Source organism: Ambystoma mexicanum, chromosome 5q, assembly GCF_040938575.1.
Source record: "Ambystoma mexicanum isolate Mex_15411 chromosome 5q, UKY_AmexF1_1, whole genome shotgun sequence".
NCBI classification, from domain to species: Eukaryota; Metazoa; Chordata; class Amphibia; order Caudata; family Ambystomatidae; genus Ambystoma; species Ambystoma mexicanum.
Genome location: NC_090933.1, coordinates 892,953,960 through 893,026,048, shown reverse-complemented (window position 1 = coordinate 893,026,048; position 72,089 = coordinate 892,953,960).

Here is a 72,089-nt window from a genome sequence, read left to right as displayed (position 1 = left end):
AATGTCACCTTGCAGAAAGACATCGGAGATACACAAGTTACAGAAAATCAGATACAATAAAACATGTGAGTAGTATATGGGCATCCAATCATGGGTAACAGTGTTGGTGGTTTTAAAAGAAAAGAAATGCATTTTAAGGGGTACATGAAAAGAAGCAAGAGTGGGCACAGAACAAGGGCATTAAAGTAGGTAAATCCAAAGTTTCGAAGCAAGAAAGGAAAAAAGCAGAAATGGGACTGCCCATGGTGGAGGGGCGAGTGTCAACTAATTAAAAAAAAGAAGATGAACAAAGATACACAGATAAAACAAGATAATATATGGGGTCCTAAATCATGACTACCTTAAAAGACAATGGCCCTCATTACGACCCTGGCGGATTTTTTCCGCCATCGGCGGACTTTTCCGCCATGGCGCAAAGTCCCTTTACGCCATGGCGGATGGCGGACTTACCGCCCCATTCCGAGGTCGGCGGGGCGGTAAGTCCCCATTGACCCATTTACCCTTCCCCATTCCCATTTCGGCCCCATAGGGTATAATGGGAGTGGGGAAGGAGTTAATTACGCCACCGTAAATTACGGTGGCGTAATTAACACCAAGGTCCCAGAGCGCCATGGATTTTTCCGCCCGCAAAAAGCGGGCGGAAAAATGACCATGGCGCTCCGGGAACTCGTAGTTGGCGGTAAGGGGTCGGCGCAGCTAACGCTGGCGCAGACCCCTTAGCGCCAGGGTCGTAATGAGGGCCAATATAAAGATAGCAAAACTGTATACAAGCAGAAAAGGAAATCCAACCAAGGGAGGATAAGAAAGGTGAAATAGAAGATCTGGGTTGTTAATGGCAGGAACTAGCAAGAATGGAAATATGTGCTGAAAAGGAAAGAGAGGGTTCATATATATGATATGATATGGCATTTGAAACGCATCCATACACAAGTGTTTCAAGGCGCGACGAGGCAAGGAAGGGGGAACAGAGGGAGGACAGAAACAACGATCTTACTAGGCCAAGTGACATTGAGATCGCGCAAGTGCAGGGGAGAGGGTATGGGAAAAGTGCCAGGGGAAAGGGGAGGGGGCAGGGCTGTACATGGGATCAAAACAATAAAATGAAGTGAGGCCAGTAGGTGGCAGGTGCAAGGGTAAGTGCAGGCAGCAGGTGTCCAAAAGTGCAGGTAGCGGATAACACCAAGATTACGAGCAGAGCATGAGGGAGAGACAGTGTCCAGAGGGAAATTAATAGACGAAGGAGAGGGACAACAGTGAGGGAAATGAATATGAACAAAGAGGAGTTCAGTCTTGGATGAGTTAAAATGGAGGGAATAAGCAAGTATTCATAACTTAATAGCAGAAATACAAATATGGCAGTATATAGTTTGTTGAGAGGCAGATGAATACATCATCCATAGCTTTTTGCCCCCCCCCCATCAATATTGCAAAGGTGATTGACGTAACTCACTCAGACAGTAGTTCTGTCCTTATCCTCCGCAGGTACTCTAGGGTTTGGGAACAATCTAGGGTTTGGGAACAATGTGAGGTGGGATGGTAAAAGCATTTAAACTAATGTTGGAACAGTAACAGAGCATGCATTAGACACAAAGCAAACGTACTCCACATGAAAAACACGTACAAAAGGTAATATATGCATTTAGACATGAAGAATACTAACATAGCATCCACAGACATGAAGAACACTAACATTATCAATGTATAAGATGAATGCAACATGAACGGCACGCACATATAACTTTGATAAAGTAAAAGCAAGATTGTAGTGGGGCAGCCATTTTGGTAAAAATGGAAGCTGCAGCATGTCTCTAAATGAGTACAGGCCTTAAAGCCTCAGGAAAACTCAAAAAGCTGAATCAACAGAAATACCTATCTGTGCATAGCTCAGACATTAGCTTGCAAATAGTGCCAAGGTTAGAGTGAAATTAGGGAATATCAAAACGATGGAGAGAAAGCACGAGATAGCAATTCCCAACATGCAAGCAGTATACTCACAGATTAATTAAAGTTTTTATAAGAGCACAACCCGTGTTTGTTAGCCAGGTGCAGTATAACAGTAAGCCAAAAAACTCCAGGAAGAGTAACTTAAGAGTGTCCTCAGTAGTAATAGAAAACATGTCACACACATTAATATTAGCTGAAATCTCAATAAAAAGGAGAGGTACATCTATTTCAAACACAGTGCTATTGCATGTGACCCATTGGAGAACACTGTACATTCATTAGAATCAAAAACAGATAGGACACCTGCAATACTCTCTACCCATGCATGTAGACATGAGGTGCCAAAACACGTTAAGTACAAAGGGATGCCCGGTCACATGGCCTGAGAATGAGTGATGGTAACTATTAATTGAAGAAAGAATGTTCCATGGGCCTCTCACCCCCTATGACATGTCTGGCTTATATCCCGATGACCTGCCAAGTGTCCAAGGTTGTTAAGCAATGTGCCAACCTGTCAAAATCCTTAGAGACATGCTGCCCATTGAGTGGTATGAAAATCAACCTCTTGTCATAAAGATCATGTAATTTAACCAGGGGGAGCTATCAAATATGCGTCATCCAATGAAAATGTTTAGCACTTAAGTCAAACCCACTAACCTATCCCTGTTCCCCGTAGGTTTTGTAAACTGATATTGTGTTATGACGTCACTAATGACACATTTGCAGTATTAAAGCAACTGTTTTTGATGGTATCCGGTCATTCCAACAAATTAAAAACCATCGAATGGCAAACCATCACATTTATTTCATTGAAATGCCATTCCATTGAATGGCCATTTCGTTGAAAGAAATTAGATGGTTCCATCAAAGTGTTATGGTGAGTATTAGGGTTAGGGTTTGGGTTGGGGCTTGGGTTAGGTTAGGGGTTAAATTAGGGTTAGGGTTGGGGCTAGGGTTAGGGTTGGCGTTGGGGTTAGGTTGGGGCTAAGGTTAGTTTAGTGTTAAAATAGGGTTAGGGTTAGGGTTGGGGTTTGGGTTAGTTTAAGGGTTACATTAGGGTTAGTGTTATGGTTGGGGCATGGGCTAGGGTTAGGGTTGGGGCTTGGGTTAGGGTTGGAGGGTGGGGTGGTACCATGGCGTTTGGGGGGCTGGTGGGCGAACCACCCAATATACACAAAAACTTTAAAACGTTACAAGAGGCTGGCCAGCACTGGACAGCTCCATGTAATGTTTTCAAGTTACAAAAAAAGCATTGAAATGCTATCTTTAACATGTAAAAGTGCATTTCCATTGAAACCAGTCCATGTCTATTGTCAATGGATTGGTTTAGAGGGAAATGCATTTTTGCATGTTAAATATAGGTTTTCAATGCTTTTTTCGATACTTTGTTTTTGATGGTTTAGTGATTCGATGCTTTTAATTCAATGGAATCACTATAAACTGTTTCTGATAAGTATGTCGAGAGTGACAAGATTTCAATGCTTGTTTGCTGTCCCAGTGCTTTATTTTGATGTGAATAATGTTGTCAGGCGGTCGAGGAGTCCCCGCTGTGTCCTGAGGACTGCAGAGGTGACATGTGGAGAGTGGTATAATGCACAAGAGAGAGTGGTTACCAGGAGCCCCTTGTGAAGAAAAGTCATGTCCAGTCCCTGCATGGAAAACAAAAGGCTGACAGTCGAGACTCGATGCTGAAGACCTTCAGCAGATCTGTGGATGTAAGTATGACATAGGCACAGCAAAACAAGGGAGGGAGTTTGTTGTATATTGTGGGTTTTGTGAAGAAATAAGAAAGTGAAGAAGAGATATCTTGCAACAAGGGTTGGGAAAGATCACATGGCAAGCCTTGTTATGGGGCAGTATTAAAGAGACAGATACCTCACTGAGGGGTGAGAAGACAGCTGTATTTTATTGGTGTAATTATGGCACTGGCCTTGTGTTATGAGATAGCTTAGGATATTATACGTGGTTATCTTTCAAACTGTGGAGGAAGTGAAGTGGTGGTGTGGACTGAAGAGTGTGGTCTGGTGTGAAAGCAGCGAGGTGGGACTGCTCCGAGAGTGAGTGGCATTTGTGGTGGCAGTCAGAAGGGTTGAGAGAAGCAGGAGGGGTGGGCTCAGAGAGAGACAAAGGTTGTGTTAATTTGTGGTGTAATATTGTGGGGTGTGTAAAGGAGGAAAAAAGGTGAGTGGGAATTAAAATAGAATTTTGCGATCATTGGTAAGTTGTGTATTTGATTTATCATCATGGGAGACACACCAATCATTCACTTATTTAAGCCATTGCCCTGATACAAGGACAAAATAGTTAAGTAACTTACACAATGGGTTAAAGACACTGCAGGCAAAATGGTCATGCCCTGACCACAAAAAGGCACTCATTTGAAGACAGTACTGCAACACATGTGCACCTATTTACATTCCACTTATACAGGAAAACAGTTATGGAATAGGTTAGTTATACTCAAACTATGGAACATTTTTGGGGATGGCGTGGTGGAGCAAGATATGAAATAAAGATGCTTATCCAGCATGACGAAGCATGTATGAAGCCCATGGCACCTCCTCATCCTCCCCAGAGCAGTGATCCATCCTCAAATGCACAAGGATTATATTCTTTACAAGTATTAAAAACAGCAGCAGGATATACTAATCCCACATATTCACCCCCACATACAGTAGTGAAGGCATTATAAGTGGAGAGAAAATAAGCAAATAACGACCCATGTTCATACACGTAGAATATGATGAGCACTGTGGCTTGCATGCAAAGTTAACAGAAGCTGAGGAACAGGTTCAGAGATCTAGATGCAGGCAAGTTGACAGAGATGAAACAGCAATTTACCAAATTTATGGATAGAAGGACAAATAACTCTCAAACTGGATGGAAAGGCCATTGAGGATTCTAGAGAGAAAGTAAGGGAAGTCAGAGAAAGAAAGGAGATAGAAGAAGAGAAAAGGTTTGAAGAGGAAAGAGAAAGAGAGTAAAGAAAAGAAGAGAGAGAGAGAAAGAGAAAAGGAACGAGGAAGACAAGGAGAAGGAAAAGAGATGAGCCACAAAGAGCGGGATAAGAGACGAGAAGAAGAAAGGAAAATAAATAAACAAAGAGGGAAAGAGAATGGAAAAAAGAAGAAGAGCAGGAAAGATTAAGACAACGAGATGAGGAAAGAAGTAGGGGGAGGTGCTGAAAGGAAATTGATGATATTATTAAGAAACATATGCTTCAACACAGAGAAGAGGAAGGAACTATGCAAAGGAGTAAGTTGTACAGAAGTAGGATAGATGGGACCAGTATAAGGGAGAGTAGGTGAAGATCCCTGCAAGGTGAAGGAAAGGGTGGATTGGAAGAAGTAATGAGTGGAACATATAAAGGTGCATCCTCTTAGAAAACTAGATTTTGTGGATAGAGAGGATGAAGAAGATGAAGACAGTGAGGATACAATGCTTGAAGATGAATAGGGTGAGGAGATTTAGGAGAAGGCATCAAAAGCCTGATTCATACGTACACAGATAGGGAAAAAGGTAGCATGGGCAGAGATAGAGGAACCAGCAATGAGGCCAGAACCCGTTTAATACCTAAGACGCCTGAAGGTACACTCAGTTAGTCTAGAAAGACCAACCCCCTATTTCAATACACTGAGTGGCCTACCAGGATGGAAGAGGGTTAGGACATAGCACCGGGCTAACACAATTTCCCTTATTAGAGAAAGGGGGAGGAAAGCCACAATATGGCCACAAACAGATACAAATAATTTAATTTGTAAGCTACCATCGCTCACATCAGGAGCAGGCAAATGGATTTATGAGTTGGAAAGGATGACAGCTGGGATGAAATTAGCCATAGGCAACATGAAAATCTGGTTTGCCTCCATATTGGTAGAGCAATCAGATGACATTTGGAGGTGAGCAGGGTATGCCCGGGTGACTTCACAAAATATCAAACATGACAGAGCAGCACCTTATAATAATTGGCAAGCTGACGTATGGAGAGCCCTTAGGGCATATTACCCACACTCATCAGATATGAGCGCAATTATGACCCGTAAAATGCGAGCAGATGAAGATCCAGCTGCATTTATACAGGACATTCAAGAGAAATGGAGACTAGAGACTAGGGAAATTTAACTATTTATCATCACATTTTATGTCAGGGACTTCCTGAAGAAGTGCAAAGACAGCTGAGGATCTGTGGGAATTAAAGCAAAACCATTGCCAGGAATACAATTGACGATGATTCACTATTGTTGGCTAAAACAAGAGAATCACAGAAAGAAAGTTGAAGACAGAAAGATTGAAGCAGTAAAGTTGGTTCAGAGAAAACTGTCAAAATTGACAGCGGAAGGAGCAGTATTGACAAGTGGGGGAGAAAGATATAATGCCCTAGGAGCGCAACAAGCACAGCCTGGAAAGAACAGCAATTTTGCAGAAAGAGGAAAGTACAATTATTATCCCCAGGGATGAGGGTTTGCACCCAGAGGCAGAGGGTTTGGATTCCAAGTTCTGCCAGGAAGAGGGTGTAATGGAGGGCAACACCGATTTATTGGACACCCACAACAGTTCTGGACATTTGGAGAAATTGAGCACATTTCACATGTGTGCATTTGTAGGGGAGGAATGCAACAGAATTGGCAATCAGTAGACCCAAGAGGGGGGACAACATACCCCCCACTGTATAGCATTGAAACACCTGAATATTTTGCCCAAGATCACACACAGTATCAGACACCAGCACCACAAATACAGCAGATGCAACAGGCAATACAACCTCAGACACAGCAAGCACCAATGCGGGCACCAGTACTGTGGGAGGCAAACATATTTCTGCAGACACCTACACCTAGAATAAGGGGTGTGACAGTAGTGGGAGGGAATCCTTTCACCGGTACAGGACTAAATATGTATCCACATTAGGACAGCCCACAGAAAAACTTGATGTGTTCCATCCTATTGATTACACCAGACCCACAAGAGGAACCGAGTGTCGGGACGACCATTTGTGACAAGACATTTTCCATCCTTGTAGATACGGGGCAACTCGATCTGGTGTTATAGAGGGAAAATTTCCAAAGTCAGTCAAGTCCATGGATGTGCACAGGTTTTTTGGGGTGCCAACTACTGTTCCTTTTACAGATAAACTACCTATCACTATAGTAGAACATGATATGTCTATGCCATTGTTATGTCCTCGCAAGGCACCAGTTAACATACTGGGGAGAGACTTGATGAGTAAACTAAACATGATGATCTCATTTACTGAAAAGGGGATCCTATGTTCTACCCCAGGGATGCCTTAAGTAAATGCACAATAATTCAAAACAACATTTTATGGTCAGAAAGCACCAAGAGGGGTGCCACTAAATCCAGAAGTATTCCTTTGCGGAGTACATATGCTATAGGCCTGGCATCCACGAATATGAGACAAAGTATTGAGGTTACCAGAAGAGTTTGTGTTCAGACCAGAAGTACCGATGGATGTGACGGAAAGATAAATAATTACAATTAAGCTAGAAGCAGCCATAGTAAGAGAGGACAAAGTGATTTACATGGAATAGATGACGAGTGGGTGAATTGGTGTGCAGTAATAGTGCTTGACTCGGCACACAGACTGACTGACTTGACAGATAAAGAATTGTTTACAGATGAGAACTCAGATGATGAAGTGATGTTTAGCATTAGCCTGACATACCAGTTGCAGATTGAGGACAGGGAGTGTGATATCTCCTCATTTGCATGGGCACCGCTAGCGGCATTTGGCTGCTGTCCATAGTACTCCTCTCAAGATGGCCTATCCATCTGAAAGCAGCATTGCAGATGTTTTCCTGGGTCCTATGGTTCAGACTCCGCCCACAGTCACGGATTGTGTACATTTGAAAAGAACAATGGAGCAGCATTGCATTGCTACTCTTCCCGTAGCTTTGTTCCAGCTCTCTCCTGGCCACTCGCTATCTCTTTGTTTCTTTTCCCGGTCCCGTCCAGCTGACTTTCTCTCCAACAGTTTCCTGGCTTCCGATTGAACACCCTCTGCAGTCTGCGGCTGCTGTCAGCAGCAACAACAACGTTCGAGGCTTGCCGCCTCTCTCTCCCTCAACCACCGCAGCTCGCCTTTCATCGCAGCATGGTGTTTCACACGCCTTCCCCACTTGCCCAGATTCATCCTCCCTTGAGTACCCAATAGCTGCATGTACAAGACATTCCCTGATGACGCCACTCTAAAGAGTCACCATTAAAGCGCACCGCTACTCTGCATCTGAACATCGACTCCACATCCAGCACTTCATGAATTTTCACACCAAGGACAGGGTTTTCCTCCCATTGAGGGTTTCCCTGGAAACTCTGCCCTTGCCTGCAAATTGTCAAGGGGAGAGCAGATGGACTAGGTGGATTAGCCCAAAACAGATATCACCCCTCCTAAAAATAGCACCAACTACCCTCGCTTCAAATTCTCAAAAGTATCTACTATTGAGACAGAAAAATCATACTGTCACTCAAACCATCTAATTGCCAGGGGGATCAATGTCCACCTCAATTGATAAAGGACACAGCTAGAGACCTGGCTCCCTTTATCTCAAAACTCATTAACGCCTCATTCGCTACAGGGTCCATGCCAAGCAACCTAAAAGAATCTTGGGTACTCCCTTTGCTCAAAAAACAGACACTAGACCCTGCCATACCCACAAACTACCGCCCAATCACCACTGTGCCATTCCTCTTAAAAATCATAGACAAAGTGGCGTACTCACAAATACAGAAACACCTTGAAAACAACAATTTACTAGGAGTACGGCAGTCTGGCTTGTGTCCCCAGCATGGAACCGAAACTGCCCTCTTAGACCTAAAGGCGCAAATTGACTAGCTAAGGGATCAAGGCAAACCAGCCTTACTCCTCCTCCTGGATTTATCAGCCGCACTTGACCTTGGTGACCACAAGGTCCTCTGCAGGAACCTGGATACAGCCGCGCACTTCTCAGAAGAAGCCACAAAATGGATCCAATCCTTCCTCAATAACAGGACAATGAGAGTCTTCTCTACCACTGCGGCAGCAGACTCCATCCCCATTACTTGCGGTGTGCCCCAAGGATCCTGTGTTTCGCCTACACTCTATAACATCTTTACTAAGCCCTTTTTCGATAATCTGGACCTTCTTGGTATCACCTACACTAATTATATCGGTGATTACGACAAGGATTTGGCCTTGGTGAACAGAGTGTATCTCATCATCCAGGCATGGATGGCCACACACGTTCTATGCCTGAATGATGACAAAACTGAAATCATCATCCTGGGCACACCACCCACCCTCAAAAAACTGGGCCCCAACTACTCCTCCTTCAATATCGACAACAACCAAATCACAACCGCCCACGCGGTTAAAACTCTGGGTTTCTACCTGGACTCCACCCTTTCTTTCAACAAGCAGGTCAATGCGATGGCTTCAGCAACCGCATACACCTGCAAATTGATAAGAGCAGGCAAACCCTTCCTATCAAACGATAGCTGCATCACACTCGCTAGAGCGCTCGTATTTTCAAAACTGGACTACTGCAATTCGCTCTATATTGGGGCTAACAAGGAAGTCATCAAAAGAATCCAAATTCTGCAGAACAATGCGCTTAGAGCAGCACTTTGCATTCCCAGGAGAGCCCACATCACCGCACTCAGACGAGCTAACAACTGGCTCTCTACTCAGGAGAAAATCCAACTAAAAGTTTTCTCTTTGGTCCACAAATGCCTCAACAACGCTGCACCGCACTACCTCTCTGCCAGATTCACCAAACTAAAACCAACAAGACCTACTAGATTTGCTAACTCCAATAACCTATCTATACCTAGAGTCAAACTGACTAAAGTCGGCGGCTGCAGCTTTCAGGTGAAAGCAGCTCAACTCTGGAACGCCCTACCATCCACCTTGGAGACTGACCAACCCTACCCCACCTTCCGACACAACCTTATAACGTGGATCAAAAATGCAGACACACTTTAGATCATGTACTGCCTGGACATATTGAAGCCTAGGAATCTCTGCCTAGGACCGTAAACACATGCTTTTACACTCCACATGCTGTATATTCCTGTATATTTTGTGTATACTCCTGTATATTTTGTTGTTTATTATTCTTGTTGCTCTAATTTTGCTATTTTTGCCATGTGATCTTGTAACAAAGTTTTGCGCTGTCGTATAAAATGCTCCCGGTTACCCTTGGGTCTGGTGCGCAATATAAGTAATAAAACAAACAAACAAACAAAACCCAGACTGCTGTGGCGGCTACAGGTTGGTGCCACTTTCTATTGTTGTATATTCCAAGTCTGGATAATAGATTATTGCACGTAGATTCTCCAGAGAATGCACTTAGTGGGGAAAGTACCATCCTTCCTTCAAGAAGATTTGGACCACCGTACTAAGCTCATTATGGACCAGCAGTCCATATGATGTTGGTCTAATATATGGAGTGGGAGCAGTCAAAATTAAACTGAGGAAAGGAGCCATTTTACCACGAGTCAAACAGTATTCCATGTCAAAAGAAGCTGATGAAGGTATCTATGAAACCATTGTCACCTTAGTGCGACAGGGGATATTAGTGTATTAAGAATCATCATGCAACGCGTCAGTGTACCGATTAAAAATGCGACTGGGGGGGTTGTGGAGATGTATACAAGATTTACATACCCTGCATAATATTGTTGAGGCAGAATTTCCATTAGCGCCAAATCCAGCCAACATATTATGCAAGGTTCTGTCTATTGCTAAATATTTTACAGTGATTGATTTAATGAATGCTTTCTTTTCAAGAGTAACAATATTTGACCGAGTTGACCTATCACAGAATCTGATTGTAACATTCCTGTTTACCTTAGGGGTACTGTGAATCACCCTCAGTATTCAACAGGGTGCTTCAGATGGACCTAGGAAACATACAACTTGACAGTGTGGTCATCCAATATGTGGATAACATCTTAGTCTATAGCATCACGAATGAAGAGTGCAGTAAAGACTCTGTGAAAAATGCAGACAGTATTGGCAGAAAAGGGATACAAAGTTGACAAAGAGAAACTACAAGATTGTAAGGATTAGCTCCTATATGTATAAGACAGCTAATATCAAAAGAAGGGAGGAAAGTGACACCTGAAAGAGCAGAAACAATTATGAAAACACACAAGCTGGAAACAGTGAAAGAATTACAGCAGTTTCTGGGCCTTTGCAATTATTGTAGGGCATGGATCTTTGACTACAACCCATGTGCCTGGAACTCTTAAAAGGATTAAAAGAAGCACAAAAGGACAAAAGTGTGATAGCCTGGACAGGCAAGGTGATAAATGCCTTTGATGAGTTGAAACTAGCAATTAGCACAGCTCCAGTGTTAGAGATTCCCGAGTACAAAGAGGATTGTTTTCTTTTTTCCCATTCAAATATGGTATTGATGACGGATGTCCTTGCACAGAAAAGTTCAATGGGATACATACCATTGGTATCCTACAGTAGGATTATAGTAATGAGAGGCCATTACCCATGTGACAAAGCATTGGCTGCAGCAGCCTTTGCAATTAAGAAATCTGCCAGCATAACAATTGACTGTTGAGTCACATTATATTTTTGAACATGCTCTTTTCACCATCCTTGAGAAGACCAAACGTACATTGATGACACATCGAGCCTCTGGCTATGAAGTCATTATATCAAATCCATTGATTAAAATGGTTAGGTGTCGAGTAGTGAACCCAGATCGATTCATAGCAGAATCAGTAAAGGATGGAGATGATGTCCATGATTTTACTACCTAGATTGATTACTATAACGGTGTAACTCATGTTAAAGAAAATGCACTAGCAGAGAGGATAATTCTCTTAGTTGATGTATCATCAATGATGGATCAGAGCTCTGGTGAAAGGCACAGTGGAACAGCAGTGGTGAAAGCAGGAGAAAATAACAGCTTTGAGATAATAACAAGTGCAAGATTGCCAGCTCATTCTTCAGCACAAGCAGCAGAGTTGGTAGCTTTGATTTTGGCACTTGAAGCCATAAGGATAAGGTAGTAATAGTGCATTCTGACTCTGCATACATGGCCTCTACAGTATAAATAGGACTGTCATGTTGGAAAAGGAGGGGCTTCCTGTGCGCAGATGGCACACCAGTACAGCATGCGCCATTGTATGAAAGACTCATAAAAGCACTTCAACTTCCATCAGCTATTGCCATGGTAAAGTGTGCGGTGCACACTAGCAGTGCAGATATGATTTCTCACGGGAATGAGACTGCTGACTTAAAAGCAAAAAGTGCAGCATATTTCCCAGAAATATCTGATGTTGCAACTGCCCTATACAAATACAACTGTACACGCAGCATGGTGGTGAAGGACGGTTTTAATACACTACCCACAGAGCAAATTATTGAGTTGCAGGGGAGGGCACCACCAGAAGAACATGAATTATGGAAAAGGAGGGGTGCTCATTGCCCCCCACAGAAGCAATGTGGCGCCAGGACAGCACTGTCAAGCCTGTTTTGCCCCTAGGGTTTCTTATAGTAGTACTAGAATCATTGCATTAACCAGCACACATAACAAGGGAGTGCCTTGCAGTGCTGATTTCAGAGGAGTGGTGTGTCTCTTACTTAAATGAATACATTGCAAATTTAATTATAAATTATCTTGTATATAAAATGTTCACTGCTGGCCACACTTTGAAAATGGTGAAAGGAGCAATACCCCGTCCTACTGGACCATTTCAACATTTGCATATCGACTCCAAATTTGTAACAGCTACACGTATATGATAGTTGTGGTATGTTCCTTTTTACAGCTGCATCAAAGCCAGTCCATGCACCGACCCAGATGTCATGTCAGCTGCGAAATTTCTCATACAGTATTTTTTCCACAGTTGTGAGTGTAGGAAGTGCTATGTTTTGACAATGGACAGCACTTTGTAAATGAAGTGAATGCACACATCACTATCCTTTCGGCCACCTATCATACACAAGCAAATGGCGTTTGTGAGTGCCTAAATGGCCTCTTGAAGGAATGGATTGCAAAATTAAAGGAAACTCTTAAAAAGACTTAGCTACACTGACTTCATTTATTACTATTTGCCTTTCATAATCAGCCAGGCTCTGACCATCATCTGACGCCATATGCACTGGTGATGAAGCACCAAATGCATACCACTATTGCTTCTCCCACACAGTCTCGTACTTACGCTGAGAAATCTGTAACTTTGTTGAGGAAGGAAATGGACGATTGTTGGACAGCTATGACATAATCTCTTAAATGTATGTCTCGACAGGTGCAGATGCAGCAGAGAGGCTTGAAGGCAACAGAAGAAGAATGTGATCCACCTAACCCGGACAATTTCTTAAAGCCCTCTTACCATACCCAGTGATAGGATGCTGTGCCATACCTTCGCCAGACAGTGGCACAAGCTCTGATTTCAGAGTCCTTTTACTGTAGAAGCTGTCACTTCATCTGCAGTTAAGGTGGAAGGCAGACACACGTGGATCTACCTCAGCGACGTGAAACTATACAGAGGTGAGACCCCTGTATGGGAAAACTGAGCCCAAAGGTGAAGAAAACGCACAAAGACCTCAGACAAGATCGATAACAAGAGCCAATCAACAACAAGAAAAATAAAAACATTGCATTTTGATAACATACAAGAACAGCTGTTTCAACATCCTATAAAGCTGCTGATTTAAAATTATAGTGTGCCCCTTCCGAAATAAAAGATAAATAACAAATGTTCCCCATAGCCATCCTTTTTGTCCTGGTCCTATCATTTTGTATGAAGACTTATCCCGTTCTAGGAGCCTGTAACATCTGCCTGACAGTATTTGTATTTAACATCAAGATGTATATTGTTCTTGAAAGAAACATCCTCTCCCTTTTGACAAGGTTCTTCCTGTAAATACTTGCTCTTTAAATAAAAAAGTGAAAAGATTCCCCTGACAGAAAGATGCGTCCATTGAATGAGATGAGGCATTTTCTTTTAGCGCTTAGAAGATCGTATACCCATTTGTATCTGCAAAAGATAGATGCCCCAGCAATCATGATAGGAGCAACATTTCCTTCCTTTTAGTGTCTTTTATTTACTGGTTTGCAGTGCAACACTATACCATGTACAGCCAGGCAGGACCAGCCTTTCATGTTATCCATGATGGTAACACCAGAACCATACATCTAGTAATGCTAAATGAAACAACCCCTAATACATATCCCAAACATAGCACTCCAGGAAGGAGGGGGAAAAAGTGTAATTCATAATTGATACTTTATGGGACAACATTCTGATAATAATGCTCATGTCTCGAATAATTTGTGATCTCAGTGTATGAGCCGAGTGGGGAGAGAGACATCTGATGAGAGCTGTTTCGTATGTTCCCTCATACCGTACGCCATGAGTGCCTCCAGAATATTAATAACCACCATAAGTACCTACACACATAGCACACCGCCTGACACATCTTACAGCATGCATGACCAGAGGGCAATTTCAGGGCAGAAGTGCCTCTATGCACTGGGTTGCAAAAGAAGATTCCCCATGAGAGGATAATTTCATAAAAGAAGTGGCAATGATGAGCTAAGTAGAAACACAACAATAGAAGACCACCAATTTCTGAAATGCAGTGACAAACACGGAAGAGAAATTCCTGGATGTTGGGAAAGAGGCTAGTGCTTTATAGAAAGACAGGTATTTACCAAAGAATGCTGGGTCGTAGGACTAATTGGCCGCTAAACCGAGGTGCTTGTAGAGCAACCGTGAGTGGTTGTGCAAAAAAGTAAATAAGGAGTGCCTCAAAGAATGGACTAAATACACTAAAATGCTAACGTGGGTAGAGGATGAAGCAGGGCTACTACACATAGTCCCCTTGAAAAATGCCTCTTTTTGCATAAGAAATATGGGCACAGTAAAAATAGGGGAACACAAAGGGTTCAAATACATTTTCAATTGGCCTGGGATGAAGGTAGGGATGGCGGTATTAATGGACAACTATTTGGCCTGTGGTTCCAGAGCCTACATGCAGCTCCCTCTGAATTGGGGAGTCATTTTCCCCCTAGTGGTTATAAGTTCACCATACCCAGTGGTGCCCCAGAGTAAAGTGCAGATTAGTGATTTCCCCTAGATGAATGCACACCTAAAAAAAAAGATACCCATCAACCTTAACGCACAATGAGGGATAACTGTTCTTCAGAAAAAAGCAGCCAATGAGTATAACGCCATACGAGATTAACATATATTGTTCAGTAGAACAGAAATGTTCTTTATATCCTTCTTCAATGCCAGCTTGCAAGCACATGCCAATGCCAAGTGGTTGCAAATAACATGGTCAGAACTGCTGCAGACCATAAATACACCTGTGAAAGGCTCTAATGCCATAAAGGAAGATCTAAGAGCAGTCACGCTTATGACTCTCCAAAACAGGTATGTCCTTGACCTTATTATGGCCATGGAAGGAGACGTGTATGCACAAATTGAACCATATTGCTGCACGTACACACGCGCCCATGATGTGGAAAACGGAACCCTCAAAGAGGCGATAACCACCTTGAAACAATTGCACACAACAATGGTGGAAGAAGTGGACGACATTGCGGATGATGACTGGTTTACCTATCTGTTCTCATTGATACCCACCTGGTTGGCTAACATGTTCAAAACACTAGTGGTCATACTGATACTAGTACTACTAACTTTCTTTGAATGGTAATAAGCCAATGTAAAAAGACTGTTAAAATGGCAGTAGGAATGGAAATAGTGATAAACCTGGATACGCACGTACATGAGTTTACACAAATGGATGACTTCCCCCATACCTAAATAGCGGAGAGTCCTATTACACCTATTGGGTCAGTATTCTCATATCCTCATGATCTCCATAATTACACAGAAAACTGGGTATATTGTGACACTGAGGGTGAATTCTGCTATGTGACCTGGCATCCAGATGAACATTTGAGTCATGGAGGTAGCTTGAGGGAGCTGAGTAAAATATGGGTACCCAAAGTACCTTATCTGGGGTAGAGCAGAAGAATAAGTGTGGTCAAGAACTCGACCAGAGGGGAGAGGGTTGGGAGGCCAATGAAAACATCATACATAGATTCTTCCCCTCCACCACATCAATATAGCAAAGGGGAAAGATGTTACTACCTGAGACAGCCGTTCCACACTTATCTCCCTCGGGTAGAGCAGTGTTTGGGAACAATATGAGCTGACAATGGAAAAAGCATTCAAACTAACGTTGTAAGAGTATCCGTGCATGCATTACACATGAAGCAAACATGCACTCCACATGAAGAACACGTACAGCAGGTAATATATACATTTAGACATGAAGAATGCTAACCCAGTATCTACAGACATGAAGAACACTAGCATGATCAATGCATACAGTGACTGCAACATGAACAGCATACAAATATAGCTCACTAACATAGTAGCAAGAGTGTAGTGGGGTAGCCATCTTATTAAAAATGGAAGCCATAGCAGGTCTGTAAGTGAGCACAGGCATCAAAGCCTCAGTAAAACTCAAAAGTCTGAATCCACAGAAATACTTATCCATGCAGAGCTCATACAGTCGCTGGCAACTAGTGCCAGTGTTAGAGTGAAATTAGGGAGAATCGGAACAGCAGAGCGAAGGCACGAGATAACAATTCCCCAGACACAAGCAGTTTACTCAAAGATTAATTAGAGTATTTATAAAAGCACAAGCAGCCTTTGTTAGCCAGGTATGGTATAAAAGTATGCCAAAAGATTCCATTAAGAGTAATTTAAGAGTGTCCCTAGTGGTAATAGAAAACACAACACACATATTAATATTAGCTGAAATCTCAATAAATAAGAAGTAAATCTATATTATTTACGTTCCCATCACACATGACCCATAATTGGAGGACACTGGCCATTCATCAGAAGCAAACACAGATAGGATACTTGCAATACTCCCTACCCATGCATGTAGACATGAGATGCCACTTAAAGCTAAGTAAGATGGGATTGTCCGGTGTCATGGCCTGAGATGAGGAATGGTAATGTTTAATTGAAGGAAGAATGTTCCATGGGCCTCTCTATGCCTATTTTATGTCTGACTCATATCCTGATGATCTGCCAAGTGTCCAAGATTGGTAAGCAATGTGCCAACCTACCAAAATCCTTAGAGACATGCCACCCATCAACTGGCATGCCAACCAACCTCTTGTTGTGAAGATGATATAGCTTAACCTTTATCAATATAGGCATGTTTCCAGGTGTAGCCATCAGATATGTGTAACCCAATGTAAAAGTTTAACACTTTTGAAATCAGTATTTAGTCAAACCAACTAATTTATCCCCATTCCCGTAGGTTTTATAAACTGATATCATGTTATGACATCTTTGATGACACATTTGTAGTATTAAAGCCACTGTTTTTGATAAGTATGTCGAGAGTGACAAGATTTCAATACATGTTTTTTTGGTTTGAATAAAGTTGGGTTTTGCCATGCACTTTGCTGTCATTGAGTCTGGTTTGGATTGACTCTGGGCATATCTGGGACTTTTGGGTCACCTTAATAGATGGTACCAGAGGATGGTTGGCTAAGTGTCATTGGACGATCGAGAAGTCGCTGCTGTGTCCCAAGGACTGCGGAGGCGACCTGTGGAGAGCAGGATTACGTGCATGATAGAGAGGTCAACAGGAGGCCCCTTTAAAGAAAAGTCTTGTCCGGTACCCACAAGCTACCGCTGAGGGCATGGAGGACAAAAGGCTGATAGTGGAGACTTGACACCGAAGACCTTCAGCAGATACGTGGATTTAAGTATGACATAGGCACAGCAAAACAAGGGAGAGTTTGTTGTATATTGTGGGTTTTGTGAAGAAATAAGAAAGTGAACAAGAGATACCTTCCAACAATGGTTGGGAAAGATCATGTGGTAAGCCACATTACGGGGCATTTTTAAAAAGAGATATATACTTCACAGACTTGAGAAGACAGCTGTATTTTATTGGTGTAATTATGGCACCAACCTTATGTTGTGAGATGTTTTAGGATATTATAAGTGTTTTTCTTTGAAATTGTGGAGGACGTGAAGTGTTGGTGTGGACTGTGGAGTGTGGTCTGGTGCAGGAGCAGCAAGGTGGCGCTGCTCAAAGAGTAAGTGGCATTTGTGGTGCTACTCAGAAGGGCTGAGAGGCACAGGAGGCGTGGTCTCAGTGAGAGAAAAAGGTTGTGTTAATTTGTTGGGAAATATTGTGAAGAGGGGTATGTAAAGGAGGAAAAAAAAACTGAGCAGGAATTGAAGTAAAATTTGGTGATCATTGATAAGTTGTATCTTTGAGTTATCATCATGGAGACACCCCAATCATTCATTTATTTAAGCCATTGCCTCGATACAAGGACAAAATAGTTAAGAACTTTACAAAATGGGTTAAAGACACTTCAGGCAAAATGTTCATGCCCAGGCCACAAGAATGCACTCATTCAAAGATAGAACTGCAACACATGTGCACCTATTTACATGCTGCTTATAAGGGAAAACAGTTACGGAATAGATTAGGTATACTCGGACTATGGAAAATGTTCGGGCAAGATGTGGTGGAGCCAGATACGAAAGAATGGATGCTTAACCAGCATGAGGAAGGGTGTATAAACGCACACCACTCCTCCTCCTCCACCCCAGAGCAGTGATCCACCCTTGACTGCAAAAGGACACCTGCAATACTCCGTACCCATGCACGTAGACATGAGGTGCCACACGAGGCTAACTACAAAGGGATTGCCTGTTCTCATGGCCTGAGAATGAGCAATGGTAACTTTTAATTGATGGAAGAATGTTTCATAGGCCTCTCTACCTCTATTCTATGTCTGACCTATATCCTGATGTCCTGCCAAGTGTCCACGGTTAGTAAGCAATGTGCCAAACTATCAAAATCCTTAAAGACATGCCACCCATTAAGTGGTATGCCAACCAACCTCTTGTCATGAAGACAATGTAGTTTAACCTTCATCAATAAAGGGGTGGTTTCCGGTGGAGCCATCAGACATGTGTAAGCCAATGTAAAGGTTTAACACTTATGGAATCCATATGTAGTCAAACCCACTAACCTATCCCCATTCCCCATTCCACATAGGTTTTCTTAAACTGATATTATGTTATGACATCATTGATGACACATTTGTACTTTTAAAGTAACGGTTTTGATAAGTAGTCGATAGTGACAAGATTTCAATGATTTTATGTTGTCCTGGCTTTGTTTTGATGTGAATAAAGTTGGAGTTTTGCCCTGCACTTTGTCTACTCCATCAGTGAACCTTTTTTAAATTGACTCTGTTGCCTCTGGGCTGATCTGGGACCTTTTGGCCACCTTAAGAAGTTGACAATTAAAAGAAGTAATGGAGACAAATGCCTTATTTGAATATGGAAGAGTGGCAAAGAAGTGGTGGTAATGGGACTTCTAGAGTTGGAGTTGGGTTGAGTGGGCACCACTCTTTTGGTTAAAGATAACAATTTTGTGAATTCTTAATAAGGAATGTGGTCTGTAGTCAACAGACCTCATATGCACTATGAGGTATGAACGTACTTGTAGAAGATTGGATCCTAGGTATGCTGCCCTAGGAATTTGGAAGGACCTCTGTCCTTCTATCATCTGCACAGAGACTCAACTGACACTTATTGATCTAAGAGATCATATGGGGAGACATATGGGGTTCCATAGGATTCATGCCCATCTTCAGGCCTATTTAATATATACATCAAGCCCTTACAAATCTTACTTTTGAATAGAGACAGAATCATGCGTGTGTGATGTGTGTGAAAACATTGATGTGCCAAGACTAGCTTGGTCTAAACCAAGACAAAACAGACCTGATGTTAGTTTCACCTTCTTATACCATATTGCTCTATCCCAAAATAACACTATCTGGCTTCCTAATCACAATCTTCCTAAAGGTGACCACGCGGATAGTCCTCCTTGACTCCACATTCTCTGAGTCTTCTCAGGCTAGTGTTATCTCCAGCTTTCACAACTACTACTTCATGCTGCTCCATTAGTTGCAACCTCCGTTATCTCAATAACAATGTCTTTTACTAACCATGCACACATCATTATAGGGGTTGAGTTGGACTATTGTAAGTAAATAAATCTATTCTTCTTCAGCTTAAACGAATTCAGAATGCAGCCTACATTATTACATGGACCTCCAAGAGAGAGAATACATCCCGGGTGCTTCAGAGCCTTCATGGGTTCCCTGTGAAGGCATAAGCCTGTTTCAAGGTTTTGATATTGGTTCAAAATAATAATTTGTTTATTATAATGTTTGATTTATATAGAGCTTTTATCCAAAGTGCTTTACAAAAGGACACATTTATATACATTATTATTTTTAAAAGGTCATGTATGTCCCAGCACCCTCCTATTTGAAATAAGTTCTCTATTGACATACCTCTAACAGACCATTATGTTTCTCTCACTGTAAGACTATTAACATCATATATTTCAAAAGTTCAATTGCTTTGGGTCACTCATTTGCCATTCAGGTCCCTAGACCTTGGAACTGCCTCCCTTTAGTAGTCCAAGACATCAAGGACTTAATGGTGTTCTGCAAGACAATCAACACCTTACTTTTGAAATGAGCTTCTTGTCCTCCCATGAAGGTCTTGAATATGCAATTTGATACCTAGAGATCTTCAGAGCATTATCAAGAAAACATGTCATATTTGTATTCAGATTCAGGAAGGCCAAACTGGAGCCTATGCAGGTAGTGAATGGTACCAATCTATCTTCTGGCCCAGGAGCAAAACACATGACAGACTTCAGCATGTTTTGTTTCAATGGCCACACTTTACTCATTGTATTTTACTTTGCTTTTTATTTATTGAGGGATGACATGGCTCACATTTATAACTCTATGATTGATTGAGTACTGTCCTTTGGGAAGAGCTGCAATTCCAATCATATGAGCCCAGATCTGATAACAGGTCTCCTGTACAGAGTAGATCTACGTGGTTTCGGTGAGTTTTGTTTCCTGCGGCCAATTTCTTTGATTTTGTTTTAAAAACCCATTTCACTGTATATTAATGGGGGCACCCCTGCCCCACATCTCACATCTTAATTATAACCCCAACCCACCCCTATCTATTTTTGGGGCTAAATGCAGTAAAAACAAAATGGCTGTGAAACAAAAGCTGCACAGTAAACTACCTATATGTATAGAGTGACACAAATTGTGAAGCATCCTTGTTGATCCATTATATTACAGTGGAACAACCCAGTCTTCCTTCCTGTTTCTCCTCATATGTTGATGTGTTTAACAACACCTCATTAGATTAATTACCTCATTACCTCTCATGATCTTGGTCTGCTGGCCATCACAGAAACCTGGCTCCATGAGGCCTCAACCTTGCCATCTCTCTTGCCCTTCCACAAGAATAGACCATACTGCATCAGGATCGCAAGACATCCATAGGCGGGGGTGTAGGTCTCATCTCTAAGGAAACTCTCACCATCAGACTCTGCAACCTTCCCGGGGAAAACAACGCCGACCTCCTCTCTGCCAAATTAACAATATCTCCCAACTGTACCATAAATATACTGGTCACATACAGACCTCAAGGTACTACCCCAGATTACCAAAAGAACCTCCTCCAAATCTTAGGAAATAACCAAAAGAGTTCTACCAGAACAGTTCTATTAGGGGACCTCAACCTAGGCCTGCATGACCCCAAGGACAAAGCAGCCACGCCATTAGCCAAAGAGCTCTCCGACCTAGGGTTCACCCATAGAGTCACAGAACCAACTCATTGCAAAGGATGCACCATTGACTGGAACGTAGACCACAATTGCTATTTCTCCATCACCGATATCTTGGCCCAGTCATGGATCATAATTGTATCCAATTCATAGTCCCCACCAAACCTACCACCAAAATAGTCGCATATGCTCCCCCGGCCAAAGGCAGAAGCTCCAAAAAATGGACCAAACTCAACCTCCTCCCACTCCTAGGCACTCCAGAACTCAAACCTCCCTTTGCTAACAATCCCTCCTTTCTTGCCAACATATACTCCCACACCCTCACTAAAGCCATTGATGCTATAGCCGCTATTGAAGAAAAAAAAGAAAAGAAATCTCTGCATTCCAACTCTTGGTTCATGGAAGAACTATCTGCCCTATGCTCCACCCAACGCCTGGCCCTAACGAAGTGGTAATCCTTGCCTAACAAGTCCACCTTGACAGAATTCAAAAGAATCTCTACGATTTACAAATAATCCATCTTTAAAGCTAAATCTGAATCCTTTAACCGCCGCATTTCCACAGCGAATTCCAAATCTAAGGAAATGTTCTCCATATTGAAAGACCTCATCGCCCCTGCCACCAGCCCAGATGAAATTATCGAAGACTAAGCTTGGTGTTGTAGCATTCAGGCTGCCCTACTAAACAAAATCAAACTTCTTCAAGATAACATTCAATCACAACGAAAAACTCTACCCAAACCTGACATAATGCCCATGCCTATCTCCACCCCCCACTCTCCCACTACCCCTCTCTTCTCCTTCAAAGACGTCACTGATCAGAAGTCTCTGATCTCATCCATCACATCAAAACATCCCTGTGTAAAGGGGACATAGGCCCGCCAGCCATCATCAAAGAGTGCGCCGACGCACTATCCCCGAACATCAAAGAATTTATCAATGCCTCCTTCTCCACCGGAATTGTGCCACAAAGTTTAAAAGAAGCTTGGGTCCGTCCACTCATAAGAAAAAATCCCTAGATCCTACATGCCCCAACAACTACTGGCCCACCACCACTGTCCCCTTCCTTCTCAAAATTCTTGATAAAGCTGCCCACGTACAGATCCAACACTACCTTGAATCCAATGCCATTTTAGGCAAAAGACAATCAGGCTTCCGCAAAGCCATGGCACAGAAACCGCCCTTTTAGATCATAAAAACCCAATCACAGAGATAATGGACAAGGGCAAACCAGCCCTCCTACTACTCCTAGACCTCTCTGCTGCGTTCAACCTTGTTGATCACAAAATCCTCACTTATCATCTCTCAAACGAACCCCACTTCTCTAAACATGGATAACCTCATTCTTAGAGAGCAGAGCCATGAAGGTTTACTCCGATCAGGCCAACGCAGATCCCACCACCATCCACTGCGGAATTCCCCAGAGATCCTGCACTGCACCTACCCTCTACAACCTATTCACAAAGCCTCTCTTCGACAAACTGGATTCGCTCGGCATATCCTACACAAACTATGTCGATGACACACAAGTACTCCTCCCACTCACTGGTGACTACGACCAAGATGCGGCAGCCCTCCTTCAAATCTACACTACCATCCAAACTTGGATGGCAGCAAATGGCCTATGCCTAAATGCGGACAAAATAGAGATTATCCTCATAGGTCCCAAGGAAATACTGCCCAAACTGAACAAAAAATATGAAAACTTTACCATTGACAACACCATCATACCCATCTCCTCCTCTATAAAGACCTTAGGAGTGTTCCTAGACATCACCCTCTCAATGACTCGTCAGGTCAGCGCCATTGCCTCTGCCGCTGCCCACACCACCAAACTCATTAATGCAATAAAACCCTTTCTAACCAGCCAAAACTGCCTCTCCATCGCCTGAGCAACTATCAGAGAAAAATTGGATTACTACAATGCTCTCCTTGCAGGCACCTCAGCTAAAAATCTTAACAGGCTACAAATAGTACCAAACAACATGCTTCGAGCAGCCCTCAGCATCCCCAAAAGAGACCATGTCACGCAAGCAAGACGAGCCGCCCACTGGCTCCCTGTTAAAGAAAGGGTCGATTTCAAGATCCTTACCCTCATGCACAAATGCCTCAGTCTCTCTGCCCCTCCTTACTTATCTGAAACCATCTCCAGAGACACCTCCACACACCCAAAAAGATGTCATCACACCACCCAACTCCACATACCTCCTATCAAAAGGTCTAAAGCTGGAGGCATCGGATTTCCATATCTAGCCCCTAAACTCTGGAATGCCCTACCAAACGCACTAAGAGCTGAAACATCTCTCTTAGTCTTTCGCAAAACCCTAAACACTACAATATTCAAGTAACCCTTCTGCTCCCCTGGCTACCCTCCCTGCGGCTCTTTTCATCGTATAGGTATGTTATGTCATTGTACACTGCTGTATCTCGTATATTCTGTACTTTTTTCAGGACCTCTAACAATGTTTTATCTTGTAACTAAGTATGTGTTCCCTCTGAAATCAGCAAGCCTTTCTGTAACAACACTACGATGCCTCAGGGCTGATGCACGCTTTATAAATACTAATAAATAATTAAATAAATAAAACACTCTGGGGAATCCAGTGATAAAGTCGCCAGGGTAATGTTCGCCAGGGGGGATATTTCCCCTGAATTTGCACTCCCAAGAAAATCAAGCAGTTTCCACAAATAGTATACGACTGTAGTATATAATAGGAAATTACACCTGTCCTAGAATATGTGGCAGAAGGTTTTATGGGTGCAGGAAAAAAAGTCACCTACCTGGTGACTTTTTCCCAGGCGAAATTATCACACAGAACCCACACAAGCAGTAATGCACTATTCCCATCAGGACTACGACTGTCCCATAGGTCTTCTCTTTGGGGCCAGTATTCCAGTTGGATGAATTTATACCCTACCAGTAAAGGAAGAGGCTCATATTTGCTAATATCTAGATATCTGTCTTCAGAACAGCTTTATATACCAGTGGCAGGTGCCCATGGGTCGTTTTTGGGTATGGGACGAGTTTGTCATTGGCATATCATCCACAAACAATAGTACAAACAGAATGATTAATCAGAACGCTACAGCAATATCTGTGGTGCAATTTTCCCCCAAAATCAAGATTGTTCATGCTCCCTTTTACTTCTGGTTGAATTTACATGCAATAATGCTATCTACCTCTCGATAAGGGTTTTCCTGTTTTTTGCTACACATGGGCTTCATCTAAGTATACGTCCAGTTCACATTCCTCAGACAACCACGTCCCATAGTACAGGGGGCAGCACTAACAATATTTGTTATACCACTTTGTGGGCGTTATGCCACATATAAAATAGTGAATACTGAAGCGTATAAACTATTCAAATCCCAACACACAGGTGGATCCATCCGTTGTTTTGACATCTTCCTGTTAAAGGTTTCATGTCTCAACACCAGGCTTCCTGTGAGACTTCCTCCCGTTTGGATTTGCCCTGCGCAGGAATACAAGGTTTCAGACATCCTTGATTTCCATTGTGCTTGCCATAAACTACAGTTCCTAATAAACAGGAAGGGGTATGGCCCAGAGGACTGGTCTTTGAAGCCCTCAAACACCACCCATGACCCCCGCTTGATGGCATATTTCCATCAGCGTCAATCTGATGATCCCGGTCCATTGAGGCCATGGTGAAAGGGCACTCTCATGAATGCACCCCATTTATGTATTCATTGTATCACACCACATGTATGACCTGCCTTGTATGTTAAGTCAGAGGGAAATCTGCAAAGAGTACGTTTGGCTTCACAGACTGGGGGAAGAAAGACTACACATCCCAGACTCTCTGATGCGCTGTGTGCAGGTGACATGTAACATGCTGACTCTGGAGAAGACACCCAAGCATATTGGTAAGTGCTGGGCAAACAGGAATTGCTCATCAACAAGTTGGTTTCCAGGTTGAGTCATGTGTTGTTTTTGCTCCTGAATCTGTCCCTGTGTGTGCGTCGCACCTTTTCGTTCCACTCCTTCTATTTTCGCCTTCCCAGTGATTCCTTGATTTCTTTACTCGCTCAACAACAGAGTGATCTACCTGGTACTTGAAACCGGTTTGTTGTTTGGATTGGCCTTCGCTTGCACATTTCTGGATCTGGCATTTCTCCCCAGATCCCGTCACAAGGCCTGGCCCACTCAATATGGACTGTTTCTTGGACTGGTACATTGGCCTTATCTCATCGATTAACCATCATTTCCGGAGGGGAGGCATTGCAACCATGCGTTGCGGATACTTGCATATGATTCACCCCCACATGTACTGAGGTTGTTATCTTTTTTTCATCAAAGATTTTATTGGTTTTCAAGGTTAAAACAACATTACATTCATCTCTCTGCATTCCAGGGAGGGGACACGGGAGGGAGGGGGGGAGAGGGGGAAGAGAGGGAGGGGGGGCAAATGCCAGGGAAAGGTAGTGGTGGGAAGAGAGCAAAACAATCAAAAGAAGAAACAATAACAATGACAAACTCAGCTTCAGGGACCATGGTCCGACAGACTGTCGAATTTGACATAGGATGACTTCATGACACAGGGTGCTCTTAACAGAGTCAATATTTCCCTTCCGGTGGGCCTCACACAGTCTCAGCGGCTACAGGGTCGCTCTTGGCCTTCAGCTATCCTCTTCCCATCTTCTCCATATTTTCCCCGCCTTTTGCGGGCAACCTCTTGCTTTGTACACCCGGTGCTCCATAACAGCAGATATGTCCATGTCCGTGACCCACTGGTCATAGCTGGGTGTGCGCTCCGAGCCCCACAGTTGTGCAATGTTCCGCCTAAGGACAGCAAACGCAGTTGACCACAGCAGTTTCTCATAGCGGGATAAGTCAGATTCTCCGGAGACCCCCAGAAGCAATTGTTTCGGGCACCTCTGTATCGTCTTTCCCAGAACGCTAGACAGTTTGTCGCAGCATTTCTGCCAGAGCAGCTGAATATTACTACACTCCCACAGGATATGAAAAAAGGTAGCTTCCTCATGCTTGCAGCGTAGGCACTTTGTGTCTGCGGCCCTGCCCCAACGGAAGAGGGCTACTCTCGGGTAGTAGGTGCGATGCAGGATCTTCAACTGGATGAGTCGGAGCCTCGAGGAGATGGTGGATTCACGCGGGTACATCAAGGCCTCCGTCCAGTCCTCCGGAAGGAGTGAACCCACATCTCGTTCCCATTTTGATTTCAGACTGGATAGTTCCGGTGTCGTGAAGGAAGTTATCAAAGTGTATATGGTGGAGGTGACCTTCTGCTCTACTCGATCCAGGGCTATGTTTCGTTCAAGCGGGGAGCTTTCCGGCAGGTCTTGTGTGATCTGTCGATGGGTCGTCCAAGCATAATTCAGCTGTATGTGGTGGAACCTCTCTGTGTCCGGCAGGGAGAACCTCTCTTGCATTATCTCGAATTTTGCCAGGTTGTCCTCCTGTACCACATCCCCAACGCTAGAAATTCCACGCTGGATCCACTCGGGCCATCTCGGTAGTTTTCGTACTTCGGGAAGGTTGCAATTGTTCCACAACGGTTGGGCCAGTGTTATTTTCCCACCCCAACCCAAGTATCGAAGCGCTTCCTTCCAAACTCTCGTTATGTGGGATGCAATTTCAGATTTCGGAGGGCGATCCAAGTCTCTGTAGAGGTGCTCGACTGGCTTATTTGAGGTTGTTATCTTAATGGAAGTGAATATGAATTTCCCATGTGTAGGGAAGGTAGTGCTACACCCTGCACATTTGCAATTACACCAGTGCAAAGTGTCTGTAATCTGGCCCCATGAGGTTTGTCTGCGCTTGAGGGTAGCGCTGTTGAATTCTGATTCAGGTATGTGTGCTTACTGTAGAGTGCACGTGCCTTTTCTTTTCTATCTAGACCAGGTGCAAACCTGTTTAGAATCGTGGGAGAATTTTGGAGCCCCTGCATAATGCTCAAGCTAAAATCTGACCCTCACTCTGCGGTGCCAAGAGCCGATATTCAGGCCGATACTTTTAGGATTTTCTTGATACATTTCCTGTTATGCCATCATGATAAAACGAAATGAAATGCGACTTTTTGTCAAGCAAACTGGCTCAACGTTCATGTATGTAATTTCCTGTGACGACAGCAGGGTGTGTCGTCAAGAGATGTGTGATGTTACTTCTGCCTTACCTGTGACTTTTTTTTTACAAATATGCTAGTGCAAGCTACCTTTATTCCTTACTTACTCATAGTTAAGCAAATGGCACTGTTTCCTTTTTTTTATCAATATCTCTCGCATCAATCTTTATGCAATTCCTACATGTTGGCAAGCCCTAGAATTGGTAGAGCCTCTGTTGTGCAAGGGCATCCTTAAATGTGAGTTCAAAGGATAGGAAACGTTATTTACCCGAGAGGAAACACAGCCCGATTCATGGAATATTTGCCCGGGTCAAGTGAATTTGCACTGCTGAAAAGTGCCTTTGGACTGCCGACACAAACCCTGATTCATTGAACTGTGCAAAGTGTATTTTTGACGTGCAAAGTCCGGACAAAGTCATTTTGTACTGCAAAAATGACTGTGCTCTGGACTTTGCACTGGAAAAATACCCTTTGCACAGTTCCATGAATGTGGCAATAAGACCCGAGGCGGTGGGCCAATACCGCCCCAGGTAATGCCCCCAGGGCCGTAGTTACAGACTTAACAAAGCCCTGGGGGCATTACCGTGGGCGGTATTGGGCCGCCGCCGAGGGTCTTATTGCCGTTAGTACCCCGGCCCGTTAGACCGGGGTACTAATGGCATTTTTTTCTGTTTAGAAATGCTGCCGCGTTTCAAAACAGAAAAAAAAGTGAAAAAAATGGCCGCCGGTAAAGGGAAAACGTAGTCCGTTTTCCCTTTCCATGGCGGCCATCGGGAGCGGACACGCTGGGAACAAAAGTGTTTCCAGCGCGTTCTCTCCCAAGAAAAGAAGAAAAAAGAAGGTAAGAGCGATTGGTAGGGGGGAAGGAAAAAAAAAATAAAAAAATAACGCGGCTCCGGCGGGGGTCGATGGAAGCCTCCAGCCGTGTGGAGGTTCGGAGCGGGGATGGCCCAGCTCCGAGTCTCCACACGCCTGGAGGCTTCCATTGTCCTCTGCCGGAGACCAAGGGATAAAAGGTAAGTGGGGTAGGGAGGGCAGGGAGGTGGGAGGAGGGAGGGAAAAAAAAAAGTCTTACCCTGGACCGCGGCGGGGGACGAAGGCAGCCTGCAGCCAAGGGGAGGCTCGTAGCAGGGATTGCCCCGTTTCGAGCCTCCTCATTGGCTGAGAGGCTACCACGCCCCTCGCCAGGAACAGAGAACCCAGCACGCACGGCGTACACGGGAATACCATGTGGTATGGCTTGGAAAAGAGCCAATCAACACATTGGATTCCCAGTGCATCGAGCGTGCCGGGTACTAATCAGGGTTTGTGTCTGCAGTGCAATGTAAATTTTGAGCAGTGCAAATTCAATTTGAACCAGGCAAATATTCCATGAATCGGGCCCAAGGCATCAACAGGACATTTCTCCATACATGTTTCAACATTTTAAGAATAACTATTGTTATCATTGGAATGTAATTGATTCAGTAACTTGGACATCCACATTAAAAACTGAGGCACCATATTTTTGGAGGATATCGATATCATTTGGCAAATGTTCTGTGGGTAAACATCGAGACACACTTAGACAGACTTTTTGAACACCAAGCTGAAGTAAGGAATACAAACTCCCAAAATTCCGGGCACATAATTTTAGAGAAATGGGACAAAACCTGTCACGCATAGGTTTTTCTATATTTAGAACATCCATTACCACACACACACACCTGCTAAAACATGAAGCTATCTGGATGTTAAACTTCAAAGCATTGATCTGGCAGGCATGAATGTTTTTTTGTTTTTAATGTGTGGTAACATGCGTTGTAGTATTTTTTCCCAGTTAGTTGTGAGCCCTCATTTATTTCTAGCGTCCAAGGGAGAACAACCACCACATTTAGCTGCTGCCATGTGCAGAATGACATAATTAAGTCACTTTTTCATGGATTACTATTGCCAGTGGAATAGAACAGTTTATTTTTTGTCTTTATATGCCCAAATATTTGTTTTTGTTATTTTCTAGCATTTCATAAAGACGTGGGCTATCTACGAAGCATGTCATGCTTGAAATTTTGAAAGCGCTTTGAAACACATTGTGTGTAGGCGCTATATAAATAAACGATCATATCAAACTATCATATCATGTCTAAATTGCTGAATAAATTGACTTTCAAACGTAAGTATTATTTCAATGTTTAAACATGTACAGAATCCTATCCTGTCGATGTTACCACTGTGCACACTTGGACACTGGCGTGGACTGGCCTATCTGGAGATTTCCCGGTGGTCCACTGCACCATTTTATTTATTTATTTATTGGACATTTGTATGGTGCCGATACACAAGTGTTTCCTTGGGCCTCTTTTTGTGTGTGTACCCATTTTTTTCCAAATGTTCTTGTGGGTGTACCCGCCCAAACCCTATTTAAAGATGTTAGGCTTGATCACACAGTGTGATACGGGGCCCCATTGAAAAACATGGGCAGGGTCCCTTTTGGTTCCCAGGCCACCCCGCTTGGATAAACGTGTTTTATTTGTTACACCTTAACATGTGGGCTCCTCACTGTGGGATTTCAGTGCAGAACCTCCAATTAACTGCGTGAGCGCAGGTGGGACTGCATTTGATTAGCCTTTAAATGAGAAACAGGTTCTTCCAGGGGACCATCATCAAGAAAAACAAATATATATCTTTTTCCCTTGTGGTACATGGTCATAGATAAATATCTTGATGCTGGCCATTAACCTCCTAGGTGCAGAAATTCCATGGTTTCACATGTACATCAGGACAAAAATCTATACCCGTAGCATTTAAGGGATTACATAATTGAATGAGTGTATAGTGGTATAAGTGACTCAGGGCTTACGCCAACATGCTAGACATGCAGACTGAACATTGGTCCTCATTACAACCTTTCTGGTATCCTGGCGATAGAGCTGCCAGGATACCAGCAAAGGCTGTAGCCGTTTCCGGCACTTGGTCCGGTGGCATTGCCGCTGGATTACATGTACCGCCGGGACGGTGAAAATTCCCATTCATGGAGGGGGTTTGCTGTCATTACTGCCACCGGCAATGCAGGTGGTGGTAATGAGGGCTTTTATTGCTGGCAGGGCTCCTGGGTTACCTCCAGCTCCGCAAACCCGTAGTGGAGTGGTCTGGTAAAGTGCTGTTATCCACGGATACCTGCACTTTTTTACCGGACCGCCCGACTCGCAATGAGCCCCGTTATTCCTTCACTTGTGATCATCTAGGTTTCCATGGTCCTAACTAAATTTTGAGAGAGAAAAAGGGAATAGCCCTACCCATTTACAGATACCATCAGGCAACTGATCTCCTGCTTCACCCAGGGGCTCCTGCCCGTGAAGTTCAGGATTGGGAAAAGCTTACATGTGCGTGCAAAAAAATTGCCCAGTATTCACAAAAGGGATCTGAATGTGCACACTATGGGCCTAATTCATGGATTTTTTTTGCGTGGTGCAAAGTGACTTTGCACTGCCAACACCCTGATTCACAGAGCGTTGCAACGTGTAGCAAAGTCACTTTGCACTGCAAAAGTACTCTTTGCAGCGCACTAACTGGGCAGTGTAAAGAGTACTTTTGCAGTGCAAAGTGATTTTGCTCTGCAAGCAAAAATACAGTTCTCAGTGCTCCGTGAATCAAGGGGTTTGTTGGCAGTGCAAAATCACTATGCACCAGTACAAAGTGACTTTGCACTGCAGAAATACGCTTTAGACCGCTCTGTGAATCAGGGTGTTTTTTTGGCAGTGACTGTCACTTTGCACTGTGTTAAGCATTCAATGAATAAGGCCCTATGCATACACACGCATTCAGGTACTGTTTTTCCCCCACTGCGCAATAACATCAGGGTGTGTGTGTCTCTGTGCAGCGCAACGCACCGCCCACATTTAGAAACGGGATGCATGTCTTTCAAACAGGCATGGGGGATGCCCAATGCAAGAGAAGGCCATTTTTGACACTTTCATGCATTTATTTTAAGTGTGACAGCAGCGGTCTGAACTGCCACTGTAACTCCTGCATTTCTATCCCCCAAAAAGGCAGAGCAAAGTTGTTTGTTTTTTTCCTGCGTTTCACAATCATAGACTCTTAAGGGAACCTGAAGACCACAGGCATTCTCCTCGTCCACTCAACCTGCATGTTCTCATACTTCCAACCTCAAGCTAAACCCTGGTATTTTTCTTCCTATCTCTTTATTTTTACTAGGTGGTACCGTTCAGTTTAAGAGCTCAGCCATCTTTACTATTCGATTTAAGCTCTTGTGCAATACCAGAGATTTGTGCATTTACTATCCTCCTCCTACCATTTCTGTGTTCATAGAAGTCCCAATGCAGTACTGTCACAGAGTAATACAGCAATAATACCCAGCGCCCATGGCGGATCGGGTGTTATTGCTATTTTGAATCCGGAAAACCGGGGTGCTGGCAACAATGCATTTTGTTTGATGAATAGGACGCCTCGCAGCATCCTGTTCGTTCAAACAGAATACTTACCAAAGATGGCCACCATGGAGCTGGAAGGCGGGGCTATGGTGGTCCTGGAGGGCCCGAGCAGCGGCACCACTGAAAGAAATAACGTAAGTGGGGTAAGGGCACAGGGAGGGACGAAAACGGGGACTGGATCGGAGGGGAGGGTAGGGGTAAGATGAAGGGCAGGCGGAGCAACCTTCATGCTGCTCGGAACATGGGATTAAGACAGTGATCCGAGTAACCTGAATGGTTGGCTCCCCCACCCCGTGTGCTAATCTGAGATTATATGTCAACAGTCGTGTACCCATACATCAGCTAGCCATGAGTAGCACACAGAGAATACCTTGGAACCATTGGGACCCTGGGTCATTTTCAAATAGACAAGCAGTCTATTCAACTTCCTTTTTTTAGATAGCACAATGTAGATGCAGGTGTACCAAGATCTACTAAAAATCCATTGAGATAAGTGTAGTCTGCAGCCCAGGGGTTTAACAAAAGGTTCATACACTACCACATCTGACACAACAGTACAATCTCTATTCACACTCTCTTGAGTCACTTGAAACACTAGGAGAAATACACAGGAACAATCTCCCCTATTAACTGAAAACTGGAACCAGTTATAGGAGGTTTAAGGTACATCTCAAGTCCTGGCCCACAGCATGAGCTCTTATTGGCTAGATACTTGCCCACTGTGCACTCTAAATGAAGTGCCAGCCCGGCCCCTTTGCAGCATGCTAGCCCGAGTGGTTCTTTTTCCTTTGTGCTAGCACTGGTAATGGATATCACTTCAGGTTCACCAGTCTCAGTCTCATGTCTGACCGTTAACCCTGAATCCCCTTCCCTTGGGTCTGTGAAAGGCTATCTGAAATTGATCTCTCCACATCTATGTTAAAGCATAACTGCCTGATATATACAGCACTTGCTCATACTGCCTTATCCTACACCTTTAAAGTCCCCCCATCATCTGCATGTCTTTGTATCACACCACTGTATGTACAATGGTGGGATGGATACAAAAGAAAGTAAATATGCAGAAAGACACAAATACAAAACATTGTAGTTGTTGATCTGAGCCTGAATGGTACCTGAAACTAGGGCAGTCTAATCGGATGAATTAAACAAAGGAAGACTTAGCTAGAGGACCTGTTGCTACAAAAAGCAGGAAGAATATTTTTGCTTGACAAGGTGTTTAAATAGGATTTTTTGGTCAATATTTACCGCTAGACTTTTTAACTGTAGATGATGAGTTTGGATGGGGACCCATTGTGTAAGACCAATATTCAGTGTCCTAAAGCCAAGCACCTGCACCTTTCGTGTCTCTCTCCATCAAGCTTAAGGCTAACTGCCAACATTCAATTTGCAACAGCATTCCAACGTTGCTGCAACACCTCAGCAATACTGCAGAGATACCGTTCCAGCTTAGCTTAATCAGCAGCTAGTAAGTCTCCATAGTTATACAAAATGAAACCAAATGATAAAATCAGATGAGCAGAAGGATGTAGATTTAGATTCAACAATAGAGGGGACAGAGAAGGACCCTGAGGGGCACCACAGGATATATGATGAAAGTAGAACTAAAAATAGAGGGTGAAAGGGAGACGGCCGGTTTCCTGTCAAAAGGAACTCAGGAATTAACTCAGCCCTTAAGGGCAATGCCTGAGATCCCGTACAAATAAAGGTTTCCCAGAAGAACGTGATGGTCGACGGTGTCAAATGCAGCTGAGACAGGACACCAGAACCACTGACATTCTCTAACAGCCGAAAATTGTCAACAGCTGCAGTAAGGACCAGAGGCGCGGCAAGGATTGTCTAACAAGTGGGTCTTCAAGCTAATGCAGGTGGGCCCAAGACAGCAACATTAACCTCTGTAAAAGACCACACACTGCTGCTGTGTGGGCATTTAAAGAGACTGGGGGGCTTGCCCGCTCAGGCCCTACCCGGACATAGGGGGTCATCACGAGTTTGGAGGCAGCCTTGACGCTAGTAGCGCCATGGCTGCCTCCAAACCAGGGTCCGGGTCCGGACTGACAGAATGGGGATTTACCGGGTCATTCTGACCTTAGAGGACCCGGTAAATCCCCATTCTGTAGACCATTCCCCATTCCCATTTGAGCCCCCATAGGGCTCAATGGGAATGGGGAATGTGCTAATTACGGGCCTGCAAATAGCGGGCCCGTTATTTACGCCCAGATCCCTTATCAGGACCCGTAAAGGACGTGTGGTGTCACCACACGTCCTTTGCGGGTCCCGCTAAGGGACCTCGGAATTGGGTGGTAAGGGTTTAATGGCACCGGCATCATTACCGTTGACCGTTAATCCTTACCACCCAATTTAGAATGAGGCCCATGGTCTGCACAACGTTGAGGACGGAAGCCAGCCTGCTTTGAGTGAAGTAGGGACTGGCAGATTATTAATCGGCAAAGATGTACAGTGACATTTAAGCAGGAGCTGGCAGCAGTGACAAAAAAAAACTGAAATTAAAGGGAACAGCTAGATTTTAGATGTTTTTAAAAAGAGTAGAAGGAATAGCAGATTAAAAAGGTATCGATACAACATTTGAATTAAAAGAATGATAACAATGTTGTGAAAGGACAGTTATTGTAACTTCAGGAATATTAGAAGGATCTTAATTGGCCATATGTCCAGTGACAAGTTGGATTTAGAGAAGAGAAGCAGGTTAGTTATCTAAGATAATTATCTAAGAATGATCTGCCAGGTTGCAACAATGAAAAGGAAGGGATTTAGGGAGCGCAGGAAAGAGTGAGCCAGTTGACTGAATCATTTCTGAAGAAAAAGATGTCTCCTTGATCACAGAGGCCTCGCCAAGCTGGAATGACCGAAGTGCCAGCAAAAGGTCAGATAGCTCATTCAAAATATTCCTTTTCCATGTTATGGGATCTTTCAATATGGTCAGTAGAAAAGGCCAGTGCAGCTCAACACCGCTCGTTCATACCCGGAGCTTAGGGTGATAGCAAAAGCCAGCATCACCTGGCGAACAGGAAAGTTGCCATGCATAGTCTGGAGACTCAGTTAATGACTGCCTACCTGCCGGGAGGAGGAGCACGGTGTAGGTCTCATGCAAGTGGGGCAAAGGGAGCATTGTTTCACTGCCTAATGCCACTGTGATCCAGTGAATAAAAGAGCGGTAGCCAGAATGGACATCAGTTGGAGGCAGGGGTGTTGCTAGTTCTGGAAAGGATCCGGGGCTACTCTAATTTTGGGACTGTCAGGACTGGGGGTTAGCTAGCCTTTTTGGTTGTAACCCCTGAGCTTCTATCTGGGGCTACAACCAAAACACCCTGGGCTATAGCCCCCTCAGCCCCCCACACGCCCCTAGCAATGCCTCTGGTTGGAGGTAGTTCAGTTGGTGCAGAGACAAATCAACTAGACAGTGAAGACACAGAACAAAACATGTTCAAGGCCGGACAAACACTGGATTATGAGAAGTGCTCAAAGGAGAAAGAGATTTGCCAAAGAAAATAGAAAGCGAGACCTCACAGTGGTCAGCCCATGGAAAATGAACACAGAACTGGAAATGGGCCGATGAAGAGAAAGAAAAAATCAGGTGAAGAGAACGGCCTGCCTCATACTTAGGGCTGAGCACCGAAGACTTCACAGTGTCCCAGCAAGTTGTGCTCATAGAGAAATGTGAACAGTCAGAATGAAGACTGATGGGGGGAAAGAACGAGAGAGCAAAGCGGTACCATCGCAGAAGTGATGTAAGAAGGAAGTACTGTAAGGGGATGGGCGATACAATACAAAAAGTGAGAGGCAAGAGCCTGCGCGACATATTAGCTTAAGCAGCAGTCAAGCACAGACATGTAGAGGAACCGAAAGTAGAGCTCTAATATGTAAATACTGTCTGGATACAATTACAATGTAACCCTTTCTTATTCCAAAAAGGACCCTGATCCTGCCCCTCTTGCCCTTATTGTATGGTTCCATTTCTTCTTAAAGCATTTGAAGCAGCGTTCCAACAAGCTGGCTCTCTAAAAAAAAGGACTGAATACATATATAAATAAACAGGCGCTGTCAATCCCAATAGTTTGGGCTTCTTTGTAGGCATGGGAAAGGCACTTGCCAGGCAATGTCGTGGTGGTATTAACTGCCCATTGATGGTAGCAGGTGAGAAAATGGTGTGAGCACCTGGTCATCTAATAACAGTGCTTGGCAAATGCCTAATACTTATACATAAGCCAATATTGTTGGCTTTGACAGTGCTTGTTTTTAACAGGACTTCAGTGAAGAACACCCATTGTGATTATAAATCGAGTGGCTGAGGGCATACCTGGTTAAGACATTTTTATTACACAAGTATCGTTTGTAGAGCCCAAATTAAGTCATAAGAAGACTGCAAACAACACCAACATACTTTGTGTCCCTCCTCATATACCATGTCTCCCTATCTGCATTCCAGTGCAATAGTTTTGCCTCATAGGTGATGCTTGAAAAAAGGGAGCACACTATCTAGGATAAGGCTGGTGGCAAAAGTAGGCTTTGCATATGGAACTATCTGGCCGATTCATGGAAAAATCTGCGCAGAAAAAGGGGGACTTGCGCGCGAAAACCGGTTTGCCGAATTCATGGAACACAATACGCGTGGCTCACTGTAGACCTGCGACGAATCCGCGCAGGCCCAACACATCACTGCGACATCACAAACACCCTGCGTGAGACACCCAGTGAAGGGGTGCACCATTCTGCACATTCACCTAAAAAGGGGGCGGAACACGTGGAATAGGTAACAACAAGCGTAAATGTGGGCGTTACGTGAGAAGTGCCCCAGAGAAATACTCACAAGGCCCACACGTGTGCCGACAACACGCATTCATGGAATCAAACAGGGCTCACTGGCATACGTGAAAAGACACGCAAACCCGGAAACTCGTCCGCCAAGCGACAGCTGGCGTAAGCGTCACAACGCACACATACAATGCATTAATAGACACACAAAATACAAACGAGCGTATACTGCTACGATGAACGTGCCATTTCTCGCAGCAGTGATCGTGGGACACCGCAGGAGGAGGAGGAGAGCCAGGGCCCACATTTTCTTACCCAGAACCAGCCTTTTTGGGATGCCTGATGACCATGTCTATGGCAGGTATAATTTCCCACCTCATATCATCCTAGACCTACTCAGGGAGTGGGACAATGACCACACATCACCCACCCTGTGCTTCCCAAGCACTGAGCCCCTTGGAAAAAGTGCTCAAAGTACTGCATTTTTTGGTCAAAGGGTCCTTTCAGCGGACAACTACCATAGTCAGGGACGTTTCACAGACCACACAGTCACGCTGCCTACACCAAATGTTGGCAATCATGACTGCACGCCCCTCAGTCCGCGGGCACATATACATGCCCAGAACACCCACAGAAAGGCAGGCCGTGGTCCAGGCCCCCGATGGGGTGGCACACTTCCCTAAAGTGCTTGGTGCCATCGATTGCACCCATGTGGCCCGACGTCCACCTAGGGCCACTGAGCACATCTATCGGAATCGCAAGCACTGGAATTCCATCAATGTACAAGTTGTATGTTATGCCAGGGAATCATTATCTCTGTATATGCGAACTATCCAGGGTCCACCCAGGATAGTTTCATATTCCGAATGTCACCCCTACACCGGGCCCTGGAAGCTGAGAGGCATGCCAACACATGGCTCATTGGTGAGTACAAATGGCCCTGTAAATGTATGCATGTCTCACACAGACCAAACCACACCACTGACAAGCCATCTCATCTCCACGGGGGACAGTGCCTACCCACTGAGCACCTACATGATGACGCCGAAACGGAACCCTGCCACACCACCCCAGGTAAGATACAACGAAGCCCATATTGCAACCCGGGCCATAGTGGAGCGCACATTCGGAGTGCTCAAGTCACGCCTCCACTCCCTTGACCACTCTGGTGGCGAGCTACTATATGCACCATCAGTAGTGTGCAGGATCAATGTGGCAGCATGTGTCCTGCACAATGTTGCAACACGGCGGGCGTACCGGTGAACATGGCGGTGCCCCCACATCCTCAAACAACTGCACGCCCGCTGCGCATGGGAGGGGAAAGGGCACGTGGTGAGGCTGCCAGTACCCAGAATGTGGCACAATTTTTCACCTAAAATCCAACCCCTGCAGAGTCCACAGAGGCCTGGCACATACCCGGTGACAATCGATGATGACAAAGTGACAATCATCTGTTACAACCTTTCCACCCTGAGAAACTGTCTGTGGAAGTGCTACATTGGGTGCCTCCCTTACAATAAAAACAAAAACAATCTTCTGTGCACAAAAGGCACACATGGAAGATGCAGTATGCCACAACCCCATGCACAAATACACATCCAAATGATGATAAGTCACCTAAAGCCCCCCAAGCTCCATGACACCTGGTTGGCACACCATGCCATGACATGCAATGTCAACAGTGACACATAAATGCCCATCGCATACACTTGTCGGGGGGAGATTCTCCTGGGGTCGGCTGAGCCGTCCACGGACCTCCGGGCAGGGAGGCCCCAACTCCTCCCGTGTATCCTAAAAATGAGTATGAGGCACACACAAGAAGCAAGGTGATTCTGCTGTTTATTGAACAAACGGCAGGGATGGGTCAAGGATCGTACGCGTCCGTCCTGACACACACTCTTCATCATGGGCTTGCAGGCCCTTTTTACCTTAGTATGACGCGCTACTTGCGTCACCTGGAAAAGTTAGCAAAAAACCTATCGCCACTCTGGATTGGCTCCTCGAGTGGTAGGGTTAGCATAGCATACGTATAGAGAGCATTGTTAGTGGTTAAGGGTTAGTCAGGTGGTATACTTGGGTTGTCCCTTGAAATTGATACATGAAAATTGTTACATGGAGACCCTTGAGGATTGGTCAATGTTAGTGGCGTCAGTGATAAGAGCCCCATGTTCTGATTGGTCCACACACGAGCCCCCCAGTCAGGGACCATCGCTGTTCCCAGCTCGCGGTGCACCTGTCATTTGCAACAATGTTTCACTATGGGTATGTACAGACAATGTGAGATTTATTCATGTGCTGGAAGGCCGGCTACTCCCACCGCTGCAGATGTCCTTCGAGACGCTTAATAGTATCTGCCTGAGTCTTGAAGCGGGGAATCCAGGCGTCTCCCTCCTCCCGGGCCTGGCACCCTGTCAGATTTGGCTTGATCACGTGAGGTGGGACCGTGGTTGAGGCAGAATTCTGCACGATTAATATTGTTTTTTTTTTTCACTGTATGCCTGGCTTAATTGCAGGTGTGACCTTGGCGTCGGCTTGTGGCATGCGAATTAGCAACATTGTGCCCTTGACTGTCTGCTTTCGCCGGGCTCATTCTGCGGGATCAGCAACTGAAGTCTGGCTCATTCGATGTTCAAGGGACTCTTGCTTGAGGCCTACTTGGGCCTGGTGTATAAGTGGAGCCATCTGATACACAGGCGCTTTAGGTTATGGTATCATATTGCTTTATCTCCAGTATCGTGTCTTCATTATACTTTTCATTATTGCGCATGGTTTTAGGAGAAGCGTGAGCAAACTTTTTCAGATGCGTTCATTGTGCGTCTGGCGTTTCTGCATTTTGAGAGGCCTATGTGAAAAATAATAAAGATGCGCGTCTGTGGGTGTGTCCGTCACCTATGTCGTAGCACTGAGTATGTTCTTCATGTGGATTGGTGTGGGAGTGTCCAGTGTGTATGTTGCACGGGTATTCGGACCGTTGGCTAGGCCGTCATGGCATCTCTAACGATGTGTTGAGTTAGTGCTGGATGATTCAGTCGAGTCCTTCCATGCCGCAGGCATCGGCAAGGGTATGGCAGGCTGGCAGGCACGTGGGTGGGCACGCGGGAGGGCACATCCGTATGTTCTTGTACCAGGGTATTTGGTCGTCTGGTAGATGGGCAAACTCTTCTCGTGGCGGGTGCCTGGGCGGCGATCCTCTAGGCCAGGGGAGAGAGGGGATTGGTGGGAGCCTTTTCTTCCATTCTCCCACTTCAGTCCCCCCTCTGGTCGACTTGTCGACCATAAACATATCCTTTTCCTTATCTCCTCTCACTCTCCATATTTTAGTTACTCCTCCCAAATGTCCATAGTGGTTCACATGGTCTTCGAATGACCAATACATATATACACACGTTCCTCCGGGTGTGCAGTATACCCACTTCCCTATGTAGCTCCTTGGGTTTCTTGGGTTTTCGAGCTTCACAGATGGTGGGTCCAGATGGTTGGTGATGATCTGGTTGCGCAACTTCTCTCTTTCCTTTATTATTATGCCTGTGTGTTGACCGTCATCTGCTGGCATCAAGGGGTGCATACCAACCATCTCGATCATCTTGTCAGTGGTTCGTGCCTTCCGGGCCTTCCAACATCTTATCAAGATCAGTGCAGCTCCAGCCAAAATAATGCATCCAACTATAATCTTCAGTCCATCTGACAGCCAAGATGGCATCCACGACCATAATATCGAAAACCAGCCGTCGTCCTTTTTCACACCTTTACTTTCATCCACCATTTTGGAGTGCATCTGGGCCAATTGTGATACTGCTTCCGTCAGTGTACCATTGTCAGCATCGTTAGCAGGAATAAATGTGCAGCATGATTGTCCTATCTTTGCGCAAACTCCTCCTTCCATTGCTGTGAGGAGGTCCAGTACATATCTGTTCTGTAGTGCTACCATCCTCACTGCTCTTAGTTCTTCTTTTATTGCGTTGAATCCATTTACTGTAGAATTAATTGTCATCATTAGTTCCCATCTAGTTATCTGGAGCCATTTTGCATTTGCGTAAGCCTGTAGTCCCGGATGTATTATTGAGGAGAAGAACATTGCTGCTCTGCTGAATAGTCTGTGCTCTGGCGGGATTGAAGTGAGTGCTGTTTCCGACCGTCCCCATAGGTAATTTCCTGTCAAAGGTTCTCCTTGTCTTTTCTTTCTATTCAGGACAGTGTTGTTGCCGCTGAGTTGGTTTTCTGGTTTCTTTTGGGAGTGTACAGATCTCTTCTTCCTCTTGTTTCCTTCATCCATTTTGGGAAAGTTTGCCACATTCACATGTTTCTGGGGCACCACTAGTGATGGTACATTGACATGTACCATTGTGCATATGCCATTCCACAGAGGGGGCAGTGTGTGGTATGCCTTTTCTCCGCAGGCCCAGTAATGGTCCATCACCACTGCTGTTCCTGCTCCCCCCTCAGGTAACTCCGTCACACTTGCACAGTTGGTGTTGTATCCCACTCCACTTCTCCTTTATGTTGGTAGCATAATTTAGGCGCAGTTAGCGGCAGTATTGTTATTGGGTCTTCATCCTTCTCTATCCACGTTAGCAGGGGTACGTACTTGACCCAGGTCATCCAACATCTGTCGTTGTGTTCAGCAATACTCTTAGTATCTTCTCTCATTATCATGTTGCTGCCAACCACTCCTATGTCCCACTTGTCAACCAGGTACAACTTTCCTGTTATTATTATCAGTGGTGTTTCCCAACATCCTTGTTTACCAGGAACTTCAGTGGCGTACCAATCACATGGTAGGTACTGTAATGTTACTTTCTTTGTTTCTCCTTTTTCAGGACCGCTTGTTATGTATCTGAATGCTTCAGCGTGCAAACTGGCCTTGTGGTAACTCAAGTAATCCTTGAGGAAGTTGTTTTCGCACGGGTATGTGTCTCGTGTTTTCCATACCAGGTGCACCGTGTTCCCTTGAAATATCCATTTCGTTTGGAACAGTGCCAAATATATTATACATCGTGTTGTTTTTTCATCAATTTCCGTGGTAACAAAAGTTCGGGAAGCGCTCATGGCGTATGGGATCAATGAGCAGACGTAGCAGCTGTCTTCTGTTGTCTGCTTACCTATTTGAGTCATGTGTTGGTACCACATGTTGTTCGAGACGTGTGCTGAATCTTGTATCTAGTCGTCAATACCTTTGTTGTCTGAGTATGTGCTGCGTTTAACTCTATTTCCCTTGTGTGGGATTTTGCTAGTACCACCTGACGTAACACCTGTTGCAGCCGGGGGTGGGGGTATGTTAGATTTGGGAACAGCCAAAATATGGATAACACAACTGTTCTGCCATACAGAGGCAGCCAAGAACCCGGTGATCATCAAAATCCCTATCATTTTTATTACAGATGCTAATCTCACCGGCATTTTGCTCTTACCTTGCTGCAGTCCGGCAGCTAATTCTTGCGACGTTAAAGTTGCCCGCCTGAAAATTCTCAATATGCTCGTTATTAGTGTTAGTTGTTGTTTTCAAGCTCTCCCTATGAAGTAGTCGTTCAGTGCCCAGGCGAAGAGCTGTTCCCACGCCAATCTAAGTGATCTATCTCTTAGGACAGGCAAGTAAGGGTGGAGATGGGGCATCGACTGTTCTATGACCGAGAGAAATGCTGTGTAGTAGACACGTACCCGCCTTCTTTTTAGGTACTTTGGCCTTTTTATGTGATAATCAAATTGGTTTGATAATTCTTCAGGGTAGTTATCGTCTGATGGTAGCATCTACTCCTGGGCAGTGAACTTTGTTAGTTATTTACTTTCTTAGCAGTATAATAATACACGGTACCTGCATGTGCGAGAGAGAAAAAAAAGAGAACATTCAAGTGTTTACATGTGTATATGTGCAAAATAATGTCCTTAGGTTGGGTTACTGCTGCAGTGGGAGGGACGTCGATAGGCAGGGGGTTTAGGGCTCAGCTGGCGGAAGTCTCTTTACTCTTTGATCGTGTGACCATGGGGTGGGCGGTGTGGGGTTTACCCTTCTCTATGCCAGTAGTTGTCTCTGGGGAATCTAGGGGGTGGTGGGGTAGGGAGACACTTGGGCCGTTGGCTGTGGTAGAAATCTCTTCCTCCGTCGGTGACGCTGTTGCTGTTCTTCCAAAGGCCCTGTTGGTGACGCTAGGGCGGGTCTGGAGTTTGCAGATCTTTATGTCGTGTAGGAGATTCCAGGCACATTTGTCCTGTAGCTTTACTGCTCTTGTTGATACTTCCTCTACCAGGTGGTACATGGGCTGTTCCACTTCCTGTTGAAATTGCGCAGTAATACGTGGTCACCTTTAGCAATTTTGCACAGTTTTTCTTTTTCTTGTTCTCTGTCCTCGTCTTCTTGTTGATCACTCTTAGACCCGCCCCACGTGCGCTCGAGCTGTTGAGACACAAACACTACACTAGTAATCAAAGAAGACACATATTGGTACATTTCATCACCAAGAACAGCTGCAGTGCTCTCATAGTCAGTAAATGCTCTTGAGGTTGGCGTCAGAGGAAGGCGCATTTGACGTCCGGTCACCACCTCGTGAGGAGTGAGGAGTGAGGTGGTGGTCGGAGCCTGGTCTATTCCTTAACTCAAATAGGGCTAGTGGAAGGCAATACAACCAACTCTTCTTTGTTGTTTGCTGTATTTTTGCAATTCCCTCCTTTAGTAGGCCATTCAGGCGTTCGCATATACCGTTGGCCTGTGGGTGATATGCGCATGCAAATTTATGCTTGATATTCAGTAAGGATGTGATGTGCTAAAACATTTCATTGGCGAAATGCGGGCCATTATCTGACCGCAGTACCTCGCACACTCCCCACCTGGGGAAGACTTCCCTCACTAGGAATTTAGCTGCTCTGAATGCGTCTGGGTGTGAGCAGGGTCCAGCTTCAATCCACCTGGAGAATGGGCATACTACTACGATCATATACCTATTCCCTTGACATACGTTAATCATATCAACATAGTCAATATGGATGTGTAGGAAGGGTCCCTCTGGCCGGGGTATAGTACCTTTAATCACCTTCAGTGTGTGACCAGCCGTGAACTGTTGGCATGTGAGACAATTGCTGATGAAGTTTGTCACATGGGAGTTTAACTCGGGGCAGAACCAGTCTTCCCTAATTTGTGCTGCAATGACCTCCTTCCCTGTGTGGGCTGGGTGGTGTAGTTGGCTCAGGGCGGTGTTCAATAGTGTCAGTGGCATTACCATCTTTCCAGTGTTACCCTGGCGCCATAGTGCGTCAGTTGGGGACATTGTACATCCTCTTTTTACCCATATTTCTTTTTCTGCCATTGGTGCAGCTGCTTGTAGTTCCATTATCTGTGTGGCCGGGAGATGTGTGTACCCTTCTCTTATCAACATCTCTTTAGCTATCCCCCTCCTCTTCCTCTCTCTGACTCTGGGGGGTTCCATATCTCACCAAAATATGCAGCATACTTTGCATGTGCGTCTGCTGCTGCATTTCCTTTTGAGACATGATCTTCTCCATTAGTGTGTGCGGTGCATTTGACCAATGCTAACTCTTGGGGGTCATTTATTACTTCAATTAGTTCAGCCAACAAGAGGGCATGTTGTACTGGAGTGCCGTCTGCTCTCCTAAACCCCCTTCTCCTCCATTTTGACAAACCTGAGTGGACTGTGGATGTGACATATGCACTGTCAGAATATATGGTCACTCGTTTGTCAAAGCCTTCCTTCAACGCCAAGATCAGTGCAACTAATTCTGCTGCTTGAGCAGAGTAATGCTGTGGTAATTGTACACATTTCATCGCCACACACAACGGTACCTCCGTCATTTTTACCACTGCCGCCCCGGTTCTCCTTATACCATCACTTTGGTCAATTGTTGATGACCCATCAATGAACAAGAGCTCACCTCCATCTAGTGCGTTCTCTTCAACCTTTCTAGTGCATGAGTATATTTCAGTAGTCTGCGTACAGTCGTGTACATAGTCTCCTTCCTCAATTACTTCTGCTACGAACCTTGCAGGGTTAACAGTGCTACATCTAACAATAGATAGTTCTGGTCTGGATAAAATTATCTCATAACCTGACGCCCTCTGCGTGGTCAGTGTGGACTTAGGCTTGTTCAATATAGCAAATAGTGCATGCTCTACAAACAGTGTGGTTGGGCACCCCATGGTAACTGCTGATGCTTTCTCTACCGCAAAGCCAGCTGCGGCGAGACCTTGTTCGCAGGGGAAATGTCCTAACATCACAGGATCCAGGTGGCCGCTGTAAAACGCTACTGGTTTGTAGCCCATGCTTGTTTTTTGAGCCAGTACTGCTTTCATCACTGCTGAGTCGCAATGTGAGAATATGAAAAATTGTCGTTCATAATCTGGGGTGGCCAGTACCGGGGCAGTGGATATTGCATCCTTTAGTTCATCAAAAGCCTCTTTCATTTCCATTGTCCACCCCAACCTTTTCTCCCCTCTGTTAGCTTCTTTCAATCCCTCAAGTAGGGGTCTTATGTATGAGCTGTAGTCAAATACCCATGCTCTACAGTAGTTGCATAGTCCCAGGAACTGTTGTAGTTCCCTTACTGTTTGTGGCAGGGGCGTTTTTGAAATGGCTTGTGCCCTTTGTGGTGCAATCTTTCTTCCGTATTGGGATATGAGCTGACCAATGTAAAGTACCTGTTCCTGACAGTACTGTAATTTTTCCTTGTCTACCTTGTAACCCTTTTCAGCCAGTATTGTCAGCATCTTCACTGAGTCTTCTCTGCATCTCCTCTCACTGGTGCTGCAAATTATTATGTCGTCAACATATTGCAACACTGTGCTTTCCACTTCAATGTTGCCTAAATCCATCTGTATTACTCTGTTAAATATTGAGGTTGACTCGCAGTACCTTTGTGGTAATCTGGTGTGTTTCCACTTTGTGTTTCTGTAAGTGAAGCTTGTCAGGTCTTGTGAATCTGGGTTTAGGGGTATTGAGAAGAAAGCATTTTTGAGATCTATCACTGTGAATCGTGATGCCTCTGCTGGGATGCCGCACAAGATTGTGGCCGGGTTTGCTGCTATAGGGTATTCTGCTTCCACTATGTTGTTCAAAGGCCTGAGGTCCTGTATGAAGCGCCAAGACCCCCCCTTGGCCTTGCGCACTGGGTACACAGCTGTGTTACATGGTGATTCTGATGGGACCAATATGCCATTGTTAATAAGGGCCGTTATTGTTTCATATATGCCCTCATCTGCCTCTTTTGATAGTGGGTATTGTTTCACTCTGGGTAGTATTGCGCCCTTTTTCAATTTTATCCTCACTCCCCCAATGCTTTTTATGCACCCCACGTCATAGGGACTGGTAGTCCATAATGATGTGGGTACTTTTGCCATATCCTCCTCGAGGAAGGGAACTGGGGTGGACGTGGGTGCCTCAAGTGCCATTGCAATTTTCTGTGCCACTTGTTTGCACGTCACTCTTAGCCATATTTCTACACTCATCATAAACACCATTTCTCCTTCTTCCTTTTCTTCCGAGAAGAGCTCCTCATCTGACACCTGGGTGAGTCTACATCCTTCTGCCAGTGCTATCACCGCCCTCCATGCTCTTCCTTCTCTGTCTTGGGCATGTACTGCGATGTAATCAGCGGTTGCTATTATACTCTCTATGTTCACCGAAATCACCTTTCCTTCTTGTTCATTTGTGGGCGTTTCAGGTCTAAACAAGTAGGCTGCTGGTCTCCTCCAAACTTTTCCTTCAATCCCTGGCATCCATGCAAATGCCATGTCTGTCCAGTATTGGAACAGTTCACCATCCACTGGCTCAGCCCTAACCACTGTCTGTCCACAGTATGCTTGCATAATTTGTCGTGCAGTGAGCATGTTAATTCCTGGGGTTGAGCAAATTATGCCGTCCTCCGTAAAGGAGATCGTCATATTCAGTCTGCTCATGATGTCTCTCCCCAGTATATTTACTGGTGAGGCCCTATGATACAAAAGTGGGACTGACATGTCATAATCCCCTATAGATAAGGGAATGTTATCAGTAAAGGGAACCAACCCTCTAGCCCCAGAGAATCCTTGGGTGTTCATGGCTTCACCTGACATCTTAAACTTACCTTCCCTTATGCAGGACCGGGTCGCCCCAGTGTCAACAAGGAATGATCATTTTTTGTCACCTATCGTTACCTCTATGCGTGGTTCCTCCGCAATATTAGGTGTTACTGACAGGATGGGACACACCAAGGCCGTCTATGGGCTGTCCTATTGGGGGTATAATGATTGACCATTTCCTGTGTAAGGGTTGTGTCCCAAGACCGTCACCCTACCCAATTGTGTTTGCTGTAGTTGTGTATTGGTAGACGATATGTTATTATCTTGGATTTGTGCTTGTTGTTGTACCTGCTGTGTTTGGGGTTGTTGTGCTATCGCTACCTGTTGTTGTGGTTGTGTTACCAGTTGTTGTTGTCCATTTCCCCATTGCAATGTCTGCTGTTGCTGGATGCCCTGCTGTTCCTCTGTGTGTCCTTGTTGTCCCTGTTCACTCCATGATGGTGTACCTGTTCTCACTCTGCATGTGCGTGACATATGCCCTACTAATCCACAGATCCAACACACCGGTGGTTTCCTGTTCTGCCATGGGAAGTTTCCTGTGTTGTCCTGGTATACTGGTTGCCCGGTGGGGTAGTAATTTCTAAGTCCTCCCACCTGCTGTTGTGTATTATATCCGTATCCTCTCCTCTCATTATTCCTCCCCGCCCCCTGTTGTAGTTATAATACCCAGCTCCTGGTGTTGAGTATCCTCCTCTCATGTTAGTTGTATATGGCGGGAGTGGCGGCTGCTGTTGTGTTATGATCTGTGATGATTGTATTTGAGAGGGATCTTGTGCAGCCATTACTTGTGTGGGGTTTTGAGTCATTGTTGTAGGTGTGGTTATTAGTGCACCTTCCATCATATATTTATTAAGTTTTTTCTGTACTAATTTAGCCTCTTCCGTTTTTCTATCCTCTTCCTTTTGTTTCATCTTTTCTTGCCATGTTCTGCAATGATGCACTATCGTCAGTTGTATTTCTGGCCATGTTTTTGCTTCTATCCCTACTACTTTCGTCAATTGTTTCTGAACTGCTTCTGGGAGCCCTTGTATTAGTATATGGTAGAATATTGCTGGTGTTTTGTCCCATTGCGCTCTAGTTTCCATGCGCCACTTCTCTTGAATTTCCTGGATATAATCAACAGGATCTTCGTTGTCACGCATCTTGCGCCAGGTAATTGCTCCTATGTCTGATGTGTCTGGGTACTGTACCCTTAGTGCCTGCCATAATGCATGCCTGCAGTTTGCGAATGGTGCCCCATCGTGTGATGTGTTTGTTATTGTGACCCCAGGGAAGCCTGCTCTCTTCCAGATGTCATCCGCTGCATCCCCTAATATTGATATTAGAAGGCCCTTTACATCCCCCACTGCCAACTTCTGTCCTGCAGTGTGTTTTTCCATTTCATATATCCATTTACCAGCACCTCCACTTAATGATGGGAGTCTGCACTTTATATTTTCCTTGTCTGCGTGCTTCCAGGGGACGTATTGTGGTCTAACCCCTCCCCTCTCCAGGAGTGGCATTAGGTTGTGTCCTTGTTGGCCCTTTGGGTCCCACACAATCGAATCCGTACACCCCTCCTCTTCTTCTCTATCTTCTATGTCGTCAATGGGGTCCATATTGCACGTAGCTCTTTCGCCTCCCTCTTTTCCCTTTCTTATATTTTTTCCTTTATTTAATATGGGCGTGTGTGTTTGTTCTCTCTGCCTTCGTCCAGGGAGGTCTCTAAGCTTCCCTGCATAGGGTGTCAGTTCGTGTGGGAAGGGCGCTAGTTTAGATGGGCACGCCGCACGTAATGAGCGTGAGGTAGTGGAGCATGTAGGACGGGATGGTGACGGTGTGGCTGCACGTGTCTGCTTTTCCACTGTTCCTTGCTCTTCCTCCTCACTTCCCTCCAGTTCTTCCTTTCTCCTGCATATCCAAGGTGATCCTCCGTTTGTCCGAGTGATGTATAGTTTATCTAAGCTTTCCCTTCCACTGTCTCTCCCTTCCCTCTCTATTCCTCCTTCTTCCTCACTGCAAAAGTCCTCCATTGATGGCAACCCCCAGTCTGTCTTGTTCCCCTTAATCGTTACTGTTTGTAAGTCTATTAAGTCTATTCCTTCATTGCCTCCTTTGCCAATTGTTCCCCTTTGTTGTGATGTTGTTGCTACTTCTGTGTCTATGTAAATGCACTTTCTTACTTCACTCCCCCCTTTCCTTTCTTCTCTCTCCCCTTCATTTTTTTCTCTATTTCCTTACCAATTTCTTCTCTTTTCTTTATAAATTCCTCCATTGCTTTAATACTCACCTTTTCCATTATTCTTTCTTCTTCTCTCTTTCTTTCCCATTTCGCTCTTTCCTATTCTAATATGCCCTCTATCATTCTTCTTTCTTCGTATTTCCTTGTCGTTTCTGATAGTAATTTTCTTCTACATATTTCCAATTTCTTTTCTTCTTCTTCTTCTTCCCTCATTTTGTCACGCAGTGCTGCTCTTGATACCCTTTCTGCTACTGCCTTCACCCTTTCTGCTTCTCTCTTTCTCTCCTCATTTCGTTCCCTTATTTTGTCCAGCTCATCCTTGCTTTCTTTCTTTTTTCGTGCTCTCTCTCTTTCCTCTTTCTCGAGCTGCTTGATCAGTGTATTCTGCTCGTCCCTTAATCCTGCTAGTCGCTCTTCCAAGATCTCTTCCGTCTGTCTTAACAGCTCTTCCCCCTTTCTTTTCCCCTTTTCCCCTTTCCCGTTGCTCCTCCTGGTGTCATCCTCGTCCATCTTCCTCACTACCTCCTCCTCTTCTTCTGTTAATGAACCTCGTAATTTTAATAATATCTGCGCGGTTACCCACTCATCCTGTCCTATTCCTGCGATCCGTTCCTGGCTAATCCCTCCTTCCCCTGCGGGCATTTTCGTGCAGGCGGATCCTGTCGCGCTATCCTGTTCCCTTCCTGTGTGGCTACCTGAGGCTATATATGGTGGCGGGCTGTATGGCGGGTTCGAGTACCCCTCAGCCGCCCTCAATTGAACCATGTCCCGTAGTTCTGTTAAAGGATATAACCCCCCTTCCTCCTTTTTCACCACTTTCGCTAGGGGTATATCGCCGGTCTGTTCCTTTTTTATTTCCTTTTCACTTATGTTGTTGCTCTTCTCTCCCTCTTCTCCATTCCCCGTGTTCTGTGGGCTTTCACTCTCTTTTTCCCCATTCTCTCCTTCCTCTTTAATCTTTTCTCCCTCCGTTGTTCCACCCATAATAAACATTCCGTTTGGTCCTGGTCGGGACCCCTGGAACATTCTCCATAAGTTAAACACTTCCACGTGGTGTGTCAACTTCTTCCCCTTGTATGTGTTATGCAGATAGGTCAATAGCGAATGTTGGGTATATGGATCGAAACTACCATTAGGTGGCCATGGTGTTGTCATTTTGTTATCCGTCCCCTGTGTCCATTCAATGCTATACTTGATCAGTTTCTCCCTATGGGGCGACAATGTTTTACATATGTGTTGTAGCGGGGTAGTGAGGGTGTTCCCCCACCCTCCCGATCCTGCCCCGTATGACATGGTAGCTCTTTACTTGCTGTCCTTCCTCTATTTGGTAGCCGTTATCTTACTGACAGTTTATAATATACAGCCTCTTACCTGGCCCCGTAAATTTGGGGACTTGTGATAATCCGATAACCAAAATTAGTAAAATATAGCATTCACGTTTGTATATTCTTTTCTTTCTTTTCCACCCTTACGGCCCCCTGCGGCCGAGGCGCACGTAGCCCCCTGCAGCTGCGTGCCCCTTATTACGTTCTTATACAGCCGCCCCACTTCCACTTGCTCCTCCTCTCTCCTTTACACTTGCCGTGGGCGGCGTTCTCCGTTCGCAGCCACGCCCCCGTCTCCGCCTTTCCCCCGGTCGATTCACTACCGTTTATCTTTGTTTCCACTCCCCTACCATCACTCTCTTTCCCCCCACTTTCAAAAATAAAAATGCCTTGTGTTTGAAATATCCTATCAAAACCCTACTGGTGACGTCACCGATTTTTTCAAACTACTGGTAAGCTCTTCACATGTTTTTTTTTAAAGTTCAAAATATACTTTCAATCCACCCCCGTTAACCCCACAGCTGTCTTCCTGTCACGCCTGGAACAAGGTAATCAACAATATAATCGGACTGCACACGCTGCGTCGCCTCGCGTGTGATACGCCCCTCGACAGGAGGGCTTAACCAGCCAATTATCTTCCGTATTGGGCAACCAGCTAGCTACCGCCTACAGGGAACCATCATCTATCTATCGAGTTTCCTGCTCGATCAATAGGGATCCTCATCTACTCATTGATCAATAATCACCAAATCGTAGGAAACCGTGCACTCACACACACACCCTTACACGTGGTCGCGACCTAGGCCAATCAGTGTCTCTGAGCGGTCGCACGTGATGTTTTCGTGCTCCGCCCCCTTCTCTCTCGTAACGTAGTGGACTGCTCTCGCACTTGTCCGGCTACCATTCATTTCATTGCCAACACTAATTTGTCAAACCTTCGCCGCGCACCTGTGCAACACCTCCCACCTCCCGTATTCAATTCCTCCCCCCTCCCTCACAATTTCACATTGCTTGTTGTGCGTGGCATACTCACCAAGTGCTCTTGATGCGGGGCCGCTCGACCGCGTGCACCCCTCCAAGCGGCTCGCCACCTCCCCTCGTCTGGACCACGTCTGGACACTCGCCAACCGCGGGCGGGATACTTCTCAACCGGCTCCCGAAGGCCAATATCCGGATTGCGCTGTCCGGTCTTCTCGCAGTTCCGCGATGGTCCTGTAGTCCTCAAAAGGGGGCAGCGGCAGAGGGGGCCGCGCCGCCGGGCCTCCTCGCAACGGGAGTACTCGGAAAAATAAAAATAAAAGCAGACCTCAAACAGATCTCAGCAGTGCCTCCAACTTGTCGGGGGGAAATTCTCCCGGGGTCGGCTGAGCCGTCCACGGACCTCCGGGCAGGGAGGCCCCAACTCCTCCCGTGTATCCTAAAAATGAGTATGAGGCACACGCAAGAAGCAAGGTGATTCTGCTGTTTATTGAACAAACGGCAGGGATGGGTCAAGGATCGTACGCGTCCGTCCTGACACACACTCTTCATCATGGGCTTGCAGGCCCTTTTTACCTTAGTATGAAGCGCTACTTGCGTCACCTGGGAAAGTTAGCAAAAAACCTATCGCCACTCTGGATTGGCTCCTCGAGTGGTAGGGTTAGTATAGCATACGTATAGAGAGCATTGTTAGTGGTTAAGGGTTAGTCAGGTGGTATACTTGGGTTGTCCCTTCAAATTGATACATGAATATTGTTACATGGAGACCCCTGAGGATTGGTCAATGTTAGTGGCGTCAGTGATAAGAGCCCCATGTTCTGATTGGTCCACACACGAGCCCCCCAGTCAGGGACCATCGCTGTTCCCAGCTCGCGGTGCACCTGTCATTTGCAACAATGTTTCACTATGGGTATGTACAGACAATGTGAGATTTATTCATGTGCTGGAAGGCCGGCTACTCCCACCGCTGCAGATGTCCTTCGAGACGCTTAATAGTATCTGCCTGAGTCTTGAAGCGGGGAATCCAGGCGTCTCCCTCCCCCCGGGCCTGGCACCCTGTCAGATTTGGCTTGATCACGTGAGGTGGGACCGTGGTTGGGGCAGAATTCTGCACGATTAATATTGTTTTTTTTTTCACTGTATGCCTGGCTTAATTGCAGGTGTGACCTTGGCTTCGGCTTGTGGCATGCGAATTAGCAACATTGTGCCCTTGACTGTCTGCTTTCGCCGGGCTCATGCTGCGGGATCAGCAACTGAACTCTTGCTCATTCGATGTTCAAGGGACTCTTGCTTGAGGCCTACTTGGGCCTGGTGTATAAGTGGAGCCATCTGATACACAGGCGCTTTAGGTTATGGTATCATATTGCTTTATCTCCAGTATCGTGTCTTCATTATACTTTTCATTATTGTGCATGGTTTTAGGAGAAGCGTGAGCAAACTTTTTCAGATGCGTTCATTGTGCGTCTGGCGTTTCTGCATTTTGAGAGGCCTATGTGAAAAATAATAAAGATGCGCGTCTGTGGGTGTGTCCGTCACCTATGTCGTAGCACTGAGTATGTTCTTCGTGTGGATTGGTGTGGGAGTGTCCAGTGTGTATGTTGCACGGGTATTCGGACCGTTGGCTAGGCCGTCATGGCATCTCTAATGATGTGTTGAGTTAGTGCTGGATGATTCAGTCGAGTCCTTCCATGCCGCAGGCATCGGCAAGGGTATGGCAGGCTGGCGGGCACGCGGGTTGGCACGCGGGAGGGCACATCCGTATGTTCTTGTACCAGGGTATTTGGTCGTCTGGTAGATGGGCAAACTCTTCTTGTGGCGGGTGCCTGGGCCGCGATCCTCTAGGCCAGGGGAGAGAGGGGATTGGTGGGAGCCTTTTCTTCCATTCTCCCACTTCACCATCACTGTCACAAAGTGGTCAACGACAAACCATCCCACCACTCAAAGAACCAACTCATACACATCAAAACAATAATGTACACAGGAACATCAATTGGCCAGTATGATATACCAGAAACACAGGACACAACAGTGAATATGTCTGACAGTCACCAATCAGAATACCATAAGTGAGTCAATGTGCCCTAACTAGCCCATGGCACCCTTCCATCAGTAGTGACATCCTGCCAAATAAAGGTGGGATGGAAGCGCATACAGCTGGAAGGGCAACAACAATGGAGCTGGGCAAGCAAATACATGAAGATGGACCATGAACAAAGGGCCTAGCTGAACGTCAAAACAAAAAGGGATGCCAAACATGCACTGGACAAACAATCATGAATCCCACTAGGGGTGTATACACAGGTTGGACCTGAGATTGCCCACAGATTAAACAGAACCTCAATGCCACTGTGTAAGTTACTTTCACATGCTGCAATCCTTGCAAGCCCATGGAAAGGGGAAGCAGGAGTTTCACATGTGTCAGCACCCTAAGGCACAAACAAGTAGGGTACAAACACTAAATAAGCCTGTACGGGCCCATCCGGAACCTACAGTGGATGCCCTCGGATGCCACACAAAGCAACACACTGTTACATAAATGCACAATAGACAAAAACAAGTAAAAATGCTTACTGTGGACCAGGGTGGGGGGGACCACCCAGGAGGGTGGAGGGGCAGGGTGCACCTCATCACCCACATGTGATGATGCTGAAGAAAAAAAAACCCTCCATGCGTCTCATGGTCCGCAAGGCCATCATGGATTGGGAGAGCTGTCGCTGCTGTGTAACAATAGAAGGTGTCACTGGTACGGGAGGCTGACCATGTGCAGCCCTGGCCTGGTCCTCCATGACAGCGGCCATGAGGGACTGTGAGGTGCGCATCTGCAACATGATGGCACAGGTGTCTGCATGCACCACCTCACGGGATGCACGAAGTTCTGCTTGCATCACCTCACGGTGTTCCTCCGATATGGTCTGTGTCAACTATTGCATGAGCACTTCTAAGCGTCTACTGCATGCTGCCTCTTGTCTAGTGCAGTCAGTGTATGCTGCAGTGACCTAGCTTCTGCCCTCAGGGCAGCCCTGTGGGTACGACCCTCTGCAGCCATGGCTGCAAGCAGGGACCACATTTCTGCCCGTTTGAACCTGTTGCTGGCCTGCATCTGGAGCATGTGTGAGCGGCATGTGGACCGCACTGCCTGCTGACGGAGCTGCACCTGTCTTTCTGGGAGGAGAATGGAATTGGCCACCCTATCCATGCTCTGAGCCAACATCTCATAAGCAGCCCCCTGCTGTTGTGCAACAGAATACATGGACTGCTCCCACACATATTGGCCTGTTAGCACAAGGCCACCACGTTGGCGGGCACCATGCCTGCTCAGCCCAAGGAACCCTGCCCCTTGATGTGCTGGCACAGTCTGTGGCTGCAGGACTGCATCCCTCCCTTGAACAGCTGTCCCAGGAACAGAAGCCAATACTGTGGAGCATGGCGTTGCAGCCGTAACCACCACAGACCGACGTGCTGACACTGACTGGCCTTGTGAGGGTTCTTCCACTAACATAGATGCTTGTGATAGGCCAACACCCACAGTTGAATCACTCACCTGTGACAGTTCCAATGATATATTGGCCGACTCAACACCAGAGCAATATACTTCCTCAGAGGCAGAGTCAGAGCGAGCAAATTCCCAGGATGGATTGCAGAACCAGTGGGTTCTCGTGACCCACCACACCACGTCCTCCACTGGTGCCTGGTTGTGGCCCACTCTGCTGCACCTCTTCCACTGCCTCGCCTGCACCCAGTGGCTCATCACCTGCAGTAGGACATCCAAATACATGAACACACTGTTAGAAAGCCCAGCCCACACACATAGGTATCATAATGCAGTCATGCAACACATCAACCTGTCATGCCAGTGAGTACACAAACTCTACCATGTACACAGTGTAATTGGAAGTCAAGGGGATCATGAAATCAGACATGGATGCATGTTAAGGGCACACCACCACATGTAGTGCATGGTGCAAAGCATCTGCTTCACGCACAAGCACCAGACAGGCATAGTTCAGTCACCAGCATCACTGATGCACACACACAGATGGCACTAGCATGGCCATGCCTACACCATCAAACTGCATGACATGTAAGGTGATGGCCAGTGCCCCTGATCCATGTACAATGCATGTGAAATGACATAAACTAGACACACTAGTATTCATGATCACAAGTGTTACACAGTGCTATGATGCTAGGGTGGTGGAACAGAGTGAAGGCAGGCACACTGATTTCATGAGTTCTGGTCACATCGACAGAATCCAAGAGAATAGCCATCTAGACTGTGAGACCTGGCCATGGAACTGTACGGGCCATTTCAGTATATGGGAATGTGCCCAACGTAAAATTAAACAACATTTCCTGAGACGGCAAAGTTTTGGGACGATGGCAGTGTAAGGGCAAGTGCATGATTCAGGTGTCAAGTGCTGTCAGTGGGTTGTAGGGATCTAGCAAATACCCCCAAAGTTGGGTGTTGGCTGGGAGACAATTCAATCATCACAGTCCTAGTGTGATACCTGGCCTGTAAACCAAGGGACCATGCACCCAAACCATTCCTGTGTGAGCTGCAGAGGGAAGAGAGCAGAAGCATATGAATATCTGTATAGTCAGTCGCAGTAGTCCTGCATAGGATTCACCAGTCCCCGGGAGACAGTGAGCTGTTGGAGGAATGAGCTCCAAGGTAGAATACCTCTGGGGAGGCACAGCAGACAGGGTGACCTCTCACAGATGTCAAGAAATGCGACGAGAGAATGAGAGTGTGCATAGGATGAGAAGCACAGGCAATGCGCCATGACAGGTTTCAGCAGGAAGAGGGCCAAGAGAGGCAGTAGAGAGAGTGACATGGAATGAGTGATCAGGAGTGGGGATGAGGATTGACCCGGTGGGCAGCACATTGTCCGCATGCAGCCTGTATGGCAACAGGCACATACCAGTCCACAATGACATGGTCAACCCGTGTAAGTCATGAAAATGTTGAAAAAACTGCTAAACAATCATTATACTTCATCCAAGAAACATACACATGTCCCAGACACACATGCATCACCACTCACCGGACAAATCCTCGTAGTTCGGCAGGTCTCCCATGCCTTGGACCTGCTCCACTTCAATGAGATCACTGACAATCTCCTTATGTGGAGTGAGTCCCTCATCCTCTGGCTGTGACCCACCTCCAGTCACCAGAGTAGAGGAGTAGGCGGCACCCAGCTTATCCTTGGCTCTGCGTCGGAGGTCATTCCAACTCTTGATCACCTCTTGTGGAGTGCACCTCTCATGGCTCATGACATTTATACGATCCATGGCGGCCTGCCAGGAGGCCATGCGCTGAGCAGGCATATGTGTGCACCCTGAATGCACAAGCATGTCACGTTAGTGTCCCAAACACGTAGTCCAAGAGGATGTCCAGCACCTCATCACAGAAGCTCCTCTTCCTCGATGTGTGGGTCTCCTGTGCTGTGCCTTGGGTTGGAATCTGTCCCACTGCTGCACGCATTCGCCTCTTGCAAGGATGTGCAGATCCAGAGTTGCTTGTGCCACTCTGGTTAGTAGGGGCTGGAGCACTGGTAGACTGGGACATGGCATCAGCCACTGATGGGATGAGAGCAGGCCTGCTTGCAGGTATCCGTACCAGGGCACTGGTGCCAGTAGCATGTGCCACACATTTCTTGCCCCTACGAGCAAGGACGTCTGCCCCAGAGTCACTGTGGGCCTGGACCAGGACTACTACTGTCCGGGCTGGCTGACCCTGAGCCTGGGTGGTGGTAGCCACAGCTGCCCCTGCAGCATCCACATCCTGGCAGTCCTGGACAGCAGAAGGCACTGCTGTACTGTGACCCTGGGTGCTGGTGCCAGTAGCCTGCGCCACACATCTCTTGCCCTTGTGGAGACTGAAATCGGCCCCTGAGGCACTCAGGGCCGGGGGTCCGGGACCACTACAGTCTGGCCTGTATGACCCTGGGCCTGGGGGGTGGTAGCCACAACTGCCCCTGCAGCTTCCACACCCTGGTTGCTCTGGACAAGAGATGGCATGGATCTATGTGTAAAATGTACCACTGTGCTACAGCAAGGCTCTATGTAACCCTGGAGAAAAAAATAACAGGTTGTGTAGCGTGCAGGCACCCAAAAAGAAAATACATGTATGCGACCCCTCAGTAGCCCACCTGTGAAGAAAAAACATCACGCAGTACGCTGTGGCACCCAGCAACACAAAAAATGCATACGCGAGGAACACGTAGGGTACCATACCTCAAAAATGGGGTATGCGACACACAAGGGCAACCACAGTATGAAAAATGCATGCGTAACTCACTGTCTGCCTCGTAGAGAGAACAAAAATTACATGCGCTTGTGCGCGTGGGCAACTCCCCCGCCAAAACTAGAGGTACGCACTGCCACAGTAGTGAACTAATTGCATGTGACCCCAAAAAACTCTGAAGTGCACAAGTCCATCCCCACAAAAAGCATGTACATTGCACTGTTGTCATACGCACACCTTTATCCCATACTGAATGGCAATGCCCAACGTACAGCACGTGTCACGTAACTTACGTGCTTAGGGCCTTTCCTCATATTCCACGCAAACGCGTTGTTTCCGCACGTGCAGAGTCACTCTGTTTCCGGCTGGCCACGTGAGTGACAAGAAAGACCCACGCTTCTGCCTATCAGCCAATTTACCTGCCTCCAACTGCCCCGAGCTGCCTCCTACGAGCCATCTGCTGCTGCCAGCCCACTCTGTGTGCCTGCTGCACATGTGCCCTGCATTTTGGGGCCTGCTCTGAAGCCATGGCCAGGGATCCTGTCGTTGTGACCACCTCTGCTGATCCTGAAGACTCCCAACTGCCATACCACCACTCCCCAGCCCCAGGACCACCTTGCGCATCCACACCTTCCTCCAGGGTTGCCATGTCTGACACCACACCATCTGAGGCAAGTGGCAACCCCCCGGCAGAGAGGCAGAGGGCTGTCAGCTTCTCAGCCAGGGAAGTTGGCATCCTGGTGGAGCAAGTCCTGGGGCATCATGATGCCCTCTACCACGGCCCATCGCAAGTCGGCAATGAAGGACGGAAGAAGATATGGGTTGACATCGTGGATGCCATCAATGCGGAGGGGGTGGCACCCCGCGACTACTAACATGTCCAAAAGCACTGGGAATACTTCAAGTCCAGGACCCACAACGAGGCCCGGCGTCTCCTCCAGACTGGTGATGATCGAGCAAGGCGCCGGGGCCGGTTGACCACCGACGAGATGAGGGCCCTGGAGCGCTGCTACTCAGCATTGTACCCCCAGGTCTTCGAGTTGGTGCTCCGTCTGGAGTCGACTGGTAAATGAAATGATATTATATTTATATCGTGCTCATACACAAGTGTTTCACGTGTTCTTGTCCACTATAATGCATGTGCATGTTGACATGTGGCTGGAGTGTGCACCTTGGCCTTATGTCTGGCATGCCTCCTGTACAGATGTCTGTGTGTATGTCCCTGACAGTGCTTCATGTGAGTCCATTCAAGCGTGTCCCTCTTCAATGGTGCCTGTGTTGCAATGCGTGATGCGCACCGGCATGTAATGATGCGAACATGTTTGCATGCCTGTGTCTGGACTGGGACATGCGAGAGGTGTGACACATGGGTGCTTATGTCACCATCATGGACATGCATATTGTACATGTGCGTGTGTCTGAGTAGTGAGAGTGTGATTGCCCAACACTCCAGGATGTATGTTACTTGAGTTCTTGATTTGTGATTGCCTCACGCTGCCAATTTGCCCTCGAGTGCACTGTGACGTGATAGCTCCATGGCGTGCCTCATGACTGTCAGGTGATGTGTGTGAATGAGATGTGTATGTCCCATGATGTGTGTGAGCTGAATACACAATTATGATCTTGTGTCAGTGCCTTGTCCAAGGATGTGAATGTGTGTTGTGAATGACAGACGTGTTTGTGAATGGCACTTCCCTGTGTGTAGTGGAGGGTGATGATGTTTGTGACCTTTGACATTGCCACTGATGTACATTTCCATTGTGACAAACACACATACACACATATGTTCAGTAGTCTGATGTTTGTGTTCTATGTTTCCCTATCCACAGCGATGATGGAAGAAGAGGGTGGAGAAGGCGCTGTGGAGTACCGCAGCAGGGATGCTTCCACCAGGCACAGACGCAGGGCCCAGTCTTCCTCCCAGGGACCGTCATCTTCCGGGAGCGAGTAGACGGGTGCCGCGTCCACGACAAGGGTTGCAGCTGCTGAGGGGAAGCCCAAGAGGGTGAAGTTGGTTGTGGGCTCCTTGGCAGTGGGAGGGACAGGTGAGTCCACACAGGGGCAATCCGATGCAGAAGACAGTGGTGAGTCATCCAGGTTGGTGGTGGTGGAGGAGGAGGAGGAGGCCACATCAGCCCAGCACATGGGGCCCGGTGGGGGTGATGAGGTAGAAGTGACTGGTGCAGTCCAGGGTCAGGGGCTGGAAGCAGTGCAGGTCACTGTGGAGGGGCCTGTGACTGATCCTGTCACTGGAACTGCGACTGCACCAGTATGCACCTGCGGGCATGCCTCAGGCCGGACACATCCGCAGGTGGCAGATGTATCCACGTAAACGGATCTTCCACTACCTGCGGAAGAAGCAATTCATGACAGGTTCAACCGTTGCTAGCCGGTATTGCGAGGCATACAGGCACCATTTGTGATGATGGGCAGGTTTCCAATCGGTGGCTTGCCATCATCACGATGAGGTCTGTCGCCTCATTAACTGGTTAGCTCAGTTCATGGTCACAAATTTGCTACGTATGCTGGCCACTGCTGCAAACCCCTCCTCCTCTTCGCGCCAGTCATCCTCCCTACCATCTTCCGGGCCAGATGCCACCAGGGCCCCCTGTGTACCTGTCCCAACCCCGGCAGCCAGTCTGGTGGAGATCACATCCCTGCCACAGTCGGGAGTCGAAGGAGGATCAGCAGAGGTGGTCACCGCAGCAACAGGAGCTGTGGCAATGGAGGAAGTGCAGGCACCAAGCAACCAAGCAGCAGGGCACGTGCATGATGGCCCCGGGTGGTGTCATCATCCCAGAGGCTGTCCTTGCGGCGCAGGCACCAGGCATCAGAGGGACAGGTATCGGCCATCGGGCATGAGGCAAACGTGGACCTTACGACAAGGATGTCTTCCATTTTGGAGCGTTTGGGCCAGCCAATCGGGGCAGAGCGGCAGTGGGCACAAGAGGCGTGACTCGCCAGAGCAGAGAATTCACTGCGTCAGGCATAGAGGCGGGCAGAGGTCCTCAAGGAGACTCGCAGGGAGTTCGAGAGGAGCATGGAGGAGTCCCTGCAATCCCTCAAGGGGGAAGCCAAGGCCGCCTAGTGGAAGTGGGTGCAGTGTTCGATGATGCGCTGGCACAGACTATGAGAGAGCATGGTTAGGAGATGGACTAGCCCACTGCCTTTGTATATAGTTCTTTAGGAGTAGGTTTCATTTGATTATCACTTTTTTTTGGAGTTTTTGGAGTTCCTGGACTTTGCTCCGCGTCTTGTATAAAGTTGTTTCTGGATTGTACTTTTAGGATGTTTATACATGTTTTGGGACCACAGACCCTGGATCACTGTAAATAGTTGGATTTTCATTGGAACAACTTGTTTTCACCATGATGGAATGGTTTTGTTATGATTTGTAGTTTTTTTTTGGACATACATTGATGAAGATGGACCACATTTTTCACATTTTCATTTTTTACATCCCATTGGTTTTCATTTTCACTTTCTTTTGTTTTTTGATTTGGTTCATGCATGTTTTATTTGATGTTTCCACTGTGTGTGACTTAGATATATATTTTACAATATATTTTTGGCCATTAGAATCTAAGTTTTGTCTGGTCTCAATGGTTTATTGCATGTTTCACTCTTCCCTGACTCATTTGCATGTCCCTGCTGTTCAACACTGTTGCTCATGTGTGCACACATGCATGCATGTGTGATATCAGGATTCACATGCCATGGGGCATGTGCTGGGGTTAATGGATGGGTCTTGAGGTGCACCGGGGGTGTGCAGCGTGTGGTGGCACTTTTTGTTGGCATGTGCTGCATGATTGTATGTTGGTCCAATGTGTTTTGGGGTGTCCCATGAGTCGGGACCTGCCTGCAGGTTGCCGTCACTGGTGGTGGTGGGGACATGAGTCAGGGCCTGCTGTCACTTGTGGTGAGGGGAAGACATGAGTCGGGGCCTGCCTGCAGGTTGCCGTCACTGGTGGTGAGGGGGACATGAGTCAGGCCTGCCTGCAGGTTGCCGTCACTGGTAGTGGTGGGAAGACATGAGTTGGGCACTGCCTGCGGGGTATGGTGAAGGGTGTTGGGGGGCCCACGTGGTGTGGGCTGCCTGCGGGATATGGTGACAGGTGTTGGGGGAGCCCATGTGGTGTGGGATGCCTGCGGGGTATGGTGATGGGTGTTCTTGGGGGGCCCATGTGGTATGGGCTGCCTGCGGGGTATGGTGACGGGTGTTGGGGGGGCCCATGTGATGTGGGCTGCCTGCGGGGAATGGTGATGGGTGTTGGGGGGAACCCATGTGGTGTGGGCTGCCTGCGGGGTATGGTGATGGGTGTTGGGGGGGACCATGTGGTGTGGCCTGCCTGTGTGGTTTGTTTGTGACTGATGGCTGCACGTGCTGCCCTTTCCATGCGATTTGGATGGTGCGAGCGGGGTACGTGATTACGCTGGGGTGCGGAAGGGTACGCACAGGCCTTCCAATGCAATTTGGCTGGTGCGGGCGCAGCACGTTATTTCGCTGGGGAGCGGACAGGGTACGCGCAGGCCTTCCCACACGATTTGGCTGGTGCAAGCAGGGTACGCTCTGATTTTTTAAGCAATTACGATGGGGGCCTGTGTGCTGTCCCACGGATGGCGCAGGGCCTTGCCCCGTAGTAGCCATTTCACTGGCTTTGTCCTGCGCATGGGGGCGTGTTGGGGGCGTTACTGGCGCTGCTTTTTGTTCATTGTGCCACTGCTACTGATGCCTCGGAAAATCCATGAATGCACGTGCCGCGCAATCGCTGATTTGTGCCAGCGTGGCTCATGCTCCTTCTCGCCGCGCTGCGCTTGCGCTACTTCTGTGCTGAAGTCTATGAATTGGGCCCAATGTGTTACTTCCTTTATGAACACTTCGTTAGCATTTCTCACCTCAGTGATGGCTCTCTGCATGTGATGTTGTCTGGGTTAAATGCCATATCATAGCTCTCAACTCACACGCTTTTGGCGGTTGTCACCCGCCTTGTAAAAGGCTGACTCACCCGCCAAGCCACCTGCACGCCCATTCATTCCAATGGGCGTCTCACCCGCCAAAAACAAAATCGGGTGATTTCATCCGCCTTTGCAACACAAATGGTTGAGAGCTATGCCATATAGCATCACACTTCCCATGATTGTGATCAAATGTCACGTGAAGTTGCTTCCTCTGATGTGATCAGGCACATGATGTCCCTTCTGCAATTTGGAGAAATAACATTAAGAGACCTCCAGAATATAACAGTTGGATCTCAGACAATTCATGAGCCAATGCAAACATAATGGACAACTTCTTGTATAGGTTTTACTTTATTAGCTAGGATGGCAAGTAGCTATTAGCAACATCACTTTTCGCCTTTACTGATTGCAGCAATGGGGGTTAGAAGGCTGATACACATTCGAAAGCTTTCTTTGGGAAACACGCATTGTTTCACGTGTAAGGTCAGCGTGCCAGTTTCTAAGCCGTTTTAGTTGAAAGCGCCCGCTCACAGGGAACTTTGTGACATGGAGAGGCAGTCTCTTGGGGCTCTGATAGGTCAACTCAATTCTCTGATGTGAAAGCATTTCGTTTGATGTCACGTGACCAAATACCGACATCACAGAGGTCCGATTTCAAGTATGCTGCATACATTACAAAGAAACTCGGCGATAGTGTGCATTGCACTCATTTTAGTGTTATCGTAGCAAGATTGTGCTTTGAATTGCAAATCGATGGACCAAAGTCACCACCCCGTTTTAAACACAAAGCCGCTCTTCACCACGTAATGTCTAATATTGCTCATGTTTCTAATATACAGTAATGCAACACAATATGTAACTCTTGCTGAATCCACAAGGCTAATTTAGCAGTTTTTCTCAAATCTGATAATTGCCCTTTCTTTACCAGGAGAGAAATCCTAGAGGCGAACATGTCAGACATATGCCAGCCTGACTAAGAACAGAGCCATGCCACTGGTCAGTAAGAGTAAACACTTGAGACATTCTGGGGAGTTAAATGGAAGGGGAGGGTCATCTGGTTTATGAATCGCCTAATTGACATGTCAGAGAATACGCGATTTATTGACACACGTTGATTGCCGAGTTAAGTCTTTTATCCCCACTGCAAAAAACTGGAGACTTTCTGCTCTTTGCCATATCTTACTAATTGCAAATGCTTCAGAAATGTTAGCAGCACGTGTAACCCCATTAAACTAGTAGCAGAAATGTTTTATCATCCCTAACGTTAGATCGTTTGCAGGGAACTGAACTGAGGAATATAATGCCTTGGTGTGCTACAAATAAATCTTGCCTGTCATGTTTTCCATTCTTTGTATACTTTAGCCAATCCCCTTGATCCCTCTTTGTGGTTTTATATATCTTGCATTACCTCCACGCCCACTCTTCCTCGTCCCAGCACTTATCAATAAGGTGTCCCACCTCTTAACAGGAACCCTCTTTATCTAATTCCTTCTGGCCCGCCCCCTCCACCTCTCAGGCCCCCCGTTGAGTGTTGGGCGGGGTGCCCAGACCCTTGACCCGCTGCCGGCATAGCCGGGGTGGTGGTAGAAGAAGCCCGCCCCAGTCGGCAGCAGGGTCTGGGGTGCGTAGCAGAGCGGCTTGCCCTGTAGGTCTGCATGGCCTGGGGTGATCGCACCCCAGGCAGAGGTAAGCAGGTGGTGGGGCGTGCATTGTTGTGGTCCCTCCTTTCCTCCTCACTGTGGTTACTAAATGCAGCTGGCCTCCCAAGCTGGGCTCGTGGTTGCATGGCAACCAGTAATGTTCCCGCTTTATGTCAGGCCTTTGGTGTTGTTTCTGTCCAGGCCATGGCTTCTTGGTGACCATGGGGAAGCACACTTCCAAGTCTAGGCATGTGGAGTCTCGCTCTCCTTCGCTGTCCTCTTCCTCTTCTTGCTGTTCCTCTCCCCCTCCTAAGAGGAGAAGGGGGAGTATAGTGCCAGAGGACAAACTACTGCACAATTGTATGAAGGTCCTGCAGGAGGAGGAGATCCAGGCTTCTCAAAGCAGGGGGGTGTCCTCTTGCATTTCCTCCTGCTCAGACGCCTCTTCCTGCAGCCTGGGCGATTCCCTGAGTTCGACTGACTTCAAGGGCAAGTACCTGGAGAAGGAAGCCACAGCTGATGTTCTTTTTCAGGTGCCCCATTATATGGGGTTTTCCGGACTCTGAGTCCCCGTCTGCTCTGGCTGTGGGGGTCGGCCCCCTACACCCCGGTTCACGCACACTCTCAAGAAGGGACTCCTGCCAGAGACGTTTAACCTATTGCCTGTGGGTTGTTCTGCCTTGGTCAATTCAACATGTAATGCTGTCTGTGTTCACTGTGGTATACATATTCAGTGTGCTCACTATTGCACAACTCTTGTAGCATTCCTTCCTTCCTGTGGGAATTATGTTGATCTTGTGCAATAGCCAAAGGTCTAATGTATATTGATACTTCAGAAGTTAGCTCAGTGTGTTGAGCACTCATTGCAGAAGCATGTGTGTATATGCAAGATTAGAATAGCACATTCCAGCAGGGCTGGCTGAGCCTTTCCTATGATTGAAGTTTATAAACGTGTCTGCATATGTATTTGGTTTTGCAGCGCAAAAGGTGCTATTATCAGCAATGTACCTGTGCCAGATAGGTGTTGCGGTGTCCAGTCAAAGGATCGACTCAAAAGAATCGAATACAAAAGGGCCGACATTTTTTTTTAAATATATCTTTTTTTTGGTTTCCGTTTTGGAAAAAAAAGTGGTTTTAAATTTAAAAAAAAAAAAAAAAAAAAAATATTCGACCCTTTTGTATTCGATCCTTTTGAATCGATCCTTCTACCAGTCGATCCTCTGACCTACAACCAGGTGTTGCTATACAAACTAACATGTCATCGTATGATGAAGGTCTAGAAATTGGCTTATTCATATGGGGTGTTGTAAAACGTAGGCAATCACCTCCAATGATGAGCATAAACTGTTAGTCCAAGAGGTGAATAAGTATCCAAATTCAAGACTGTGGAAACAAAGCGTCAATACTTATATCCTGGATTTGCCAGCGGACGGTACAGTAATCCTGGTCAAATCATCTAATATGTCTTACATCACTATGCTGTCTTCTGTGAGGTTTGCCTTCTCACATGCTGGTGGCATTGTTTAGCCCATTACTTGATCTTTCTTCTTATGGAGGCCATTTGAATGGAAGGGGTGGTAGACAGAACAGAGTGGACCCGATGTTGTAGGCCTCGGGCAAGCTTATGTTAAGGTCTGCTCATCTGACAAAAAAACAGTGTGCTTTTTTGTAAAAGTCAATGGGCTTCATTACAAGTACATCGGTCCGGACTTAACGCCACCGGTATAACCATACTGGCACCGTTTCTGCATCCGCCCAATCATGACCTGCGGACCCGGAAATAGCACCCCCTCCAACCGCCACCGCAGAGTTTAGGCTCCCGTAAACTCCGCCTGCACGTAAACCCCTCCGTTTCTGGCTATACTAAACACCGCGAGCATCACAACTAGCGCGGACATGGAAACACTGCCTGAAAAATGGCTTTAAAACCGTGATCACAATGGCGGTACCGCCGCCACCGCGAACATGACGTTAAACAGTGCCTGCTGACCTGAATCAGGGCACAGGTGCACCAAATCAGCCCAGCTGGACCCAGCAGGCCACTGGGAGCCTACAAAAGGGCCACACCCAGCCCAACACAAAACAGAACCATGCAGGCAGCAGCTCCAGTAGCATTGGGACTGGGCCTACTCAACCAACAGGCAGCACTGCACATGTTGGCAGTAATGGTGCAGAGGAGGAGGCAGAGGCGTAGGAGGTGCAGGCGGCAACCAGCTAACCCTGTACCTATGGCAAACCCCATTGTCCAGCTGGCACCACCCCGCAGGCAGCCAGCCAGCAATACCACGCATCAAGGCCTCACCCTGGAACCTTACCCCAGGACAGATCCACACACTATACCGGCTGGACCGTCCAACAATCCTGTACGTCACCGCCATGATAGAGGACGACATCAGCAGCCACATAGACACCCTCACCGCCACCCCCCCTCCTGAAGGTTGTGTCTGTCCTGCATTTCCTTGGCACCGGCACCTATCAACACACAGTTGATGAACTGCATGACCTATCACAACCCTGTTTCTCCAAAATCCTGGTACAGGTACTGGATGCCCTGTTGCGCTATGTGTCGGAACAGATAGCCCTACCCCGTACCCTCCCCGAGGTCATTGCCACCAAGTTGGCCTTCCATGCCATAGCAGGCATGGCAAATTGCATAGGTGCAGTCGACTGCACCCACATTGAGCTGACAGTACCACGTGCAATTGAGATGGTGTTCCGCAATAGGAAACAGTACCACTCACTGAATGTACAGATGGTATGTGATGCCACGCAACTGGGAACACATTGCTGCGCACGTTTCCCAGGCTCAACCCACGACTCAATGGTACTGCGGAATTCCACATTGCCACGGAACATGGAACACTATGCCTGACAAAGCACATGGCTATTGGGTGAGTACAGCTGCCAATGCACTGACCCTGTGGAAGTGGTGTGTGTGTGTCCAGGGCAATGAGCAATGTCAGTGTGCTGCTGTGACTGCACATGCATCACCCCCCCCGGCCATCAACTGAATAGACAGCGGAACCTAAACATCACAAAGCAATACATGACAGGTTACCACAGTGTACCCGTACACACCCTGCCACATGACACACACAGCCGATACTATCACTGTCCCGTAGACCAGGAGCCACTGCAAACACCCACCCACAATATGCAACACTGCCCTCCCAATGCACATGATGCCTGTACATGAGACATCCTGCATCGACTACTTCATCACGGTGGAGTTACTCTGCCATGTGTGCACATCACTGCACAATGCCACACTCACAAGCCAATGTCACCCGCAGGGCAGAGTACACATGCACACCAATGCGTTGGTCAATGTCCAGCTGCCAACATCCTCTACGATGGCCAAAGAACATAACCACCCACCGATCCAACCACTGCATGCCACATATGCATGAATGAACAATGACACAAGATTGCACTGCATCTGATGAAGACATGATACCACAAACACTGACATGTCCCCCCCATCTACATCTCATGTAGGTGATGCTGGATACGCACTCACGCCATGGATGATGACGCCTGTACGGAGGCCAAGGAACAGGCATGAAGAGGTGTACAACAGGGCATATGTCTACACACGTGGCATGATTGAGAGGACATTTGGACTGCTTAAGGCCCGGTTCCGCTGTTTAAGCAGATCTGGCGGATCACTTCTGTACAGCCCAGTGAAGACGGATAAAATCACGCTTGTTTGTGCCATGCTGCACAATCTGTGCCTGCGCAGGAACATTCCAATGCCCCCAGACGCAGATGATGAAGATGCAGATGGAAATGGGGATGGGGATGGGATGGCACAACCTCCTCCTGGGGGTCCACTAGATGGACAACGAGCACGGGATGAACTGATTCGCATTTACTTTTGAGAGACAGCACATTCACAGCATTGCATGGATATTGTGATGCCAATAAATTAATTGTTGCTCTGCAAATGAAATGATGGATGTCCACTCATGTATGTTTTTTTGAAATGATGATATATTGATGAATTAACAACAGGGAAGGAGGTGCAATGGTTAGGGAAGCTGTACACCCGTGAAAAAACATACCCACCCCCAACCAGGCCCCAATATTAAAACTCCCTAATTGACCTCCCCCACCACCCAAACCTATCAACCCCACAACCAGGCCCCAATATTCAAACCCCTTAATTGACCTCCCCACCACCCAATCGTACCCACCCCTCACAACCTTCAAGTCCACATGTGTCCTGCAGTGCCCGACACACATGCCATCACTTCCGTGTGCGCTTCTGTGCTTGTGCATCCTTGCCCGAGAGCCCTGTTAGCCGACTCGAGTGCCTGCGTGGACTGGCAGTGGTGGAGCTGGATGGGGTGGTGGTATTGGATGGCACAGAATCAGGAATAGGTGGCATATGTGCAAGAGTTGCCTGCTGGCCATCAACATGGACTCAATGAGCCTGGAGGTGTTGTCATTGCCCTCCTGCACATGGCGTGCCAGGGTGACTATAGTGCTGGCAAAGCGTCCAATAGACCTTGAGAGGTGACGTACTGATGTGCTATAGCACTCCCTCTGCAGCCTAGATTCCTCGAGCTGCCTCTCCACCAGCTGGGTGAGGGTAGCCTGCTGCTCCTCCATCCGCTGCATGCGGGAATTTAGCTCTGCCATTGAGGGGTAGGTAACCTCATGGGACTTCGGAGTGATGTGGGGCTGAACTCCAGCTGATGGAAGGATTCCAAGTCATCCAATGTGGGCATCTCCCCCTGTGGCCCTGTATTGCACTGCACTGCTGGGGCACTGATGTCACTACATGCTGCCTCCTCTGCAGTGCAGCTGCTTTCTGTGGTGGGTTGGGTGGGCATGATGGGTGCCCGTGGCACCTGTGTTGCATCAGGCAGCGTGGAGACGGTGGGGATGTTGGTGATGGTGGCCGGCACATATGTTGCAGTTGCTACTGGGGGCAGAGATGCCGAACTGCTGGCAGCATCCTCCTCTGCAGGGGCGCTGGCTTGGGCCCGTGCCGGAGCTGATTGCCTGGGCTGTTGTCCAGTATCACTGTCACTTGATACGGCTGGCATGCAATTAGTTATGTGGTGGTGCCTGATGGGTGCATCCCATGCATCATACAGGTTGATCATTTAATAGTGGCATTTACATGCATCTGCTTGTTGGCGGAAATGCATTGTAGTGATATTGGTCACCATATGGCTCATGATGGGTCCTTTGGCCCAGTCATGCACTGCCTGTGGGGGGGGGGGTTGTTAATGGGTCCTTTGGCCCAGTCATGCACTGCCTGGGGTGGGGGGGTTGTTAACGGGTTCTTTGGCCCAGTCATGCACTGCCTGGGGGGGTTGTTAATGGGTCCTTTGGCCCAGTCATGCACTGCTTGGGGGGGTTGTTAATGGGTCCTTTGACCCAGTCATGCACTGCCTGGGGGGGGCGTTGTTAATGGGTCCTTTGGCCCAGTCATGCACTGCCTGGGGGGGGTTGTTAATGGGTCCTTTGGCCCAGTCATGCCCTCAACATATACTCATATGGCATTCATGATTTCACACTTACCAGCATCTGCAGGTGGGCTCACTGCTGCCTCAGCCTCCCCAATCCCATGGATGCCCTCAAGGTGGAGGACACTGCTGCAACGCTCCTCCCATGCTTGCAGCCTCAGCGGGGAAGGGGGTCCTCCACCTGTCCCACTGCTGCGTTGGCAGTGTGTGGAGATCAGGTTCCACACCCTCAGCCTGAGGTTGTCCCACCGCTTGTGGCAGTCCTTAACACTCCTCACAGTCACGCCCACAGCGGTGCACTTGCGTGCTGCTTCCGCCCACACTTCCTTCCTCTGCTGCTGTGTGGCACGCCGTTGATCGGCACTGAACAGCATCTCAGCATGCTCCACTATGTGCTCGACCAGAACAGTTAGCTCAGCCTCACTAAAGCGCTGTTTGCGCTGCCTCTGGGCTGGAATCCTGGCAGACATGCTGGTGGTCCCTTTTGGCTTCTCAAAGTGTGGATTCTGCTTGTGCTGACTCTGGATGGCAATGGATTGTGCTTTATATGATGGCTGCCTCTCTGTTTCCGGTTTCGGCGATCATGGTAATTCCGGTTCCGTGTCCATGGCGACGGTGGCGGACACAGGTTTTGCGCAACTTGTGGCGCCGCTATGTCCATTTCGTGGGTGTTTCCATGACGGCGGTTACAACGTTTTCGCGTCCGTGTGGTGCGCGCGACTGACAGCATGTAATCGGACGGTCTTTCCGCAACCTTGTGGACGCGGAAACTTTGTTACCGCCGCCGCGGAATCACCGCGGTCCGGACCAGAAAAGTTGTAATGAGGCCCAATGGTTTTTCTGCACGTTAATAAATGACAATGGGCCTCATTACGAGTCCGGCGGTAACCGAGGCGGTAAAACCGCCTGGTTACTGCTGGACTCGTATTACCATTCTGCCTCCGTGACTCCCAGAAATACCAGGGCATTACGCCCCTGGTGTCCCGGGAATACCTGAGATGGGAATGGGGAAGTGAAAATACCGGCACCATCTTGTGATGATGCTGGTGTTTCCACGTCTGCCTGCAGGCGGGCAGTGTCACCTCCCGCCTGCAGGAGTCGGGATCGGGCGGTCCGGAATAAACAGTGGCGGCGGGTTTACCGCCACTGTTAATTCCAGACCGCCCGACCTGTAATGAGGCCCAATTTCACAAAGCAGTGTTTTGGAAGTATTTAAAGCTTTAAAATACAAAAGACAAACCCAGATTAAATCTGTTAAATCACATTGATTGGTATGCTGGTACTTACGTCCCTTGATGATGGAGAGAACAAAGCTAGAATCATTCCCATTTTGCATAAACACCCTCATATAACATTTTGTTTAAAAAATGTATCATGTTTCGTAATGTGATTTGTGTACTTTCCAAGCCAGTTTTATAAAATGAGATTGTTTTAGTTCATGGTAAGAACTGGAAAAGAAAGTTCCTAAATGCAGAAATTGCAGAGTTGGCACAAATCCCAGCTTCACACATTAACCAATGTGTGATCCTGGACATCTCATTTAATCTTGTATTGCCTAACCTCGGAAAATTGCCAGTCCCTAAACCTTTCAAAATTCTCACCCCTTCAGAGTGATATCCTTCTCAGGATATGATCTTCAAAAAAAGCCTCACTCATGGTTTCACTGGCTATAGTGTTGCTTCCACTATAATAGTGAGCATTGATATATTGGACACCACAGGCATTTGGTCATTTGATCTCTCATGGCAGCACTATGTGTAAACCATGTCCCACTTCTAATCTCAGTCTGTCTGAATACAGACACCTTCCTAGTTGCTTCTAAACTGCATACACGCTCCATGTTATGCTATGTGTAGATCTCTCTTTCCTTCCAATTGGTCTCCTGTATCCATGCTTGAGCACTTTTGCATTCTGTGAGGCAGCTAATGTGAGTCTCTGTCTATTCTGGGTTACATGTACCTTTTACATACGGTCCTGCATTAATACTACAGTCTCTTGTTTCTATACTAGAACAGAAGTAACCACTTTGTAGACTGCTCATGTTGGCCTTCAAATTCTACTTGTTTATCATTTTGATTAGAGCAAGAATGAAGTGTGTAAGGGGACTTAAAGGGAGTAAACATGTTTACTTTTGCATGTTGCGAGGCAGCATATCAACTTATAGGTTGTGATCACGACGAGGGGTGTAGGGGGGAGGGGTGCAACAAGATATTCTTGATCACATAAT